We start from the raw sequence: 72,089 nt of genomic DNA on the forward strand, positions 1-72,089 counted from the left end.
CTGAAAATACCGCCGAGTGGATTTGACTCAGTCTACGTGAGAACGTCGTTTACTCAAAAGTGAGTCTTATGTTGACTACTAAATTTTGAGTAGCCCTACTTGCCGCTGAGATGAGTACATTCGACTCAATTTTGAGTTGACCAGAATAATCGTGTAGCACAAGGTAGGAGTACACGGTTAGAAAAAAAGTACTCAGAATTAAGTTCTTTTCACTCATCTCGGCACTATAGTGCAGGAACTCAACAGTAGGTAAAGCGGGTCAAAGTAATTTTGATTTACTTGTGTGCAGTTCGTATGGAATTTTCCACTAGCTTTTTAACCAAAAGTAAGTTAGTTGTACCCAACAGTAGGTAAATATGATTATACCCAACGTTGGGTTCCCACACTTTACTACCCCTGTTGGGTGGTTTTGCTCCTTCTTTTTTGACAACATTAGAAGGAGAAAATGAGACAAACTAGTCAAAAGTAGGTAAAAGTGAACTGGCCGTTGGGTACTTTTTTCTTATCGTGTAGTCAATTAAGGAAGTGGGAGACGTCAGAATCTAGACCGTCCGTGAAATGAGAAGGAAGTGAGTGTTAACAAAAGCGAATGAAGTGGGAGTTTGTCTTGAGGGAACTTTAAGTGTTTTCTTGGTTCGCGGAATTGTTACGAGCGTGTGCCGACCCTGAGGCTTGGAAACGGGGGTGTCATCAGTGCTGGGAGTAGCACCATAAGAATACCGAAAAGCTGTCTACGTAGTTAATGAACAGCACCTAAAATAACACTGTTATCAAATAAAAAGCAGCTCACGCGACCACCAACGATCGACCAAAACAATCTGTGGGCAGTGTTGCGATATACCGTTAAAAAAAAGTTGATGCATTGTCCAATACTCATATTGTTCGTTTAATCGTATAACTTAAATTATGCACTCATAATGCTTAAAAACAAACAAATAATGTTGAAAACATAAATGACCTATGTAACTGTGATTATAACAAAACGTCCTATATAACATGTCCAATGTACACCTGACAAGTGCAAAATGTCCTATGTAACATTTTTGAGGTTTTCATAGAAAAAAAATGTATGAAACGGGTAGATTATAATTTCAATTTCAATTTTACTATCGCATTTTACTATTAAAGGTCTTAAAAATGTCAAAAGTTGATTTGGTTTAAAATAGTATCAAAAAAGATTTTGTCAATCTTCAACCTCGTTTTTCTCGAAAAGAGTGAAATGTTAGATAGGACCTTTTGAAAAGTTAGGCGAGAAATGGTAAGTTACAAATTCTCTGTTGTCGTTGTCGTAGGCGCCGTCGTAGTCGTAGGCAGTACCGTTGGTATATTTAAAATTAAACATCAACCGCTGAAAATATGAATTATCGCGTATTTCTGTTGTTCATTACATTCCAAGTGAAATTCGAGAACGTAATTTCATTTTAATAGCTTGTTAAGCAGATCTTAAACAATCGTCACGTCGGTCATAGCTTATTATGATTGTATGAACCATGCGTAAAGAGAAAATCGAAACATTGAACGTCGCGTGAAAGCGGATCTTAATGAAGGCCTAAGTACTCTTTCGTAGCTTTTAGTTTTAGGATTTCAAAGATCGTCGGTTGCAGTGGCTTGCTTACTGAGGAGAAAAACGCGGTCCCAGATCCTTTCATATTAAAAATGCATGGTAAGATCGCTTGTTTATCGTGTATTTTGTAAAACTTTTCGTTGTCGTCGGTGCCGGGTTTGAATAGTTATAAAAACTTGAGTAACGCTATAATGTGATATGAGAGGCTCGGTGGCCTTAGAGCAACCGTTTCTGCTTACTGAGCAGAACATCATGAGTCTAATCTCAAGCCCATTCACATTCAAGATTCGTCAATGATTAAAAAGGAGCTCGTCTGCCTAGTGGCAAACGTTTTTGCTTACTGAGCAGAAGATCGTGGGTTTAGTTCCAAGCTCCTTCGCGTTATATGATCGTTAGGACATCAATTCAGCTTATCGTTTACCAAGGCGAACCCTGCTGCAAACCCAACCCTCTTATCCAACATCCCAGTGATTCCTCGTGGAAGTGCAGAGGTGTTCTCGGCTTCCATCAAAGCGAGTGTCATGTCAACACATTCCTTCCCATTCCTTTCTTGACCTGCGTTCAGGCGCGGCTGGCGCTGGTATTGCCTAATTTGAGATCACCAGTTTTTACACATTGAGGATGATTGCTAGTCCCAAGCATCGTCTATTGGTTCTCTGTGTAATTACAGCTGGTCTGGCAATAACAGAGTAGCAACCGTGGGCGGTCAATCATGCTCATGCTCATGCTCAGTAGTTTTAAAAATGAAACCGAAACAGCAAAGCAACCGTGCAAAGGTTTTTTTAAGATTTAGTGCATATTACTGTTTCAAGAGTGCTAAAACGATTTGAAAATCGTTTGACCATCGAACACAAGTCCGGTGCTGGTCGAAAACCTGGTTCAGTGAGCAAAAACGTCCAATGGTGGTGCGTGCAAATTTTGAAGTTTGCCATCTTTTTTGATTTGGCAAGCAATCTGTAGCTGCAGTAATCGAAGTGAAATTTTCGTCACAACTGGAGCTGTGAATCAAATAAAATTATATCCGGAGTGATTTGAGATTTGGGCGTAATTGCTTTTGTAACCAAAGACGTCAATCTCATAAACCAACTATACCAAATGATAGAGGAATCATTCCTCTATCTCAAAGCGTTATCAGTTTTCGAGATTGAGCTTTTATTCACGAGAAATCGGTGATTGACGTGTTTGTTTACAAATGCAATTACGCCCAAATCTCAAATCACTCCGGATATAAATGAGTGCGTCCAAAAACGTCTACTTCCATTTTTGAAGCAAAATCGGTATTGGAATGCTATTAGCTGAACAATATCAATGTTGTGCCCAAAGACAACAATCCGTCAAATTGGCCAGAACTTCGATATAAAGAGCCTGAATTTATAAAGAGACGACGTGTCAAAATTGGAACAATCCATTGTCTGTCAAAGTCATAAGAAAAGTCATTCCAATCGAGCAGAAGATCTGTCAAATGGATAAAATGTCGCCTCTTTATAAATTCAGGCTCTTTACTCCGACCTATAGAAAAATACTGGGCGATTATGAAACAGCAGCTTGGTATTGCCAAAAATGAAGTGAAAATGAAAATAAAGTGGAAAACAGCTGAGAAAGAAGTTGCAGATACCACTATGCAAAACTTAATGGAAGGTATTAATAGAAAAGTTCATGTATTTGTTTATGGTAAATAAGTTAGACCCAACTGCACGTTAAAAAGAATCAAAGATCACACTCTGAAAATTTTTCTTGGTTCTGATAAATGGCTTTTGTTTGACGATATTTTTTGTGTGATGCAATAATTTCGTGAACAGCCTTTACATAAACATCAACAAAAAAAAATTCCAATCGAACCCGTTGTAATTTTTTTATAAGATTAAAAAAAATAGTTTTTATCTATGAGTCCAATCTTTAGATCCATAGGCGTCTTTATAATCCCATAAAGTTGCTTACGTAATCATTGCATGACCCCTAAGTGGATTTCAGTTTGGAGTTCTCCTAAAGTGCTCATTTTCTTCATGCAACACCGCGCTTGTCAGTTCAGTGCCTACTTCGATTCTCCGCTTGAATGTTCGCCTGGGCATGTGAGATGAAAGCCAAACTAAACGATTGGACGACAGAAGCCAATTTACGGTTATTAGCATCATAATTTTTGCTCCGTAATTTTCGCTGTACCATTGCACTTGTTTTTTTTTTGTTTGTTTCGTAAGTGTCTCCGTTATTTTTTATTTTTATTTTCGAAAAGCAAGAAAAACAACCAAATGGACACTGCAGAGCAATGGTGATAATCGACCGCGTCGTTCGTGTTTCATCACACTCGAAGAAGTTAAGCGCTAACGACGTTGATTTATGCAATAGAGGTGTGTAATTTTACCACGGGGGCAATGGGTGCGTTGCAAGCGATCATCTTACGACTGTACGACACGGGTCAATTCATTTCGAACTGCTATAATCATAAAATTGTTAGCAAAGCAATCAGTCGGGGGCGCAGCACCCTTTCATGTTCCGTTGCCACTGTAATATTTTTACAGAAATAATTTTCATGATTAGTACACAAATCGGTTGTCACTCTGGCTACTAAATTGATGCGAAGAAAACCTCCCACCTAGTAAATCACCGAACCGCTTTGTTCAACATCCCTAAATACACATCTGTCGACAGTCCGTCAGTCATTCATTCACAAACTGGGGCTACGCCACTGCCGTCAAACCGCACCGACCGGACGGCGGCGGGCGCAACTTTTAATTTACATTTTAGATTATGGTGGCATTTTCCTTATCTAAACTGCCACATCCAAACAGCTGACGATCGAGACGACGACGACGACGACGACGAGTGGCAAGTTTGAGGGCAATTTGCATTTCTAGTCTTACATCTTACTCTTTCCATTATCATTATGGGGCTGTTTTATGGTCGGTTTTATGGTGTGTCTTCGGGTTGTATACTTTTTTTTAAAGTCTCGGTTGTTCTTCCACATCAACTTTGTGTACTGGTGTTGAGCTGTGCTTCGATGAGGACAGTTGTAGGCGTTGGCACACGTTAGAATTTAGTGAATTTTCAGGGGCTGTAATATTATCTTCCGAATGAAGGCACCTTTTATTTTGATTAAAATTGTTGTATTTTATGAGAATTTTGATTTTTCTGTGAATGTGTCTTTCTATTTATCCACGATTTGCATTGATTATTCACTACAAGTAGGTATACGTCGTTTTCTCAATGGTTAGACATAAGTTATTAAATTTACGCGGTTGCTTGAAGTTTATTTTTAATAATTATCCATTACACAATAATATAAGTATACTGAGTAGTTTTTGTTCATAATTTAGAGGACTTTTTTTTCCATTAACTAGTACGAAACACTCGCTCTCTTGTTTACCTTGTTCATCATTCCCTAGCACTCTGATCATCATCTACAGTTCCTCGAGACATCGCGAGTTGGTGAGCATAATCCTAGTCAGTCGCCAGACCTGTTTGGAAGCGTTTTCCAGCGCCCCCGGGGATTTCCCTTTGAACAGATCCATATTCGGTAGGAAGTAGTGCGGACAGCGACGGCACTGAAGGCAGGAGATCAGCTGCAGGAAGATGCCATTGATGCGATCGCCCATGCAGTTCTCGTCCCATTCCATCTCGCGCGGGTGCTTCTCGCACTCGTACAGCAGCAGGGTTTTCATGATGTACGAGGTCACCGGATTGCCCGGTAGGTCCAGGTGCCGATCGCGAAGGGTTTTCAGGATGCTGAGACACCGCCGCCGGCAGCCGCCTGCAAGAAGAAAAAGAGAAGGAATGGTGGTGAAATTTGGTGTTTGCGACCATTTGACATTACTTTGTTCAATTGACTATGAATTTCTTATGGAAGCCTTAAAGGGGCCACCCACATTAGACCCGTTGACGTAAATTTGACAGTTAGACAATAGATTCAGCTGTCACTTTGCCGCAACGCATCAGATCCAGATCTAATGTGGGTGGCCCTTTATAGTTCGTCGGTGCTTATAGCCCGTATCACAGGAAGCAACAGATCACTCAAAGATAAAATTCAATTAGGAAAGCTATTGGCTTAATTTATGCAAAACTAAAACTGGTGTCTGTTAAACCTATGATTGAAGATGGTGTTAATTGTCTTTTATTTTCAGGATTTCAATTTTTCGAATAATAAAGTAGCATTTGATCAGAATAAGAAAAATCAGGAGGATTTTCAAACATTATATATCAAAAACATATTTCAACTGATTAATAGCTGAATAAACGTTTTTATAGTCGAATACGCTAATGTTTACTCTTCTTACAAAGAAGGGAATCCAGAGTGTTACTCTCGGCATAATTTCACCGGGAAGTGATTCATCTTTGACACTAGACGCTTACCATTTTCATGGCACAGTTATAGCAGGCTTATTAAATTGTTTTCAAAAGTGACAGGTTAAAAATTTACCATTCCTTAGCACATCGCTGCATGACGCCAAACAGACCAAGGTGGAAGTCCAGGATCAGGATCAAGCCAGAAAAATCAAAACTACCAGAAGAACCTCGAACCGCAAAAGGAAAATATGTACCGAGTTGCAGAAGGATGATTTCGAGAATTGGTTCAAAGATTACAACGCTCGGGAATTAAGACAGATTTGGGAAGCACGAATGGCAACTCACGATCCCCGCACGTTACACAACATCAACCGGGAGGTGCACGCCAGATCGTTTTCGGAATCACCTTTTAGCGTCGCGGAGTTGATGCGCTGTTGCGAAATCAGAACGTGTTGGTTCACACGGATAAACTGACGCGATTGGTCAAGGCGAAGATGGATCGAGTGATGTGCGTTTTTCGAGTACCGGGGACACTCTCAAGTCCCTTTGAATCTCGAAGGGGGTTACGGCAAGGTGATGGACTTTCGTGTCTGCTATCCAACATCGCGTTAGAAGGTGTGAGCAGAAGAGCTGGGATAGACACGAGTAGCACGATCTTCAGGAAGTCCATCCAGCTTCTTGGCTTCGCCGATGACATTGACATCATGGCACGGAACTTTGAGACGATGGCGGAAACGTACATCAGACTGAAGGCTGAAGCTAGGCGGATTGGACTTGCCATCAACGCATCAATGACAAAATACATGAAAGGAAGAGGTTCTAGGTAATACAATGTTAGCCTCCCACCCCGAGCTCAGATTGACGGTGACGAAATCGAGGTGGTCGATGAGTTCGTGTATTTGGACTCACTGGTGACCGCCGAAAATGATACCAGCAGAGAAATTCGAAGACGCATTATGACAGGGAATCGTGCCTACTTTGGACTCCGGAGGACGCTCCGGTCGTATAAAATTCGCCGCCGCACGAAGTTGACTGTCTACAAGACGCTGATTATACCGGTGGTCCTCTACGGCCACGAGACCTGGACAATGCTCGTGAAGGACCAACGCGCCCTTGGTGTTTTCGAACGGAAGGTGTTGCGTACCATCTACGGTGGAGTGCAGATGGATGACGGAATTTGGAGGAGGCGGATGAACCACGAATTGCACCAGCTGCTGGGAGAACCATCCATCGTCCACATTGCAATAATTGGGCGACTACGATGGGCTGGGCACGTCGTAAGAATGCCGCACGACGACCCAGTGAAAATGGTTCTAGAAAGCGATCCAACAGGAACAAGAAGAAGAGGCGCGCAGCGGGCAAGGTGGATCGACCAAGTAGAAGGCGACCTGCGGACCCTTCGACTACAAGGCTGGCAAAGTGTGGCCATGGATCAAGTAGAGTGGAGACGACTTCTTCGGACAGCAGAGGAAAACAAGGCCTTAGCCTGATTGGTAAGGTAAGTAAGTGGTTCACACGGTTACCGACATCCTTTCGATTATAGACGCTCGGAGTTTTCGTTCGAACCGTATTTTCCATACAAAAAAAAAACTTTTTTTGAATGGAAAATACGGTTCGAACGAAAATAAGAATATGGGTGCATATTACACTATTGGAAATGTCTCTTCCTTTCATGCCTACGGCTGTTGGGTGAATCCATAGATCTTTTCGAATATTATCACGAGCCGTTCGAGCTTTAGGAAAGTGATGGAAGCTCACTTTTTGTTGACCATATTTTGCGTGGCACCCATCGTGAGAAATTAGGATACTGCTGAATAATGATTTTATAATGAAATGATGCACGAAATCGACTCAAGCAAAATTAAAATCAGATTTGTTTTGCGCTGTCAAAGTGCAGAAAATTTTCTTCAATCATGGCCATCTTGGTCTTTGCCATAATGGTAATCGCAAGGGGTAGGTCACTCTGCACACCCATCTTGGGTCCTCACTTGGGTCATCTTTTTTGTCAGTGTGTACCAAGTGTGTCGCAGGTGTGCCAATTGTGCCAGTCATAGAGCAAGCTGCGATTGTTTGTAAATTACCCATCCCGGCAACCCGGTATTTCTGACACCTTGAATGTTTTGGTTTAAAATCGAATTGAGGCTGACGCGGAAAGTGATAATACAAGTCCTGTGTTTAGGGCTTTAAAATGCCCTCAAAAGCAGACCAGAAACCGTGATGTGATGTGAAAAGCAACGGTCTATCAGCGGCCGGAGAGAGTTGGAACCGGTGGGGAACATTGTTGGAGACCGACTATAGACGGATTTAAATCTATAAGTGAACTGTTGGTCTGAGTTTTTCTGGTATAGGAAGGTACAATTAGAGGATGTTCCTGAATATACAGTCAAACAGCACGTAATGTTGTGAACACCTTCAATGACAGTTGTCCAGCAGTGCTCCCATTTTATTTACAACAATCCAATACCTACGAGATTGTGCCGAAGGTGTGCCGAATTTAATTTCGGCACATGTTGTGATTCGCAATGATGGCGAATTTAATCTCGCTTCTGTCACCACAGAAAAAAAAACAGGCGAATCAAAAGGCCTTTTGCATCTAGGCGAAATCGTCCGCAGTGTAAATATATAATTGCTTCAAGTCTGTATGTGCTTGATTGTACATGGTTCCGTTAAAATATTTTGTATTCTGTTTACAATAGTGGTTTTATATGAAGAATGATTTATTGTAATCAATTTGTTATAAAAGGAAATCAGGAAACAAAGAACAATATCTTTCCATAGTCAACCCTCCAGGATGACATGTTGCCTCCTGGAGGACCTTAAAGTAACCAGTCGTTCATTATTTAGTCCGCTTGAATAAACTTTCTGATAAGACGTGTGTGAAGTACACAACGTAAGACCTAACTATTGGACGAATCAGTGCTGAGTGATTTACGACCCCCCCCCCCCCTTGGGTAATCGTTATATATTAGAAAGGGGTGGTTCAAATTGTATGCGCTCGAGCGTAAAAACTGGATATTTATACTGATTGGACAACCGGTTCTCGATCCAAAGCGTGAGGGCCAAGTGTAAAACACCATTCAACTCAGCTCGTCAAGATCGGAACATTTATGTGTGTGTGTGTGCGTTTGGCTTGACCAAAGTCCTTGATGCGATATCTTGAATCACATGAGAATTCAAAAACAAATAGCCACACCCGGACGTGTTCCCAGAGTGGCCAGTTTCTGACTTTCCAAAACTCCCTAATGCGACACCTTAAATCACATTAGAATTCTATAACAAGTGCGGTAGGTATATCAAGTGCCCAGGACCAAATAGGTCGTACCCAACCTCCTGCAGTGCAATCCAGTTCTTGAAACTGCCGAAAACATCAGCAGCGCTGGTGATCCATACCATATTTGAGCTCCAACCATGGAACGTTGAATGCGGCAAGGTGGCAACAAATGTAATGCCTTCAAAACCATTCTTACTTTCCCGCAATGGTCAATTGAAAATTATTTAGTTGTTTTCGAATTGACGAGCACAATTTGCGTGAATCTTTATCTAGAAAATTATATCTTTTTCCGCAACGCGGCGCGACATGTAACAAGCCTAATCATAGAGGAAAAGGAGGAGCTGTCAAATTAGCACCAGAGCACCAGAGAAATTTGGCTTCACTCGAGTGGTTCGCAGATGACAGGCGTTGTAGTCCTGTGGTCGTACCCGGATATGTTACAGGTGCCCCAAAGAAGTGGCAGTTTCCGACTTGACCAAAAGGCACCTTAAATCACATAATAATTCAAAAATAAGTTTGGTCATATTGAGTGTCCATGACTATATTGGTCACACCAGACATGTTCGATTTAGCCATCAGCCATCAGATATAATAGTAGTGACTAAAATTATGAAAATAGTGAACAAATAGTGATTTTTAACATTCCAAACACGATGCCTCCGGTAAAATGTGTAACGGAAAATTGGCAATGTTTGAAGATACCGAAATCTTTAAAGTCTTTAGTTTAAAATGGTGCCAATAGATTTGAAATTCGTAAATAAATGGCTGTGCTATGATTTTTTAAACATTGCAATTTTGCCGTTACATGTTTTTGCAAAGTTGGTTTATTCAACCTCCTCTCCTAGGCTAAATTCCTGCACCTTGGACTTAACCTTACTCAAATCCTGTGCAACACTTGCGCCATATTTCTTACACACTTTCATCTACTCTTTCTTCAAATCCTTGTCGTTTTTGAAGACTTTTCCTGTTTTCCCTGACCTTGCCCTACAGAATCGCCCAGAATTTTTCTATTGGTCGAAGTTCTGGCGAGTTTGGCGGATTTGCTTCCTTCGGCACAAAAACAACATCGTTGGCTTCGTACCACTCCATCGCCGGTTTCGCGTAATGGCACGATGCCAGATCCAGCCAAAACAAAGTGTCACCTTCGTGGGACCGGAGGAAGGACAGCAGGCGCTTATGGAGGCATTCTTCTTTATATATTTGGCCGTTGATGGTGCCGGTCGTTATGTACGGCTTGCTGAATTTGCCGCACCCACAGATTGGTAAATTTGTCGACCTTCTTCTTCCGGAACTTCTTCGGAACATCCAGGCGGGACTTGCCGATGAAAAACTCTAGACTGGGGATGTACGTCTCGTGGCCCATTACGATACATTTCGGCTGCACCAACCACTCGCGGTACAGCTTCCTGGCGCGGGAATTGGTCACCGTATTGTTTATTGGTTCGGTTAGGCGCCTTCTTTACCTTGAAGACATGAAGTCCGGCCCGCTTTGTTGTCTGCTGGACGAACCAGACGGAAGAATTGACCTTCTTGGCTACGTCTCGAATCGAAAGGTTCGGATTGCAGTTGAAGTAGTCCCTCACCTTCCGTGCGTTCACGGGGTCGGTCGTCTTCGCTTTTCTTCCGCTGCCAGCTCGCCGCTGGATCGTTTGGGTCTCTTTGAACGATTTTACCACACGGGACACGGTCGAATTGTCGATTCCAATCTGTGTCGTGATCCACCTGTGGGACTGGCCTGGATTTTCCATAACCGCTCCTATAATTTTCTTCTTGATTGGAAGCCATCGTCCCGCATGCCTATGCCACAGAAAAACTGAAACACATGGGATTTCCGGATTGGATTGCGGACTGGATAAGGTCATATCTAACGGGTCGAAAGGCATTTGTGCAAGTGAACTCGTCTCGTTCCAATACGTTCGACATACCACAGGGTAGCGTGTTAGGACCTTTGCTCTTTGTCCTCTTTATTAACGACCTGTGTCTTCGAATATCCTCTGGAAAGCTCCTTTATGCTGATGACCTCAAAATCTTCAGAATTATCGCGTCTGTACTCGATTTTATTGTACTGCAGGCTGACATCGACGTAGTGTCAATCTGGTGCAAAGAGAATTGTATGAGCGTGAACATCAATAAATGCAAAACGATCACATTTAGTCGCTGTTTGTCAACGCTCACTCACCAATATCGAATTGACACTACTCCGCTAGAACGTGTGCAATTTATTCGCGACTTGGGAGTTATAATTGACTCTAAACTTAGATTCAGCGAACATGTCTCCACCATGACAGCAAAAGCTTTCTCCGTACTCTGGTTTATTCGTAGTAATGCTTCTCAACTAACCGATGTGTACGCATTAAAATCACTCTTTTGTGCTTTAGTGCGCAGCATTCTGGAATACGCTGCCCCGGTTTGGACACGCGTCCCAGGTAATCCGCATTGAACGTATACAAAAAATGTTCATACGATTTGCACTCCGGAACCTACCGTGGAATGATCCCGTGAATCTTCCTGATTACCAACAAAGGTGCCGTTAATCAACTTAGAGTTGCTATCAGTGAGACGGCTGAGATTGCAACAATTGGTTGTATTCGACATCCTGATGAACAACACCGACTATCCAGATCTTCTACAGGAAGTTATGCTTAACGCACCTCAGCGCCAATTACGAAACTCTGCCCTTATTGTCATTCCCAGTCACAGGACTAGTTATGGGTTTAATAGTCCGCTAAGTTCCTGTCTTAGAGCTTTTAATGCTGTTTGTGATGACTTCGATTTTAATTTAACTAGGCTCTGTTTTAAAAATAGATTAAGGGGGTATTCCCAATCTTTTGCCTTTTTTCGGCCTGTTTTTCAATTAATTTTTTTTCAAGGAAAATGAATAGTAATGCGCCTAACTCTTTGGGATTCTTGTTTATTGAACATTAAAGTTTACAAATAATTTTTTTTCGACATAAAAAAAGACATTATTGACGTCACAAAATGGCGACAAACAGACCCCTGTTCGCCGCAAACGCCTGGACGGGCGAAGACTTTTCTCTGGAACGGCTTCATCTGAAACAGATTTCGTGATGAAATAATAATCTGCATAAGATTCTCTGGAGCTTCTCCCGTTGGCAGCAAAAAATCTTGCAAATTAACAAAATGGCGGCCATATGAAAAAACAGGCGATTTTTAGCCCGCTTTTTTGCAACTTTAAGGTGCTTCAAACAATGTTAAATGTTAATATTTTTGGCTGAAAGTGGGAGAAGCTCCAAAGAATTTAATAAGGAACAAAATGCGCAAAGATTCAAGTCAATATCTCTTATAGTTTGTGAGAAAAATCTTCGCCCGATAAAAAAATGTGGTTTCGAGAAAAACGCGTTTAAAGTTTTGACTTTAGTTAAAACCATTTGGGGGTTCTTACCATTAGTCAGCTATGCCTGGACACCGAATTCGCTGATCGGAAAACGGCTTGGGGGGATGAAAGTATATAGTCTAAAGTACAAAAAAACGTGAAAAAAAAAATTTGATTTTTTGAAAAAAAAGATCGGGAATACCCCCTTAAGAGTAAATGTGATAGGTTAAGATTAGTCTGTGCGAAACCGTCGAAGACTGAATAAATAAATAAATAAATAACCACTTGACAGATTGTGACGAGATTTTGCACATGTGTGTTACACTATAAACTAGTTTTACTCAGAATTTTATCAACTTTTACTCATGCAGTAAGAAGTTATACACAAAAGAAAGTGTTGCTTTTTTTTCGAGTACAATCTTTAGCGAATCTCTCAACGGAATCCCCGATGGGATTTTGGAGAGATGTCATTAATTTACTTTTGATTACGTTCAAAATAATGATCAGCAAAGGGCAATTTGCAATTTCCTAAATTTAAATTAATTTACAATCCAAAGTAGCCACTGGGTTGATTACTACGACAGCAGTATTTTCCATAAACCTTGAATTAATTGCTGCGTTCAAAATCTTCAAAACTTTCAAAGTGTTTTTATGTTACTTCATACGTGAAGTTAGCGATTTTCAGAGTTGGTTGGAAATGCTAACATGAAGCTTTAGTGTGATAATTTATTAGCTAGAGAATGATCTTTTTAGAAGAGAGTAGATGGATAGTTCCGTTAGAGTACGGCAGTATGAAAATTGAATAGAAGTTGAAAATGAGCGAAGGGCCATTAATGCGACAGTTTTTTGAAGATAGACGCACATCTTTTGCCTAACCCGTACGATGTACGCGGAGACTTGAAATATGTCTCCAAGTCTACAGGCAAACATGGGCGTCCCTCTTTTTGCTCATAAACTGACTGTGGCTGTGGAATAGTTCTAGCGGCGTTTTCATCATTACCTAAAGCCCCACGTTGCGAGAGCATTTCCAGTCGATGGTGTGTTGTAATGCAATTCTTCTTTACCCAACTATTGTGTTGCTCGTATGAAGTAACATAAAAACACTTTGAATGTAACAACTCAAGGCGGGAGTAGCCGTCAACAATGCTGATGATGGTACAGCACGCAACAACCACCCTACTGCTTTCTCTCTGAGATGATCACGTTGGTCATGACGAGAGGAGCAACACAATAGTTGGGTAAAGAAGAACTGCATTATAACACACCATCGACTGGAAATGCTCTCACAACGTGGGGCTTTAGGTAATGATGAAAACGTCGCTAGAACTATTCCACAGCCAAAGATGTGCAAAAGATGTGCGTCTATCTTCAAAAAACTGTCGCATTAATGTCCCTTCGCTCATTTTCAACTTCTATTCAATTTTCATACTGCCGTACTCTAACGGAACTATCCATCTACTCTCTTCTAAAAAGATCATTCTCTAGCTAATAAATTATCACACTAAAGCTTCATGTTAGCATTTCCAACCAACTCTTCAAAACTTGTTAACCTTGTAAATTCACTACGCACTTTTTATGGAATTTCTCCGGAATGTTCTCAAGAAGATTCATATGATCATTTCCTTTCTCATTAACTCTGAAATAAACTTGCAGCATTAAATATTACATTTTTTAAATTCTCGGTAGAACATTTCACTAAATTCATTAAAAAAATTATCACCGAATTTAAAACTATTCTTCTAAGAATTCACAGATGGGTCCTCCATTTTAAATTTACATTGGTTCTCTTTAGAATGCCCATGCAATTTACCTCAGATATTTCTTAAAATTCAGCTCATAATAATCTTGGACTTCTCCCTGAAGTATATTGAAAATCCAATTGATATTCTCCTCAGAACTCCCATAGTATTTCCCCGGAATAATAAAAAACAATACTTCTAAGAATGCGATTGAAACTCTTCTAAGAAATCCTTTGAAATTTTACCCCCCAATTTCGATTTCATTGAAATTCAAGCTGAACATTGCATTAGGTCCTAAGTAACATTGACAGATTCTTTTCGTCGACTTTCTCTTTGCATCCCCACGGCCATGTGAAGACATTCCCAGGTATTTTTAGCACACAGATCGATAAAAGAAGCTTTTATCTAGCATCTAATACGACAAACACATCAAGAAACGGTTCTGTGCCCAAGTTATTAACGAAAGATAAAGTCGACGAAGAGAATCGATCAATGTTACTTAGGACCTAATGCAATGTTCAGCTTAAATTCTTCTCGGAATTTCCTCCGAACTATTTAGAATATTTTTAGAACTATCCTCAGAAATTGCACAGAATTGATTTCGAATTATCCACAGAGTTGTTCATTACCTTTGAAATTCATGGGATTTTCTTGAAATTCTCATCGGAGCTCTCAGATTTTTCTTTTCAGAACCTATTTTGATTTTACTATTGGAAACTCGGAACATGGAACTGCAAATCGCTCGGCTTCCCGGGCTGCGATAAATTAATTCTATGACGAACTTCAGCCACGCAACTTCGAAGTCGTAGCACTGCAGGAACTTTGCTGGACGGGACAAAAGGTATGGAAAAGCGGGCATCGAGCGGCTACTTTCTACCAGAGCTGGGAACTGGCTTTGTAGTGCTGGGTAAGATGCGCCAACGCGTGATTGGTTGGCAGCCGACCAACGTGAGGATGTGCAAGTTGAGGATTAAGGGTCGTTTCTTCAACTACAGCATCATCAACGTGCACTATCCACACGAAGGGAGACCCGACGACGAGAAAGAAGCGTTCTATGCATAGCTGGAGCAGGTATACGACGGCTGTTCGCAACGGGTCGTCAAAATTGTCATCGGAAACATGAACGCTCAGGTAGGGGGTAGGGTCAAACAGCCTGCATGTCGTATCGAATGACAACTTTGCAGTCTCTGGGGGTATGGTTGTCCGAAGCACCTTTTTCCCCCACAAGGATGTCCACAAAGCCACCTGGATATCACCTGACCAACACATAGAAAACTGAATCGACGGGAAATTCTTCTCCGACATTACCAACGTCCGCACGTACCGCAGTGCGAACATAGATTCGGACCACTACCTAGTTGCATGCATAACACCCGTCGAAGTCGAACGTCGTGACCCAACATTGAGCAATTACGGGACGCCAGAGTTGCCCAGAACTACGCGCAGCAGCTGGAAGTTGCACTACCCACGGAAGAGCAGCTTGGCGCAGCTACTCTTGAAGATGGCTGGAGGGACATCCGTTCCGCCATATGAAGTACTGCTTCAGTGGCACTAGGTACTGCGATCCCGGACCGAAGAAATTATTGGTTTGACGGCGAATGCAAACTGTTAGTAGAGGAGAACAATACAGCACAGGCAAGAATGCTGCAACACCGTACGAGATTGAATGTGGAGCGATCCAGACAAGCACGGAACAGACAAACCTCGGTTTTCCGAAGGAAGAAGCGTCAGCAGGAAGGCCTCCAACAGACCTTGGAGTACGCGCAGAAGACGACAGGCTATACCGGCCCCTGAACTTCAAGAAGTTGAGGAGGAGATCGGATGGCTGAAGAACAACAAAGTAACTGGTGTAGATCAACTACCAAGTGAGCTATTCAAATACGGTGGCGAAGCACTGGATAGAACACTGCACTGGGTAATTGCCAAGATTTGGGAGAGATATTACCGGAGGAGTGGATGGAAGGTGTCGTATGCCCAATCTACAAAAAGGGCGACAAGTTGGATTGCTGCAACTACCGCGCGATTACATTGCTGAGCGCCGCCTACAAGGTACTCTCCCAAATTCTATGCCACCGCCTGTCACCATTTGCAAGAGAGTTCGAGGAGCAATACCAGGCGGGATTCATGGGTGCCCGCACTACCACGAACCAAATCAGCATACGACACAAAAGATCGAGATCAGCTATGGCAGATTATGCAGAGTTCGGATTTCTGGATAAACTGATGCAATTGATCAAGGTAACGATGGATCGAGTGATGTGCGTTGTTCAAGAATCGGGAACACTCTCGAGTTCCTTTGAATCTCGAAAGGGGTTACGGCAAGGTGATGGACTTTCGTGTCTGCTATTCAACATCGCGTTAGAAGGTGTGATCAGAAGAGCTGGGATAGACACAAGTGGCACGATCTTCAGGAAGTACATGAATCTTCTTGGCTTCGCCCATGACATCGACATCATGGCACGGAACTTTGAGACGATGGCGGAAACATACATCAGACTGAAGGCTGAAGCTAGGCGGATCGGAGTTGCCATCAACGCATCGAAGACAAAATTCATGATTGGCGATTGACGTGGCTGTTTCCAAAAGCAATTACGCCCAACATAACGAGATGAACTAGCCAAAGGGCTAAAAATCTCGATAATAACGAATCACTCCGGAATTACAGATTGAGTTCTAAGAATTTCCTAGATGGGATTCCAAAAGTAGTAAACAGCTCCCGCCCATGGTTATAATGGAGTACCATGCTTTTTTGACATTGTGACATAGGTTTCTAAAAATAACAACACATTTTTGTAAAACTATTGCAGCATAGTCTGTACTTCTTCTATTATCGGAAAGAAAATCTAGGCCAATATCTCAAGACTCTTTGCGGGAAAGGGTTGAGATTTCATGCTTACAAAACTTCCCCGCAAATCGGGAACACTGCTACTTTTCCGGCTAACTCGTTGCACACCATCTTAGTGAAGGTCCTAATAAGCGGGATCTGGAGGTGTGTGACAATTGGTGACGCATCATGTAACTACGTATTGTTCTCAATTTTCTGTGCAAATTTATCGTGAATTGAATACAGGAAAAGATCGACGCAACTCAGGACGCATTACGGGAAGATCTTGGGCGTACCCTATTGTTCCGCTTCGTATCATCCTATGGTATTCAGTGACTACGATGATGCTTTCAACCGACTCAATCACGGATGAAATCATCAACCTCACCGAAGTGCGGTACGAGGCTTTCAAGTGCAAATTTTTGCGTAATGGAGCCTTGTCTGACCCTATCTAGGTCGCCAGCAACGGCAACAAGACCAAATCGTGCAACCCTTTCAGCTTTACGGTAGCTAGGTAAGCAGTCGATAAAGGCGGAAGTTTCCAATGCAGATAGATAGCATGAGGCCAACAGCGACATAGATGCAGAATCAGCACGAGTTAAATACAGCGGAATTTCAAATGCTGAGTTGTATCATTGATGCCATCAGAAGCCAACATCAACAGAAATTGGCAAATGTAAGTGGAATTGAGTCGACCACATAATACGAAAGGGTGGACGCAAATTCTGCAAGCAAGTTCTGGATTGGAATCCGGCAGACCATCGCAACAGAGGCAGGCCATTAGTCATGTAACTGAGCCTCACAAAAAAAAGAAAGAAATGTGACTATGATCCTGGTCAAAGTGAAAGCAACCTTCCACGAAGGTGAAAATCTTTCACGTTGTCTCTATGCATCACTATGGGATGGAGCTATAGGACAATTAAAATTTCGCACAAAACCCGTAATATTTTCAAAGTATCGTGGCATTCACTTACATAGGTTAAGCTACGAGAACTTCTCACGGCCTATACTCCTAATTTCTGTTTCTGGAAGTTCAAAAGAACGTTCCTCAAAGCTTGAGTGGAAAACGATAAGCCTAAATATGCAGGATCTGTTTGCAGGTCGATTTTGGGCAAATTTTCCAGTCAGTTACTAATACTACATCATTCAAGTTTTCAAATTCATTTTGAAATCTGTGCTCATTCATGGATGCCATCGAAACGTGGTGTGTATCAGTGGTCCAACCTCGGATAGTTTCATCAACTAAACTAAAATGGATTCTCATCCCAATCAACCAAAGATTAAAATGTTCATAATATCTATATGAATTCCGTATCCAAAATGGAAAACAGATTCACTTGTGTTACAAAAACATTTGATTATTTATTACTATTAGATGACTTGAATTCAAAATCAGTTGATCGAAAACACAAAAAAAAAATCCAACCTCTTATTCACAGTATCGAACTAGTGACTTTTGTATTGTTAGACCATTGTCCATCCATCTGAGCCATCAGGAATGTGTACTGACAGTGTGCTCCAATGCATTTAAAATTTATTCATTGAAGTTTTTTGAAAGCCTACTATACTGCCTATAATCGCATATCAGTCCCATATTGATTTTCGTCAATTTCACGATAACAACGTTTTCCACCATCGATTGGCATCTACTTTCATATTACGTGATCAAATTTCGTACTTTGATAGTGAAAAATGTGAAAACATCATCAAGTCAGTTTGTCTCATCAAGCAAAGTAATCGCATATCAGTTCCATCATTAGATTCAATCGTCCAGAGGTAAAGTTACAGTTCTGATTTTTGAGTTGCCATATTTTTCGATGATATGATGATATATAACAAAACATGCAAGCTTCAATGCAACTGATTTTAACTTGAAAAAATATTAATATATTTACTATGATTTTTCAAATATTTACATGGGAATCGCACTTCGTAACTTCGACTGCCATTTTCTCAATGCCTACTTTTCCCATATGGGACTGATATGGGATTATGGGCAGTATAGAAATAGATGGAATTGGGGCGTAACAGCGTTCTTAAACAATGACTTCTCTCAATTATTTCTAGGAATTCAAGGCACACCCACACAAACCAACATAATTATCGTGTAGGGGAAGTCTTCCCCTTCCCGTTGGTGATGTTGATATGCGTGGGCGAGCCTTAACTCTCTAGAAATCATCGAGAGAAGTAATTGTTTACAAAAGCTGTTACGCCCTAATTCCATCTCAATCTAGATTTCTCATACCAGTGTTTTTTGACGTCGAACTACGTCTTTGTCGACTATACTGGGGTGAAAATAAAAAAAAAAATATATGTGGTGAAATAGCGTTAGGTTTTGAACGCTTGTAACTTTGCCATTTATAAATGAAAATAAAATCCAAATACACCAAACGATAGGATTTTAGGACATTATAAATCTGCTGAAATAATTTTTTTTTTAATTTTCCATAAGAAAACATTTGAAAAATGTACAAATGAAAATTTTATCTCTGTTTTCATGAAATAAACGTTTTTCCCAAACCCAGCCGTCATAATCGAGCAAGCCAACCAGTATGCAGTACTCCCGGAAGAAAATGGCGATGGTGACGCCGTTCCCATTGCTAGAAGAGAACGGCTTCCCCCGCTTTTTACACCGGTAAAGGATGTGGCCAAGCTGGGTGCCGAACACAAGCTGCTGCCTCGCTTCAAGCTTTGCAGCATTGGTACCAAAATCATGTGCTCCAGCCTGGAGAAGAACAATCAAATAGGATGTTTCCTAAAGGACAACAACGTGGACTTCTTCACGCATGATCTGCCATCGAGCAAGTCATTGAAGGTGGTTTTGGGTGGATTACCGTCGTTCGAGGCGACTGCGGTGAACTCCGAGCTAGAGTGGCTTGGGCTCAAGCCTGAGGCGGTGTACCCGATGAACCGGCGTTCCAACCACAACACCAGCTTCCGTGACCAGTTGTTCGTGGTGCACTTCACGAAGGGATCCACCAGTCTTGTGGCTCTGAGATCCAAAATCCGTGACCTGTTTCAGGTCATCATCAATTGGGAGCATTACAAACCCCAAAATCGTGATGTTACGCAGTGTATGAACTGCCTCTCTTAGGGCCATGGCACCAAAAACTGCCGAATGAAGACAAACTGCGGAAAGTGTGCTGGAACTCACTCAACTGCGTCCTATGAGCAAGATGATGACACCGAACCAACGTGTGTCAACTGCGGTGGAAACCACCAAGCCTCCAATCGCGGATGTCCCAAGCGAGTGGAGTTCATGAATATCCGTCGGAAGGCTACAATCAACAATCAGCCCGGGCGCTTCCGTAATCATCTTTTGCCTCCTGCACTCACGGAAGTCCAGTACCCACCTCTCCAGCCCCGTCGACATGTTCCGAACCTAGCTCCACTTCCGCTCAACAATCAACAAGCCAATCCTCCAATTCCAGGTTCCTCCACCGCCTCTGGTTTATCTAACGCTGGTGCTGTCTCAGATGAGGGCTACAAAATGGTGAGTTGACAACCTGGAAGGAGCGGAATACCTAGCCCTGGTCCTCACAAGTTCCTACTTCACGCCTCCTCGAGTCATATGATAACAAAAGACTACCAGCTGAAACATGGACACAGCTGGTTGGCGTAGCCTGGGCAATGTTGCCAGTCCGGCAATAGCAAAGTGAAGAGGTGCGACGCGAACACTGGCGCGGTAACCATAGTACGGTGATAGAGGAAATGCTTCACCAAACCTGAGCGTCTGCTCACCATGGAGGTGCGGCTCAAAACGGCGTCTGTTCTCCATGTTAGGAGCGGCTGATCACCGTCCTAGTGCCAGCGTGGGACTCTAAACAGAGCTGTGCACGATGGTCCCCCGGCGAGACAGGGGGTTGGGGCAGGCCCAACAAGCCGCCCTGGAAAAAAACAAAGTTGCAAATACCGAAGAAAGAAATACGGATCGGAACAATCGGCACAGACCTACGCGACGAAATAAGGACTACGATTGGAAACTCGGAACATGGAACTGCAAATCGCTCGGCTTCCCGGGTTGCGATAGGTTAATCTATGACGAACTTCAACCACGCAACTTCGAAGTCGTAGCACTGCAGGAACTTTGCTGGACAGGACAAAAGGTATGGAAAAGCGGGCATCGAGCGGCTACTTTCTACCAGAGCTGTGGCACCACCAACGAGCTGGGAACCGGCTTTGTAGTGCTGGGTAAGATGCGCCAACGCGTGATTGGTTGGCAGCCGATCAACGCGAGGATGTGCAAGTTGAGGATTAAGGGCCGTTTCTTCAACTACAGCATCATCAACGTGCACTGCCCACACGAAGGGAGACCCGACGACGAGAAAGAAGCGTTCTATGCGCAGCTGGAGCAGGTGTACGACGGCTGTTCGCAACGGGACGTCAAAATCGTCATCGGCGACATGAACGCTCAGGTAGGACGGGAGGCAATGTATAGACCGGCAATCGGGCCAAACAGCCTGCATGCCGTATCGAACGACAACGGCCAACGATGCGTGAACTTTGCAGCCTCCCGGGGTATGGTAGTTCGAAGTACCTTTTTCCCCCGCAAGGATATCCACAAAGCCACCTGGAGATCACCTGACCAACACACAGAAAACCAAATCGATCACGTTCTAATCGACGGGAAATTCTTCTCCGACATTATCAACGTCCGCACGTACCGCAGTGCGAACATAGATTCGGACCACTACCTAGTTGCAGTATGCATGCGCTCAAAACTCTCGACGGTGCATAACACACGTCGAAGTCGAACGCCACGACCCAACATTGAGCAACTACGGGACACCGGAGTTGCCCAGGACTACGCGCAGCAGCTGGAAGTTGCACTACCCACGGAAGAGCAGCTTGGCGCAGCTTCTCTTGAAGATGGCTGGAGGGACATCCGTTCAGCCATAGGTAGTACTGCTGTAGCGGCACTAGGTACTGCAATCCCGGACCGAAGAAATGACTGGTTTGACGGCGAATGCAAACTGTTAGGAGAAGAATGCAGCACGGGCGAGAATGCTGCAACACCGCACGAGATTGAATGTGGAGCGATACAGACAAGCGCGGAACAGACAAAACTCGGTTTTCCGAAGGAAGAAGCGTCAGCAGGAAGATCGAGATCGCGAGGCGATGGAAAATCTGTACCGCGTAAACGACACACGGAAGTTCTACGAGAAGCTAAATAGTTCGCGCAAAGGCTACGTGCCGCAAGCCGATATGTGCAAGGACTTGGACGGTAACCTTCTCACGAACGAGTGTGAGGTGATTGAGAGGTGGAAGCAGTACTATGACGAGCACCTCAACGGTGAAGCAGCAGAAAACGAAGGTGGCACGGCAACAGACCTTGGAGCACGCGCAGAAGACGACAGGCTACCGGCCCCTGATCTTCAAGAAGTTGAGGAGGAGATCGGTCGGCTGAAGAACAACAAAGCAACTGGTGTAGATCAACTACCAAGTGAGCTATTGAAATACGGTGGTGAAGCACTGGCTAGAGCGCTGCACTGGGTAATTGCCAAGATTTGGGAGGAGGAGATATTACCGGAGGAGTGGATGGAAGGTGTCGTATGCCCAATCTACAAAAAGGGCGACAAGTTGGATTGCTGCAACTACCGCGCGATCACACTGCTGAGCGCCGCCTACAAGGTACTCTCCCAAATTCTATGCCGCCGTCTGTCACCATATGCAAGAGAGTTCGTGGGGCAATACCAGGCGGGATTCATGGGTGCCCGCGCTACCACGGACCAAATTTTCGCGATTCGGCAGGTTCTGCAGAAATGCCGCGAATACAACGTGCCCACACATCATTTGTTCATCGATTTCAAATCCGCATACGACACAATCGATCGAGATCAGCTATGGCAGATTATGCACGAGTACGGATTTCCGGATAAACTGACGCGATTGGTCAAGGCGACGATGGATCGAGTGACGTGCGTTGTTCGAGTATCGGGGACACTCTCGAGTCCCTTTGAATCTCGAAGGGGGTTACGGCAGGGTGATGGACTTTCGTGTCTGCTGTTCAACATCGCGTTAGAAGGTGTGATCAGAAGAGCTGGGATAGACACGAGTGGCACGATATTCAGGAAGTCCATCCAGCTCCTTGGTTTCGCCGATGACATTGACATTATGGCACGGAACTTTGAGATGATGGCGGAAACGTACATCAGACTGAAGGCTGAAGCTAGACGGATTGGACTTGCCATCAACGCATCAAAGACAAAATATATGAAAGCAAGAGGTTCTAGGGAAGACAATGTTAGCCTCCCACCCCGAGTTCAGATTGAAGGTGACGAGATCGAGATGGTCGATGAGTTCGTGTATTTGGGCTCACTGGTGACCGCCGAAAATGATACCAGCAGAGAAATTCAAAGACGCATTATGGCAGGGAATCGTGCCTACTTTGGACTCCGGAGGACGCTCCGGTCGAATAAAATTCGCCGCCGCACGAAGTTGACTGTCTACAAGACGCTGATTAGACCGGTGGTCCTTTACGGCCACGAGACCTGGACTATGCTCGTGGAGGACCAACGCGCCCTTGGTGTTTTCGAACGGAAGGTGTTGCGTACCATCTACGGTGGAGTGCAGATGGATGACGGAACGTGGAGGAGGCGAATGAACCACGAATTGCACCAGCTGCTGGGAGAACCATCCATCGCCCACATTGCAAAAATTGGGCGAATACGGTGGACTGGGCACGTCGTAAGAATGCCGCACGACGACCCAGTGAAAATGGTTCTAGAAAGCGACCCAACAGGAACAAGAAGAAGAGGCGCGCAGCGGGCAAGGTGGATCGACCAAGTAGAAGGTGACCTGCGGACCCTTCGCAGACTACGAGGCTGGCGAACTGTGGCCATGGATCGAGTAGAGTGGAGACGACTTCTTCGGACAGCAGAGGACAACAAGGCCTTAGCCTGATTGGTAAGGTAAGTAAGCTGTCTCAGATGAGCCTGTCAACGATTCTCCGTTCACCTCGGAGGAACTTGTGACGCTGTCACCATCATTATGCGCACCTGCAAGACTCGATCTGAACAGCTACATGCTGCCCTGTCCCTTGTCGCTAAGTATGAACCGTGAAGCCATCAAGATCGTAAATTGGAATGCTTGCTCCTTGAAGAGCAAAAACATGGAGTTTGTTGACTTTCTCCTAGAACGGCACATCGACATAGTCATCATCACCGAGACTCACTTGAAACCCGAGCTGAACGTCTTCCTTCCCGACTTTCGGCTGGACCGCACCAGCTCCGGAGGAGGGGAGTGGCCATCGCGGCGAGACGGAACATAAGCTGCCGGCTACTACCAAGCTTCTGGTAGCTGAAAACTATCGAAGCCATCGGAGTTGAGGTGAGCCCCAAGCAAACCAACATTAGGGACGGCTCGGTCGCAGACCTACGAAGAGACATCATCAAGCTGAGACGATGGCGTCAAAATTTCATCATCGCTGGCGACCTGAACGCCAAGCATCAAGCCGGCGAAACCAGAAGACACAATCTTGTACAACGATCTGCAGGAAGCCCACTACAACATTCTGTGTCCAGACACTCCCACCCGGTTGAGTCGATCCGGAGCTCTTGCCACCATCGACATCTTCATCAACAACATTGGTGATAACATCTCTCAACCTGTCGCCTATCAGGAACTGAGCTCAGACCACTATCGGGTGATGGCCGAAGTAGGTTCCTCGGCCAATAGGTTTCAAGTTTTCCGGTGAAATTACCATCGTGTCAAGTGGCAGCAGTACCAGCGCTGTGTGGACACAGCAATCGACTACGCCGTCCTACCGGAGTCGTTCGAAGAAGTCGATTGGTGTCTGCAAACCATCGAAGAGGCGATATCCCGTGCCAGGGAGTAACACGTACCAGCAGGTTATCTTCCATTTAATTCCACTTAATTAATTTTGGTATCCATGACAGATACGTATTTCGACTACAATGTGCAGTCTTCATTTTTATACCTGTGATCTTGACTTTTATACCTAGGGGATGAGTACTTAAGGGGGTTAGATTTTGATAAGTTCTTTAGTGGGAATGACACTGATGAAGACTGCACATTGTAGTCGAAATACGTATCTGTCATGGCTACCAAAATTAATTAAGTGGAATTAAATGGAAGATAACCCTTTTTTGCTGTTTTATTTAAGCATTCCGCTAACAACCCAATTTCATTACTTCATAAATTTTACCATAAATCTACGCAAATAGAACATTGAAAAGTTATTTTAAATTTGATTTAGGCTCTGGGACCGACATCGCTCTGATGAGACAACGAAACCCTACCCCCAAGCTCCTCCCCTTTTCCTATCCTTCGACAATTTACCCCTCTAACCTCGGGTAAGCCACGAGTATTCGACCCAACTCCTACTAGACATAGAATTAAGTGAATTTTGTTACAAAAAAAGAACAATGAATTATCGGCTCCGTAAAGCTAACGCGATTGAACCTTACAAATAAACGAACTAGTTTAAAAAAGATAGGCTCTGGGACCAAACACTGTTGTACTATTGCAAAAACTGGTACACTTCCTCTATCATATTTTGAAAAAGATTTAAAAAAAAATGAAAATTTCTACTACATAGGGGAATTTACGTATTCTCGGCAACCTAAGCAGCGACCTTCTTTCAGCGGCCTTTTTCTCTGAGGAACGCACACATATGCAGTATTGGTTTGTTTACAATCTTTTGCTGCCAGCTGCTCTAACAATTTCAGTCGAAAGAATTGTCAAAAACTGTTTTGAAACGCTTTTACAAAGCTCCAAACTTCTCTAGTGAGAGCGAGTATTGTCGGCAACCAGTTTTTCTTCGGCAACCGTTCCATTTGAACTGCATGTAAATCTGCTGTTCTATTATCGGCAACTCGTAATCAGCTACAATTTGTAGTGCGTGTGTTGCATTTCAAGAAAACCTTGCTAGATTGCTTTTTCTCAGTGGTAAAAATATAGTCAAATTGAAGCTGAAAGCATAAAGAATCGTTTGCATGCATACAGCGAAGTGTTTTCGTAAGAAAATCCAGTGAAAATAGTGTTTCAATTTGGGTTGCCGAAAATTGTCTGGCATGCCGAAGCCGTCATTTCCCCTAGTTGAACAAAAGTTTGTTTCTTTGAAAAACTGGTTCAATTTGGATCTTTTGCGTCTTAAACAGAAAAGGGACAAATGGTACAAAAAGTTTTGTAGATCAAATAATGAATAGGTGCACAATCGCGCGTAATAAGTATTCACAATCGATAAAGAAAACTCGTTGTGAATATGTACAAAGGAAGATTGATCAGCATCAAAACAACAGAAAAGAGTTATGGAAAATTTTGAAATCTTTATTAAAACCTAGTAATTGCAAACCGTGGTCCATAGCTTTTAGTGGCACATTAGAACAGTCAGAACAAGTAATTGCAGCTAAGTTTAATGATTATTTTGTAGACAGTGTTTCATTGATTAATCAATCCATTGAATTGGTCGATGAACCTGACGAAATAAAACAGCCAGTAGTTGTAGATTTAAAATTTTTCACCCAATTACATTAGATGAACTTAGAGTTATTTGTTTTTCATAAGGAAAATCGGCTGGAGTTGACAATGGTAATGCTAGAGTTATTCAAGATTGCTTTCATGTCATTGGCCACATCTTTTTGGACCTTATTAATAAATCATTGCAGAATGGACATGTGTCCCAAATTTGGAAGGAATCCTTAGTGGTTCCTATTAAAAAAGTTGCTGGAATGATTTAAGCCGAAGAGTTTCGTCCCATCAACATGTTGCACACATTTGAGAACATTTTAGAACTTGTTGTAAAAGGCCAACTGTTGGAGTATTTAAATAGTAATAGTTTCATTCAAAGTGTTTTATGTTACTTCATACGCGAAGTTAGCGATTTTCAGAGTTGGTTGGAAATGCTAACATGAAGCTTTAGTGTGATAATTTATTAGCTAGAGAATGATATTTAGAAGAGGGTAGGTGGATAGTTCCGTTAGAGTACGGCAGTATGAAAATTGAATAGAAGTTGAAAATGAGCGAAGGGCCATTAATGCGACAGTTTTTAAAGATAGACGCACATCTTTTGCCTAACCCGTACGATGTACGCGGAGACTTGAAGTATGTCTCCAAGTCTACAGGCAAAAAATGTGCGTTTCTCTTTTGCTCAGCACATTTTTTGCCTGTAGACTTTTTGCCTTGGGAATTCAGCTACAACTTTGCAGAACATCATTTTTCAGTCAAACGTCAAATTAAATAGTTATTAATTGTTTAAGAGATTGATAATCTAATGGCAAAATTAAGCAACTGTATTGTGGGCAACACTGTATTCTGCAGTGTGACATAGTAGCCATGATTTTTGTTCTATATTCTACGCGCCATAAACACCAATGTTGCCGGCTGAGCAGTTCATTGAGCATAATCATAAGACATCAGTGACTTGAATCATTAATAATTTTTGTTCCTTACATTTGATCGAAAAGTGGCCTTCAACAAAGTTGTAGCTGAGAAAATTTTCAACGAGCTCAGCTACAATTTTCTAAAGTAGAGTGAACTGGTGAATTTTGAGATAGATATGGACCGAAACTAGAGTTTTTCCATATCAATTCCCATATAAACTTCAAATGGTTTGTGCCAAGTCAGTTTCTCACTAAATGAGTTCAAATTTTGGGAGGCTAATCAGAGTCCTATTTGGAACCGTTTGAGTACTGTGGAGCGAAAATTTCAAATTTTGCATCAGTCTAGTGCCCAACAGTGCTCCTTCTATTTGCGTGACAAGCTTTCATTGTTGTTTTTATTGAGGTATTACTCAGGGAACAATGTTAAACACCATTTTTGTACATGGTATTGTAACTAAGCTTATATGTGCTTCATTTTGATTTGGGATAAGTGTTTGAACTATGGCTTAGGATTTCCACTGTGGCGTGCTTCTATTGTGACATACCCATACGTATTTTTGTGGTGCAACATAGTGAAAGCGTGTGAGCATAGTTGGAGCATTAGCATTTAAAAATCAGCTAGGAAACTAACTTCAAAATGAAGCATTTTAGTCATATGAAGGTGTGACCTGGGTCGAACTAAGATATAATAAATAGGTATAGGCCAAAATCAAAAGTACGTGAAACACGTTTAATTTTAGATTACAAGCACAAGTGGAGGTACTTAATAAAGCATGGGTTATGATTGATTAGGTGAATTAGAGCTTTCAATAATTTATTTAATTAGACTAATAAGATATCATAATCATCAAATGAAATTAAATAAGAAACTTCAGAAAGTCTAATGACATTAAGTAGATTAACAAAATAAATAAGGGGGGGGGGTCCGCTTAGGGAGGCAGCTAACCTTTAAAGTTGTAGAATAAATCTTCTTATTTATTCTTTAATTTTAATAAGAAAACGCAAGCAGACCAATAGCATTAGCAGATTAACAAGGAGAGGGATAGTTTAGACAATAAGTAAAAGTAGAGATATGTCACAATTAATAACTTTTAAACTTTTGGAGGTATTGTATTCCCCTGAGTTTGTTTTACTCGATTACTATATTATTCTTTCAATACGCGAAATCTCTTATATATGCGGTTAAAGCATTTGAGTTAACTTATTTCTTAGTGTTCAAGTACTTACATTTGTAAACAGCAGTCAATGTTAATGTATGAACTAAACCCTACGTAAAATCGATCTTTCCTTATGTGGTATTGATGCATGTTTAACTTTTCGCGGCTGTCGGATTCAATGCGTCTACGGAGCTTACGCAGAAGTGATACGCAATTCGGTAGAGCTTGTCAAACGCTTTTGAGCTTATGTAGAATAGAATTTGTTCGGTGCGGTCGCGAAATCTTGAAATGATTGATACGTTCCTTAAATTAACTAATTTGATACAAAGCTCAGTAGTAAATAAGTAGAATATATAGGGAGGAAGCCAAAATTAATCAACTTGTCAACATAGGCTATCACATTTATTTTGGTGGCACTTTTCAAATGATAATAAGCCTTTTTTCTCGCTTCGGTTGTCTCGCACGGCTTTTGGAATTCGCACGGTTTTCGTAACTTATATAATTTAGATATTTCGTTCAAAACGGATTTACTTATTCAGTCGGTTTACTACACGGATGTATCTACGCGCACACGTAACAGCATTTTTTCTATAACTATCTTGAAATAATACACACGGAATCCACTGTTCGAGCGGCCAACATAGGCTAGTCCTTCTGCTGTATTGTCAAAGATAGAAGCAAAATTTATTCAAATGGGTCAAGTCTTGAAAACTAAGCTGTCACGCAGCTCCAGCTTGATACCCAATAAAAAAAATAGTTTGTTGATACCAGAACAATCGGGATATCGGGAAGGTCATTCTTGTGAAACCACGTTGAATTTGGTATTAGCGAAGTGGAAAGATAAATTGGAGCGTGAAGATGCGATTGTTGCTGTTTTTTTTGGATCTAAAACGCGCTTTTGAAACTATGTCTAGGCCCTTATTGTTACGATCAATCAAGCGCTTTGGAGTCACAAGTACTGCATATAAATGGTTTGAAAGCTATTTGTGTGACAGAACTCAAACGACTGTTTTTAATGATTCTATTTCCAATCCCGTGGGGACTAACTTCTGAGTGCCCCAGGGAAGTGTATTAGGGCCCCTTTTATTTATTATATACACTACCGATCATAAGTTTAAGGACACCCCCAAAAAACCATGCAAATATGTTTTGTTCAATGATCTCTCATTTTACGTTCAATTTTCGATCTCCATAGGTTATTTGAATGGTATGAATGGTATAGCATAAGTGTTCTACTACTACTTTTATTTCAAAATTTGGCCAACCCAATTCTGAGAAAATCAGTCACTATTCTTCAGAGTAAATTTTGAAAAATATTGTAACTTTTGATGAACTTTTAGCACACAAAATTTGAAAATTATATTGAACAATTCTCCTACGAGGAAAGTTCCATTCAATACCTTTCAAATGATCTAAAGAGAACGAAAATTGGACGTAACATGACAGATATATGAACATAACAAATTTGTCATGATCGGGAGTGTACATTAATGATTTGCGACGTGTTCTACAATATTGCGACATTAATCTTTTTGCAGATGGTACTGTGTTATTATTGCAGCTAAGGATTTAGATGATGCCGTTTTACACTTGAATGAAGATTTGCGTTCTCTAAGTAGATGGTTGAAGTATAAGCCATTGAGATTTAATATGAGTAAAACTAAATTCATTGTAGTTTCGCGGAATCGAGTAAATGAGAACGTCTCTGTTGTAATTGATGATCAGACTATTGATCGCGCTCGGGAGATTAAATATCTTGGCGTGATTATTGATGACACACTTAAGTTCAACTTTCACATTGACAATGTCATCAAGAAAATTGGCAAGAAGTATGGAATTCTACGGCGATTGAAAAACGATTTAACTATTACCAGTAAAATACAGCTATACAAATCAATCATCTCTCGTCAACTAGGCTTGAATTTTGAACAAAATGAACAAATTAATATCATATTTTGCTATTATATATCATCAAGCTTTTGTTATGTTGTTTAAATTACTGCATTTAGTAAGATATTATCCTATCAGATCAAAATTAGCTCTTGAATTCATGATACCAACATATCATAACAATAGCAAATTATGTTTTGATAGCAGAACAAGCTATTAACTTGTTATAGCGCACAACTTAGCAGAATAATATCAAATTTTACTTTCATAAGATATTGAAAGTAAAATTTGATATTATTTTGTTCTGATTTTGCTATTTCCTTCTACCCGGGATATCACGTTACAACACCCTACCTTGTACAAGGCACAGTAACCGAACATAAATCTTAATATCGATCAAATCATTTTCAATTTTTGATCAGGAATTAAGCCAATTGAAAAATATCACATTAGTTGATAAAATTGAAATTTACATAACTCAGAAATCATGACGAATTCTGAAGCTTAGTTTTCGTAAATCTTATAATAATATTGTGTAGAAAAAAACAACATTATCCATAAATTGTACATTCTAAAAAGAAAACAAAAATACTAATTAGGTGATCGTAAGGTTAATTGATTTTTCCTGGTTTTTTTTTTCATAAAATTCCGGGGGTTTATTCGGTTCGCTGACCATCCTAATCTGAAGTGCTCTTTTCTGTTATTGCAACAATGACGAAAGAATTGATTTCAAATTTGGGACTGTACAAAATTGGTTATACAGCATGTTGTTACAGCAGCTTATGTGTGTGCCATTTTTATCCAATACACCCTTTAATCGAGAAGTAATCGGACATCCCAACAATAATATATAAAACTAGTTGTCAAATGCATTTTAAGTGCATGCCCAATTTTGACAGATAAGCAGCTGAAATGACCCTGTTTGATAAATTCCCAAACCCCTCCTGCGTAGCACAAAGTACCGTCGGTAGCGGCGTATTTACTTAATTATCATCCATTAAAGCTTAGTTTCACCGCCATTGTACATTAATTAGTGACAGCTTCGAAGTCCCCATCCCAAATATTCACCTTGTAGCAGTTTGTTCTCGGCCTCGGTAAAACTGAGCACCCACGCGTCGCCTTCCATCGCCGAGTTCTTGCCCTGCAGCGCTACGCACTCCTTCGACAGCATATCGAATCCTTCGGTTTTCACCTCGGAAACAATGTTCGGATGGGGCCACGGTATCTGCGGCAGTGGCCAATGTGACGCTGACCGTGGCCACAGTCCGGCGCATTTGAATGCCGGCGTGATTTGTACTATAATCCGTTCCCGTATCCGCAGTTTGACTTCGGTGGTGTCGGCAATCATCTTGACGGAGTCCCGGTACGCACACTTATCACAGGCCTGTGCCACCAGAGTCTGGAAGCGGGATCGTATCTTGCGGGCCGATAGATAACCGGAAGCGGTGATGAATTCGACCCAGAGGGACATGGAACGTTTTCGACCGTCGCTGAGCTTGAGGACGGCACATCCCGGCAGGGTACCATCGTCTACAAAGTTCAGCACACCCATCTGGTTGAGGTAGATTATGATTTCGAATTCCGTCGGCGAAACGACTTCCAGCCCATCGAATCGGCCGTTGTAGTCGTTCAGCGACGAGATGAAGCGAGGTTCCTGGACTTCCACCTCCTTGAGGACGTCCTGCACGACTCGGCACACTTCCTGAATTGTTTTGTGGATTTGCGCCTTCCGGGCTTGTACCCGATCGGCGCAGTACTTATTCATCTGATAGATGAGCTTCGATTGCACGGCAATCATCTCCGGGGGCACTAGCATTTTAACACTATTTTTTTTATCGAGCTGCTCTGAGATTTGTTAAGGATTCTTCACACTGCCTTTTTCGGGCTCACTTGATCTCACTAGTAACTAATTGCTTCTCCACTAAGGGCTCGATTGTTTACACTAATTAGATTTCCATAGCTTCTTCTTGATCGGTCGCCGCGAGGAACATCAACGACGGTGGCGAATACAGAGTGAAGGCAACACCGGACACGTGCTCCGTCTTCTTGATTTCACTTATTCACACACCGACGATTGCACTCACAGCTTCTCACACACGCCTCTCGCTATCACAGATATTCGAACGCCACCACGAAGGAACTACATGTAGGTACCCGGCTAGCCCGGACAAGATTAATAAGGGTGCCGCGCGCGGACGCTCCTTCCTTCGCTTGACTGTGCTATCCCGGAACCACACGGTGAGACACCGAACCCGACCGAACCCAACTGATCGATGCAACGCCTCGTACGCCACTGAACGACGGGTGAAAAATGTTTCTACATACAGTGCCGCCCCATCCCATATGCCTCCTCCTGCCTGGCACACCGTGTTGATCGATCGCACCTTCTGACTCTTTCACCGTTCTCTTCGCTCAGCCACGTGCAGTTGTATAGGTGAGCCTCCGTTCGTACAAGCGGTTGCCGTTGGTAACCACATGGTCTGAATACGCGCAGCTTGCATACCAACACGGAAAGCACCATGTTTTCCTTTGCTCGACTGTGTGCGTTCCGTCCGAACACGACATAGGAAAACGGTAGCTTGCCTCCGGCGATCGCCCTCTTCTTCCGATTTCAATTGACTTTGTTTGTTTGTTTGTTTGTGACATAGGTACAGCACACAGCCGCCGAAGCCACGCCTCCCTCCGGCTGAAAAGTGATTATTGCTCGCGTGTTGAATGAAAACGGTTTGCCGGTGTTGGTGGAACTGGGTCGTCGTGTAAAATCGAGGCATGTGCCGTTTATTATGTTTGGGTTTCGCCCCTCTCACACCCTCTAAATGCTCTGTGTTCGGGTTTGTTTTATTTTTATGTTTTGTTCCGAGCAGCCTTTTGCGGTTTGGAAGTGGGTGGTTGGTTGGGGTTATGTTTTTTTTTTCGGAATGGTTGGATTACGGCTTTTTTTCCCGGTTGATTTGTAGACGTTGAATTTTTGGCATTTGTTAAAGATTTAAAGCTTTGGGAAAATCGACCTCCGTTAACGAGCAGGTTTATTGATTTGAAGAAGTTGTAATGAATTCATCTGTTTAACTTTAGTCCACAAGATTGTTCCGCTCGAAAGGCTCGTTAATCCGAGCACGAGCAGGCTGTCATTTGCAAACTAGTCTCAGTCTCAGACCCAAACAGGACTGGTAAATGCAATTTTCAATGACAGATTTCACGTGATATTTACAGTGATACGATGATACACATTTTCTTCAAAATCTCATCGATTTCTTTGTCATGACAGAACGCGGCAGTGTTGTGAACATTGAAATTACTAGCTCATATGTTAATATTATTGGTACATGTGGCGCGGAAATCTAAAAAATGTATTCACTCTATCGATTACATTCTGTTGTTTGCCCTTATTCATCTAAATCAGTTAGAAATGTTGATGTTACAACTGAATGAGAATTATTTTCATGAGAATGAAACATGATTTAAATAAAAAAAATTGCATTTCCACAAAATCACCACAACACAGTGTCAGCTATGGAAACGATGAAATGCTTCTTAAACATTGGAAAAAGAGTGTTTTACTGTGTAGCTATTTAGATATACTGTGTAGTCCATGTTTTTTTAGTCAGAGGTGCGGAGCGACAGGCAAGCATCTAGAATTAGCTTACAAAAGAAGTTTTTTTAGAATCTTCATAAGAAGCTTCTTCCGGAAGTTCCTATTAGAAGCTTCCTCTATAGAATCTTCTTTTAGAAGTCTATTATAGGCGCTTACCCGTCTAAAAAACCACGGCCAGGACCGTAAATCTGAGCAGCTACGCACTAAAAAAGCATTTTCCAAGTTTTATGGAGCATTTAATCGATTTAATATATCGCATAAAACATTTTCTCACAACACAGCCATCGCTCAAGCAGCCGATCCGTTGTATGTGGTAGCATTGATTCGAAGTTGTTGAACTTGAAACATAACATTAAACACTTATAAATAAACTGACAAACGTAACTAAATAAAACAGTTCAAATGCTCAACTATTGTAAAAAAATCAATAACGAAATGTTGTATCACTTGCATAGTCAACTACTTTATGGAATCCAATTATGTGATCCAATTAATTTCAATTCAAAGATTAACGTTTGCATGTTTCTGGAAATATATATTTAATTTCAAATAAAAATGACACACTTTTTATCAAAATTCCAACAACATTTCAGTAACATTAGTTGATTTCAACAGCTTTTACATATTTGAAACAATTGGGTTCTTCAATTTTGAAAAAAATATATCGATTATCATATATCAAGCTTCGTTTTCTTAGCACAATCACAATGATTTTTTTTAACGTAGGACTACTTCTGTGATTTCTATATGGGAGTACACTTTGTGAAATACGAAAATGGAACATGTAACAAGATTATGAAAGATTTTGAACGTTAATAACTCAGCTGCCCCTGGACCAATTTCAATAATGTTATCACCAATCGATCAGATATATTTCTACGTATCTGAGACTTTATCATTTTTTAAAATTGTTACTATTGAAAATTGTATGAATGTGCTATGATAATTAAATTATCACCACTTGCCTGTGAAAAGCGTCCATCTGGTCTCACAATCACCGCGTGGTGAGTGGTGGTGTTCTCCAGTACGTAACGAAAGGCTGTCTGCAAGCACCGAGCTGCAGCCCACATGTGCATCCATAGAAGGAGGAAGAAGCCGCACCGCTATTGATCGGAATCAGTAGCTCTTCGTGAGTTGCTGTGGGCCATCTATGTCAAGCGCGTCATACTAAAGAGTATAAACAGAGAGAACCCCAAGATTTGGCTGTAGAGAGTAGAGAGCTTAATTATAGCTCCCCTGGACTTGTTACCGCTAGTTCTACTGGTTATTCGTAATTATGTTCATTTTCATTTGTCATTTAATTGTATCATTGTCTATTCTGCCTTTTGCCTTTTGTCGTATGTAGTTGGTTGTTATCTTCGTTGGCGGTCGTTGAATTGGTTGAATCTGTGGTTATGATGTGGTGAGTATATCCGTTGAGGTGTCACGTCATTTTCTGGTATTAACTTTCTTGTGTTTTGTCAAGTGGATTTACTAGTGGTTATTTTGTTTTCTTCTGTTGGAATTTCAGATGAGGTGGAGGAGATCTGCATCTTTAAGGAAACAGATCCATGCTACTGATGAAGTTTGGTAGTTTTGAAGGACGTTGCAGATGCTGTTTGGAATTTGATGTTTTTCCCGAAGATCGGCATATTTTGGGCAGGCCCAGAGAAAGTGCTCAACGGACAAAGAGACCCGGCATAGATCGCACTCTACATGAAAAGTTCTGCCACTCATATCGTGTGAGCTTCTTGTGTGGCCGGTGCGAAGTCGGGATATTACCTTTTTAGCTAATGGGATCAGGAAGGTCCTCCCATCTGTGGATGCATCCTTTGACCTTGCGTAAGAACAGTGTCGTGCGATTATTCCAGATAGTTGACCATGAGTAGTGAAAAACAGAATTGAGCCACAATTTGGTATCGTGGCTGGGGACTTCATTTGTGAAATAGTTCACTGTTAACCCAGAGGCTGTTAGATGGTCCGCTTCGTCATTCTTTTTTATTCCACAGTGGCCAGGTATCCATGCGAAGACGATGTTAGGCAAGTCATAGTCCTGTATGGCCTGAATCCATGGGTGACCAGAGCGTACAGAAGAGAGAGCAGAAATAACACTGACTGAGTCCGATAAAATCAGGAGCGGTTTTGCTGACGGTGTAGTGGCTGCAATTAATACTGCCGTGGCTTCAGCAGTAAAAACCGAACAAAGATCAGGTAAACGATGGGAAGCGCAGAGATTTAGACCCGTTATTCCGATGCCAGTGTCCGCTATAATTCTTGTTCAGCCATTCAGTGACTGATTTTTTTTTAGAACGAGTGAATTGTCTCCAGCTCTGAACTTGCTCCTAATATGATTGTGGATCTCATGCAGGCTTCAACTTCTTGAACCGCAGCGATGAAGTTTGGATATAGGTGGGAGGTTACACTTACAGAATCGATTCAATAGTCTGTTGACCTCTGTCATGAGGGTTGTCTCGTCATTCCCGGATGTCATCTCCATGTAACTCACTGCTCATTTGCACACCGTACTGGCAACTACGTGGGCGAAAAGAAGCCCCCCAGCTCCACGCAGGCGGTATCTGCATGTGTCGTAGGCAACAAACTGGATACGGTTCGAATCGCATTGTTGCATATAGATTTCAGCTTATCTATCACAGTGTCAGCTGCTGAACATAGAATTTCAATACCGTAGAGGAGCTTTGTGTTACAGAATATGTTTCCATTATCATACCTTCTGTATGCACCACACCTAACAAGCATTCACATTGATTAGTTTACCTTGTTCTGTATACCTTGAAACCTGAATAAAGTCATTATTATACTGCAAATAAAATTCACGTAATATTCACCTGAAAAGGTACGTGGATATTTTCCATCGTACCTTTCAGGTGAATATTACGTGTTTTGGGAATGAAATCCCGTTTAAGTTGCATATAAAAATCAAGTGATTTTCACGTAAATGTTACCGGACCTGCAGATGATATTCAAATTGGCAACACTTAAAAGCTACGTGAATTTTCTAGTAAGGTTCACAGGATTTTATAGTTATATTTAAGTGAGTTTGTGGTAAATTTCGATTTATTTTTTCATGAAGTATATGAAGCCAGTTATTTTGGTGACACATTTATTTTCCAAATGTATAAAACATAAATAATACAAATACAACAAAATTTTGTATTTAATTGGTGCGCCACCTATTTCATAATTTCACTTGATCTGTTGCCTGTTTTTTCCTCATCCTGGGGTGGAACAGCATCTATAAGGACTCACGTTTTTTACTTCAGGAAAGGGCTTCAGTTTCTGGGAGCTCGGTATTTTCATTAAGATCGCTGATTTCTGTATAAAATAATGAAAGCGAAAATTGATCATCGTTCTATTTTTTTGTTCAACGTAAATAGTTGATTTCTTACCATTTATTTAGCCAGAAACTGATGATCTGGAATCTTTCAAAAAATCCCCCATTTGCTGGAATAATCATATAGTTCGCCAATTGAAATTATAAGTAGCTCAAATAATCTGCGTTCGCTATTTCATTTCTCGATTAATAAAAATGAAGATTTTTTTTTCTGAATTCCAATCAAAGTTAAAAACCAAATCTTCCAACAATCTTCTGTCATCAACTTGAACTTCAAGGTTACGCACAGAACATTTTCTCACCATGAGATCACGTAAAATGTATGTGAATTTCACATAACCTTCACCAGCATGACACATGGACTGGACCAGTAATCCAGTAAATTTCATCACCATGTCGTTGAACTTTACGTGTAGCAGGTAAATCTTATTATATTCTTGGTTTAAAGAAGTCACCTACATTTTCAGGTAAAATTTACGTTTGTCATAGGTTCAGTGTAGTTCAACCGTACACAAGTAAGCATGTGCTTCTTTGACATGGTGTCAGAGTTAAAAATAACAAAAGAAGCATTGAATATTACGATATTACTGCGTAGTTTCGTAAGCCGAATTCAATTTCTGCGTGACGTTCCGGATTTGTCGCGGAGTATCCTTTTAAGTGTCCGGGAGTCGAGCGTTCGTCGTAAATACGCGAAAAAACGTTGGGGAAATAATCGTTTCCGAAACCAACAATGGCACAACCGCAGGAGCAGCCGCCAGTGGCACCAGTTATAAACAGCAGCATTCCCTTCCCGGAGCCACTAAAACTAGACGGCAACCTCCGGGAGAACGTGGAACTATGGAAGGATGCTTTCGATACGTACATCATTGCATCAGGAGTGGAACAGCTGGATGAAAGAGTGAAAGTGGCAACTTTCAAATCTGTGCTGGGCACAGAGGCAACGTACATGATTCCGCAGAAAAATATAAAACTAGCTCGCTACGAGTTTTACCAATGCCGGCAAGAGCCCGGAGACGACAGCAACGAAGCCGACAGTCTGATGAAATTCATCATCCGGGCGCGTACGTTGGTGAAAGAGTGTAACTTTGGTGCTTTGGAAGATGAGATGCTCCGGGATAAAATTATTACCGGCATTCAAAATGTGCACCTGAAGAAAAAAATCATCGAAACGGAAGACTTAACTTCAGCGAAAGTTATCGAGCTATGTCGAACGGAGGAAGCCACTCGAGCCAAAATGGAGCGCAACCGGTGGCTTGAAACTCAGCAACATAACGTCAACAAAATTGTTGGAGGAAATCGAAGCAACAAGCAGTGCGGCTTTTGCGGTCGAGCGTACCACATGAATTTGTTGGAATGTCCAGCCAGGGGAGCAACATGCCATTTTTGTGGTCTGAAAAACCACTTCGAGGTGGCGTGCAAAAAGAAGAAGCAGCAAAATAGGCCATTGGGTTTGCCCAGTTCTTCGAGGAAGCCAACTAACAAAGTCAACACCGTTAAGCCGGATGAAGAAAATGCAACTGGTGAGCAGCGGGATGATGACCAGGAATCTATTAACATGTGTCAATACCTGTACAGTCTACGTAAGGAGAACGACGGTTTGCTGAAGGCGACGATAACGTTTTTGGATGTAAAAAAGCACCAATGTAGGGTATCGTGCATCCTAGATTCCGGAGCTTCCTGCAACGTAATCGGAAGAACCAATGCGAAAGCAATTCTCGGAACTAGTCAGCTGTCACTGGACAGCCACAGCGCAGTCTTGAAGGTGTTTGGAGGAGGCCAGTTCCGATCTTTGGGCCGCACTGAGCCTACATGATCGAAAGGCTTGCTCGCTTCCCGAGTTGGAGATCGGACAACCTGTGTTTGTCAAAATGAAGCCTACCGATACGGAATGGAAAAACGGAACCGTAATCAACTCAGTTACGGATAGGACAACAGTCGTAGCTATCGGTGATCGTGAGTATCGTAGGGACAATACGATGATCAAGACAAGGTTTGCGCAAAGACAGGATTCGCTGGATGCAGTACCAGTTAAAGTGGAACCGAATGTAGATCTACAGGAAGTTTCATCGTCTGTCGGTCGCAATCCTGCTGCAGTGACTGCTTCACCAACCATTCCCGAATCCACTCGCCCCGACGGTTCGTCCAAATGCCTAAAAAGTTCCAGGATTATAATATGTTTTGATTCATTGTTTAAATGTAAAGAAAAGGGGATGTCACAGAATATGTTTCCATTATCATACCTTCTGTATGCACCACACCTAACAAGCATTCACATTGATTAGTTTACCTTGTTCTGTATACCTTGAAACCTGAATAAAGTCATTATTAGTTCAACCGTACACAAGTAACTATGTGCTTCTTTGACACTTTGATTCCACGATGGCCCCGTTATTGCTGCGATGAGGTTTGGCAAGAGTGCGCAGGAGGTTAAGACGAGCTTTACAATTTTCTTTGAAATCTTTCAGGTGCTCCGAGTCTTTTGTCAAGTCGTACTCCGAGGATTCGGATCGTCTTCTTGAAAGGAATCGGTTGGTTGTTGATTGTGATCGGTTGAAATGGCGGCCGGTGCCTTGATTTGCACATGTGAGTGCGTACGCTTTTAACTGCAGAAAGGTTGAATCCGACTGAATCGGTCCAACGGGCTACGGCATTTACTGCTGCCTGCAATTTCCTTCTTAGAAGAAGGGGACTTTTATCTGGAAATACTATATTGTCGGAGTGCTGATAAATCCTCGAAGTATTCCGCGAGGTTGTCCGCGACTTTTGAATAGCGATGCACACGGATCTCCTCTTGCCATTCAGTGCGTTCACTCTCGTCCAGATTTCAGCAGGGCTCTGATTCGAATTGATGCCGTCGAGGAAGGATTTCCACGATTCTTGCTTTGCCCGTCGAATTGTCTGTCTACATTCATTTCTTTTCATACAATAATGTTTGATTGTTGCTTCCTTATCCGGATGTCCTGATGGTAGACGTTTGACCGCACGAAGGGCCTTTCGACTTGCTTTCACCGCGCTTTTGGTGTCGGGTGACCACCAGTGTAACGCTTTACGGCCGGGTTTCGAGTTTGTTTTGGGTGGCTGCTTCGTGTATAATACTCAGGAGCTCCGTGACATCACTGGGTTCTTCTTCATTCAATCTACCATCTATTATGCTTTGGAAAAGGTTCCAGTTGGCCTCAGCATACTTCCAACGTGGTTGCTATTTAATAAACTATTCTCGTTACTTGAATTACTGGTTTCACTGCGCAGTTGAAGAAATCTCAACAGGTTATGGGCGACTCACGAAAGCAAATTTCAAGCCACGGAATCCCACAATTCGCTGGTCAAAACTATGACATCTAGCAGTGCCGCGTGAAGACCTACTTGGAAGCCTCCAACATCTGGGATGCGGTCATCAAGGAAGCGCCTGCAGAAGCGGCTCAAGCGGTAAAAAAAATTGACCGTAGAACGAAGGCAATGCTGGTCTTCGGGATAAAACTACCGTGAAGGCTATGGGGAACTGCCTCGAGGATATGCTTGTAAAAAAAAATCAGAAAACATCAGACTCTTATCAGGAAGCAGATTGCTAGGCTACACCTGAAGGAAGGAGCGTCGATGCACGCTTATCTCCTGGAGTTCGAAGACTTGATTCGTTAACTTCGAATGGCTGGATCGACTGTTGAGGAGAGTGACATTTTTTCGGTCCTATCGTTGACGTTACCGGAATCCTACGACCCACTTGTGACGGCGCTAGAGAATCTTCCGGAGCAGGAAATGACATAGGAGCTGATGCAGTCACAATTGATCAACGAAAAGTCGAAGCGGACTGATCGGATGCAGAATTCAGAGGAGACAAACTGAAGAAGTTCGGCAAGTTTAACGGAAAGTGGCATCAATGTGGAAAAAGAGAGCACATGAAGAAGGACTACAAGAAGACTAAAGGCAACGCAAACATGGCAGTTGGTTCAAAGTCCGTTGTATTCATGGCTGACAGTACTGTTATCAAGCGGGAGAACAACAGGAAGATAACGTTCAAGCTTGACTCTGGACCGAATGACCACCTGGTGACCACCCGAAGAACTTCTTCAAGTTTTTGAGCTTATTGGACCAACCAGTTATCAATGTTGCTAAAGATGGACAGTCCCTAGTAGCTAAGCAAGCTGGAATGATTTCTGGAACCAGTAATCGTGGTGTCATGATGTGTACTGAGGAGGTACTGTTTGTCCCGGATGTTTGATGTCTGTTAAGAAGTTAACGAAGGCTGGAGTTGAAGTAAGTTTCAACAAGCAAGTGGCAACGCTACGGAATGGCGGCGAAACAATCCGAGGAAACCTATCAAGCTGGAATTCAATGTTAGACCACAGAGAACAGACATCCAAGCTTAAACAAATTTTTCCAAAAATTATGTGTAAGAATTCAAACTAAAATACGTTAGAAACACTAACGCCGCCATACGGAATGTTGCGACTCGAGTTATCACTTTTTGCGATTAATGAGTTAACTGAACTAAAATTTGGGTTGATCTCATTGACCGTGTATCCAAATGAACTGTCAAATCAGTTCAAAACAAACAAGACAAAACAACGGAAATCAATCGAGTTTCTGCGGAACCATTATTTTCGAATAAAAAACTAAGCTTTTTTACATTTGTCTGTAGATCTACAACCGTTTTTCGTTCCAATTTTAACTGTGCATAGTAGTTAGGAGCAAAACTGACTTTTTTTAGTTCACTGGCGGCGTATCTTCAAATGATTCAGTGAGCCGAAAAGCCTCCGGGGGAAGTGAACCGGAACATAAATTTTTCGTTGCAAGCGCTTGGACTCCACGTGAGAAGAAAATCTCCTGTAGTTCGGGAAATTTAGCATCCTTAAGAAAACTGTGAAAAGATGTTTCACACCTTGTTTATTTGCGTGAACTTGTGACCCATGTTTTGATCGGTTTTAAACAAACAATGTTTTGCTCACAACAATTTTGACATTTATGTTAAGATGACGTCTGCTGGTCATCGACGTCGATGGGCAGCAACACTAGCGCCACCACGATATTACTAGTTTCAAATTTCTATTCAAAATAGCAGTTAAATTTCTTACACACTTTAGGAATTTGACTTGGATGTCTGTTCTCTGTGGTTGCACCTGTGAGGTCAACATGTGCAACACCAAAGAGATTAACCTATGGCATCGACGGCTAGGCCACCTCAGTGAAAGTGGCATGTTAGTGATGATACGAGAGGATCTCGCGCTTGGTGGGAATTTCAAGCCAGAAATATTGGACTTCTGTAATGCCTGTGTTCAAGCAAAACAGTGCCGGGAACCGTTCAGTGGCACACGAAACAGAGCGGTACGCCCTCTTGAACTTGTACATTCTGACGTGTGTGGTCCTATTGATCCAGCGGCCTTGGACTCTTGAAGAAGAAAAAGTCAGAGGTGTTCGGAACATTTAAGGAATACGAAGCTTTAACAGCAGCGATGTTCGGGTGGACCATTTCCAAGCTGATGGTCGACCAAGGCCGCGAATACTGCTCGGGCGGGCAGAAGAAATTTCACAAGAGCATGGGAATTCTGCCTTACCCAGAAGTTCAACACCTGTGGAATACTGGATGAAGAAAAAGCCTAATCCGAAGAAGCTGAGAGTATTTGGTTGCAAAGCATTTGCGTGGATTCCCGCTCAGCAACGCAACAAGTTGAACGCTAACGGATACTGGCTGTGGAACAAGGACCTACCTAAAATTGTGATTGATCGTGACGTTAAGTTCAATGAACCCAGCTTCCGATATGCAGATAATCTCATGACTCAAAAGAAGGAGGAACTGATAGTTCCGGTAACGTTCGAGCAAGATGGAGATAACAGCAAGTGCGGTGGAAGCAGTAATGAAAGTGATGTTTCGGAAATTTCAAATTCCGAATTCCAGATCACTGATGACGAATCGGAAGAAGAAGAATCTCCGAAGCTACCCATTGCGCTCCCTCCGCAACAAGAACGGGATGTGAACTTCGGTGAGACGTCCACTAGGCACAGTGAACGGGATCGCCGATTCCCGGGTAAGTTTTTTGACTATTTTACCGGTTACGGAGCGAATGCTGTTGGTTCTTCCTCCCTCTCAGATGTCCCTGAAAACTATTGTCAAATCGAAGTTCTTGATGATCGGGAGCTTTTGTATAAGGTGGTACAAGACGAGCTGGAGTCTATGGCCAGAAATGAAGTGTGGAGGCTGACGACCTGTCCCAACGATGCTAGGCCACTGTAAATGAAGTGGGTATTCTGTTTGAAGGAGGATGAAAATGGACGACCCGTTCGACACAAAGCCCGGCCGGGGGTGAAAGGCTTCCTGCAGCGCCCCGGAATGCTCCTGTGACGAGGCTGCCTACGGTACGGGCGGTTCTAGCCGTAGCTGTGCATCAAGGATTCCATGTACATCAGATAGATGTGAAGACCGCCTTTCTTCACAGCGATCTGAAAGAAGGGCTGTACATTCACACTCAAAAATTACTATTTATACACGTGACGTAATTCATATTTGACGTAAATCATGGAACTTGAACTAACTAAGATGTCATGTAACCGAACATACGCAATTCGACGAAAATTGCGTTTGATTGAATTGATTTTATCGTCTCTTTCAACTTTTTCTTATGTCGTAAGGGCCACTTTACAAGTGTGTCGGTCTCAGGGTACTGAAATTTACATGACTTTTTCGTAGTACCCGATTGAATGAAAAAGTAGGTGAATACTGGCCCTTACGGTGAAGTGATTGTCGTATAAATCAAATGGCAATCACTTCACCGTGAGTGGTAAGTTGTCACTTCACCGTTAAGCGACATCGGTAATAAGGGCCACTGTCGCAAGTTACGAAAATCGATATATGGACTCAAGCAATCCCCACGTTGTTGGAACGAGCGCCTAAACGGTGTATTGTTGAAGTTGGTCCTGACCAGGGGCGGGATGTGCTGTAAAATCTGCCTGCTGATCATCCATCCACGATATGTAAATAGGTAACGTGCAGTGAATTTGCCATCTCTTTTATTCTCTCTTTTGATAAAAGGTTATATGAGTGTGACGTCCAACTCCGTCATTCATTGTAACAGCCGAAGAACGAAAGAGACGACAAATTCACTGGGCCTCACCTGTGTACGCTTATTGATTTTCCATATGTGAAATTGGTTCCAAACATCAACAAACCGTCGTTGCTTATGGCAGTTAAAGTATGGAAGACTGTCACCACAAAATTGAAAAAAGCTGTTCCAATCGAGCAAAGCGGTGCATTTTGACAGTTAGATTTGAACAACATTTGACAGACGTCCATACTTTTACTGTAGGGCTTTAGTTATGCGAAGTAGGCGACCACAAATAGCCTTTTATCAGAACTTTTGGTTACTTGGGTGTTATTAATGAACAAAACCTCGCACCGTTCTTGATAGCAGGTATATTTTATGCTTCAAGCTGGAAAACAAATTAATAAACACCGTGTACTATTTCATTATAAAGTCTTACTCACATTAAACAGTGCACTATTACACTGATAGTGACTCCTCTTAATTCCTCGTCCGTCTTGGTCTAATTATCTGCTACGATAGTTATGGGAACATAATTAATCTCTAGCATTAAACAATTAAGTGTTTCTAACCTACCAAAAGTAATTCACAATCATTGAGTCACTATTTCCAAAGAACTTTGCTATATCTAGCAATATTTTTAGCTGTAGTTTTAGAGTAGGGTAATTAGCATTAATTAAGTTAATTATATAAGCACAACTTACTCTCACCTATTAATTTCAAGTTAATTTATAAGGTACCACATAAATAGATAAAATACCACATTATCGCAATAGGTAAACATTCCAAATTCGATTATTCTATTGTATTCTATTCTATTGATTTCAACCTGTATAGAGATCTGTATTGCACTCATCCGTCCACTCAATGCGCGCCTAGTGTTGTTTGAGAGAACCTTCGTTTCGAAAGCGCCGCGGGCCGGGTTGCCGGTGCTGTGGTGACTAAAGACTTATCAAAATCCCTAAGGGGTGAATACTTAAGGGGGTTAGATTTTGATAAGTCTTTAGTGGGATCGATACTGATGAAGACTGCATATTGTAGTCGAAGTACGTCACTAGAGTTGTTGATATTTCCTAAATTATATAAATGGGTAGCCCTGAAAGTCATAGAAATCTCCAAACTTGTATCCGGGCTTATAAATAACTCTAGAAACCATCAGAATTCTCTTAACATTATGAAGTCCTCGGAAGTTCTCCAAAAGAACGACAAAAAGTCGATTGGACAAAATTGACACATTCTAAGAGGATGGCAACTTTGATCAATTTATGTTAAATTACAATGTCACGACAACTCCACCGGCTACTTACATTAATCTGCAGGCCGGCGAATGATTATCTCCGGATAGAATCTACCTACCAAACAATTCAACCTGGAGAATGTGTTTATTTACGAGCGTCAATTATCGGCTCAACAACACTCGCACCGAGCTGGCCGAGCTCGAAACCCAGCTGACCGCAGCAAATTAATTTAAAAGGTCTATTTCCGACTGTCTCATCGACCCCGGTGACAATATTCCTAGCTAAAGGTAAACAGAGAACGAGAAATGTCCACGGGAAATATATGGCAAAATTATGGAGATGAGTTCCAACGAAGTCAAACTGAATAGACCCCAATAAAAACGCTGATGGGACTTGGAGGCTCTATCAGTGGAACAGATTTTTCTGAACAATAACCAACCTATCATCACTACCGGGAGGCTGCTGCTTGGCAAGAGATGAAATGTTTGTCCAGAATTAATTTACCTCGTTATTATCTTTATATAGGAGCCTTCTACTCCGGTGAAAAAACATGCTCCAAGCTAGTTAAACCTCTCACCTAAACCTAACCTAGAAAACGAAAAAAAGGAAGAAGAGTAAAACAACAACAAATGAAGATTGCTTTGACAGAAAGACCAGATAAAACGAAAGGGAGGAAAATTAGACTGATTGGACCAAAACAAAGATGCAGACGATGAAAAAAACGACATCTAGTTTTTATCTCTATCTCATAACCTCAAAATTGTCCGGAGACAACCATTTATAAGCGATATCGCAGCGCAGAGGAGAACATACATAACCTCCAACATGAGGAAAGAAGTTAATAACTTACCCGCTCGCAGTCTGACACTCGTGTTGTGTCGTCTCATTTTAAGAATTTTATTTATAATTTGATTTTTATCGCAATCCGTAAAGCATCCTCTGACTCGGGCAGACAAGCGGGGGTTGACAAACCTGAAAAAAAAATGGTAGCACCATTAATTCCGAAAGCTGGTGCGATGTAACTTTGGGATACGGTCGAAGATAGATGATTACAACAACTGGCAACCGAAACAACACACCTTTTAAATTACAACGCACACACACACAGGCGACACCACGCGGGGATCCTGTCATCAATCTGGCGCGTTGAACTTCGGATATGCCGTAAATGTGGTAAACAAATAGCTGTCAGTTGCTGGGCGCATGGATGCAAAAAAAAAAGAATACTCACCGCCTACTTTGGATTTTACGGTCGTGGGAGCTGAGCCACAGCCACAGGCTTAAAGATGGTTCACGGTTTAGAAATGAACCGTGTGCTCGGCGTTAATTATGCGCAATTAAACGCCGAAAACATTAACACATGGTTTATGGTTTCAATTAAAAAGTGCTGCTGCTGCTCCCTCTATACGGTAGATGACGATACTGTCAACTACTGTGAAAGTGGAGGTGAGAAATCTAAATTTTTACGATCGTATTAAAACGGTGAAAACATTAGCCGATCTTCACTCTACTTATGGGAATCTTTCACAGTAAAAACGCAGCGTAGTACAACTAAATTGTCTGCGAAATATACAATTAGAACTGCTTTGCTTTTATAGCGAATCATTAAAATCGCTATAAAAAAACGCTCATGATGCTTTCGAAACGACCGTGAATCAGCGAGCGTCACCAGGGAGCCATAAAATATTATGCCTTTTTCCACAGAGTGAATCGATGCTTAAGGTGAAACCAATGCACAGGCCGTATCTAAAATATATTAAGGCTCAATTCGGATTCTTCTTGTTTTTAAATATTCTCCAATAAGTGTTGGTGATTTACGCAGAAAATAAACGATGTAAAATCATGAAATACTTGCTTTAAATTTTCGGATGGCTTGTGTGTCAATGTATGTGTATACTAGAAATACTCAGAGGGAGAGATGGGCGGAGAGAATGTTTTGAGCCAAATAAACTGTCAAAATCTGAGCCAATCGAACATTTCAATTAGATTTTTTCCGAGTATTTCTTATTCTTCTAGAATAAATTTGAGAGTATAGCAATTGAACAGAAATTCAATCACCTTTATGTTTTGTGTGCTTCTCAAATTCAACTAGTTTTTGGAACCAAAAACAATATTCTAACTCTATTGATTAATTGATCTTTGTTGGTTAATAAATGGCACCAAGAATTGTGCAAAATATTGCAATGCAATCAATTATTATTTCGCACGTAAATCGAATCAAAAATAAAAGTCATTTGAAATGCTAGCTTCTAGCAAGGGATGCAAGATTATTTAGGAACAAATCCCTGCTGCCGAATTGTATTTTGTTTTCTCCGCCTATCTCTCCCTCTGAGTATTTCTAGTGTACACACTTAATTTTTTTCGCCGAGATTCCAACAGCTGAGTAATTCTGCAATTTATTTTAGATTTAGTCAAACAATTGCCACAGTGGTTGAAATCGTCATTTTCGTGCGCTTAATTAATAGCTCCTTTATCATGAAATTAAGAGGTATGGTGTCTTCAGAAAAGTGTTTCAATATGTTACTGCGCTTCTTTTGATGTTTTTAGTTAAAAGATTAATCCCCCTAAAAGTGAGATCGAAAATTTATTTTTTCAACTATTCAAGATACAGTGTTGGAGTCTTCGACAAAGTTGTAGAAAATTTCTTTTTAAAGAACTATGCTGAAGACGCTTAATTAATATCTTTTTTACTTTTCAAGATATGTGAAGTTTATTGACGACGGTCCCTCAAAAATGGTTTTCTCATCATAACTTTTTGATCTACATTTTTACGGCTTTGTCATGTTCTAGTAAGTTGTAGATAATAATAAAATACACAATATTGTAGAACACCGCATTGCAGTATCTTCTGTAGAAAAAAGTAATTGAAATTTTTGTAGATTTTTAGACCATAATTTATGAACTTGTAACTTAGCAGGGGGCAAAATGGGGCAATATACCCATGGTGCATCTGAAACTTTAATAAATTCACTTCAAAATGATAGCAAACATCTGTGAATGTAAGCTTTTGGAAGGTATGTTTCGTGTTAAAACTTTTTCTTCGTTATAGTAAAAAATACGGCACGCTAATTGGGTTCAATTAAATTAAATTAAAGTAAACTGATAATAAAAGTTTTTCAACATGTCTATTTCATGAATCGCTGTCGTCCTCGCTTTTGATTTCGTTGTTGTTCTCGTTGTCATTCTCACTATCGTAAGAAAAACTTTTCAAAAGGCTTTTCGCGTCATCCGATAGTGATTTTTCGATTTTCTTCGGCCATCCTCGAATACTTGTGATCAATGGATCTGAAGACACTAGTAGCATGTTCAGAAGGTCACGATTCGTAGCTTGTCTTGAATGCTTTCGGGTGTTGAATTCTCGGTATCTGTTGGATGGGTTAAAATATGTCAATAAAATAATTACATTATGAAGCTTATATTTACCTACCTTTTCCAATATTTTTTTTTATCTAGTTCGTTTATTTGGAAGGCTCAATCGCGTTAGCTTTACGGAGCCGATAATTCATTGTTCACTGTGTGTAACAAGATTCACTTAATTCTATGTCTAGTAGGAGTTGGGCCGATTACTCGCGGCTTACTCGAGGTTAGAAGGGTACATTTTCGAAGGATAGGATCAGGGGAGGAGCTTGGGGTAGGGTTTCGTTGTCTCATCAGAGCAACTTTTCCAATCTTTATTTCTTGCCTCTTGCGCTTCTTCTGAGAGTTGTCCGATTGGTACCATAAAATGGTCAATTATGGAAGACCCATGTATAAGAACCTTATGGACACTTGCTGGTAGATAGTACCAGGGATATAATTTCAAGCGTGCTGTCTCAACACAATAGTTGTCAAATGATATTGAATCGATTTCGCAACCTGATCCTATAGATTGGAGAATTGAACCACATCGCTGGATTGCTGTGAGATTTAGTTTAGTGATGTCTGCTACTTGTACAGCGTTCGCAAAAAATTTTCGAGCTAAATTTCCATTATTCGATGTTCCAGATCCACCAGATCGTGGTTGATCCACATTCATACCCAATTCTACCTTCAAACGCTGTTGGATTTTCTTTTTCTGTTCAAGCATTTTCTGTTTATCTTCTCCGCGGGACTGCCATTTCTTCGTTTCAAGTCGATATGCAACATGCATAAAATACTCGAAAAATCTAATCCATGCGTGCAGAGGACATAGTCCATACTGAAATGCAGTCTCATTCACTTTACGCTGTCGAACTTTGTCTATATCATTCATTTCTGTAGGCTTTGCTAGGCAGACAAAACATCTTTGGGACGATTTTGTCCCTGTGAGTGCAGAACAAATCTTCCCGTCCACCATAGTTAACAACATACTGTACCGAACCCGTATGTCTCGTCCATATTTCGTAAACTCCGTTGGCAACAGTTTCTCAATTTGTTCTTCAATATATTCTTTCTCCCGAATGGCAAGCTCAGCAGTTTCGGCCATTATCTGTAGCCTTATTGGCCGGCACAGCCGAGTTAATGATGCCCGAGGATTACGAAAGTATGTCTTCCCATTCGTTTCGGCAACTATGGGAACTAGTGATGTAATGAACATGCTTGCATCGCTTTTTGAACCGTCATCATCCTCGAATTTTTGATTATACTCAGCATTTCCGGTACTTCCGTCCATTCCCCACTTGATCGTCAAATTGATGTTTAGAAGCTCCTCATCTGTGAAGTTATCCAACTTTTCTTCGTTTGCATCGACGATTCGCTCCGACGTGTGGTCAAGAAGCTGTTGTAGTTTTACTTCCACACATGTGTCGCTGACTATAACACAGAAAAAAAACTTAATTTTAAACTATATTTAGTATAAATATAAGTATAACTAACTTTTATACATTTATATATATTAAATATATTAAATAACTAACTTTTAAACATTTAAATATATCTAACTTTTAAACATTAAAATATGCTTGCAAGTTACAGAAATATTTACAAGATTTTTTCATACCGTGTATATAGTTTTCGTCTGGATAACAGCTTTTTTTCGCTTCTAGAATGTGGTGGTACGGCGGATATATATTCGCATTTCGTTGTTTGGCCTCGGTCTGAATTCTAACGTACTGCGATTTGGACAACTTTGCATCAACAAATAATGCCAAAGCTTCAGCATCGTTATACTCGAACAATGGATTGTTCGATGATCTTTTCCACGATTTAGCAATTTTGCTCGCCCGCGACGGGGTAGTCTGCGCAGCCTCTTTAAGAATATCAGCAGCATGTTTCTGACCTGACTCGCGTAGCTTCAGCCCAGCCGGGACGCTCGATGATGACGAAGGAAGCATATTGAGGATGTTTGCTGGAAGTTTGAAAGGTATTTTGAAATTCTCAAAATGGTGGAGCAGCCTAGGGAGCAGCACCCTGTCAGCTGTGCGATTATGTTTTATCCAAAGCCTTTGAAAAATATCACAAATAGTTTTGGTATACTTTTCAACCTCCACAGCAACTTCCGGCATAATGTCTGAATCAATCGAATAGGCTTTCAGGACCTCTTTGAATACGCTGTGATTTTTTATCGCCGAACTCCTTCCTGCTGCTCTCCATGTTGAAAATAGATGATGTTTATCGATTTCAACTGGTATATAAGAATGATTTAAAAAATAGTTCTTGGCATAAATTCCAAAACATAGACAGTCAAATTTCAAATTGAGATATTTTACATACCGATGGAGGCCATTTATGCAGTTTAAAACTGGGCACTGCTACCGTGATTCGTGTACACAATAGAGCTTTCAAACCACTCAATGTCCAACAAATAATTAAGATTTAACAATGTTATTTTACTTCACTTGTCGATGGTTGCTAAGGGACTCAGAAAAATGATTGAAGTCTTGGGTCATGGCTTACTTGATTTCAACAGTAGCATTATAATGTATACAAGATATCTCTAACACTAGGTGCGGCAATTCTGATGCAATAGCATGCACATTTAGGCACGACTATCACTATTTTGTTTAAATCATAGTTTTCCAACAATCGCTTACATTCACAGATGTTTGCTATCATTTTGAAGTGAATTTATTAAAGTTTCAGTTGCACCATGGGTATATTGCCCCATTTTGAACCCTGCTAAGTTACAAGTTCATAAATTATGGTCTAAAAATCTACAAAAACTTCAATAACTTTTTAGATACTGCAATGCGGTGTTCTACAATATTGTGTATTTTATTATTATCTACAACTTACTAGAACATGACAAAGCCGTAAAAATGTAGATCAAAAAGTTATGATGAGAAAACCATTTTTTGATTGACCGTCGTCAATAAACTTCACATATCAGTGCTAACATTTGAAAACGGCGCAAAAGCCATTTGTAAACAAATGGTTTGTGGGCCCTTTACTCGCTACCCGAAGAACGCCCACGAAAACCAACAGCATCGTCAGGAAGGGGAAAATTTCCCCTACCCGATGTTGCTGTTGTGTCGCGTGGGTGTACTTCAAGTAGTGAGTAAAGGGCCCACAAACCATTTGTTTACAAATGGCTTTTGTGCCGTTTTGAAATGTTAGCACTGATATCTTGAAAAGTAAAAAAGATATTAATTAAGCGTCTTCAGCATAGTTCTTTAAAAAGAAATTTTCTACAACTTTGTGGAAGACTCTGTGTGGCATATATTAGCGCTAGTGTAAGCAGGTCTTAACTTGACGCTTAACGAGTCAGCAAGTCATGTGTGCAGCCCTCCGTTGTAAGCGCAGCAGTTCAATGCTGGTAAACAGAGGTATCTATGGCAACGCTTCATAAACACACACGGGCAACTCTCCACTCACTTTCGGACCAGCTCTTCACAAGGTAAGTTGCACATTGGCGATCCTGCCAGATTTAACTAATCCATATGGAATCTTCCATAAGCTCATTTGGTTTTCTATCATAAAGAGGCCACGCTAATATCAATCGGTTTAGAATAACCGTAGCCTTCACGCACCGCAAAAAAAAAAAATAATGGAAACTGCTAGATCCGGTTGATTCGTTTATAAACGACGATGCCTTATTCGTCTCAAGACGACGCCATTGCGAAAAAAAACTACCAAGCCTGCCTTAATCGTTTCAAAACGACGCCATTACAGAAAACGCAAAATCAGCCTAAATCGTTTCAAAACGATGCCAATGCCTAAAAAAAAATGCTAAATATGCCTCAATCGTTTCAAAACGACGCCATTACAGAAAACACAAAATCTGCTCAAATCGTTTCAAAACGATGCCACCGCGAAAAAAACTAAAATAAATAAACTGCTAAATCTGCCTCAATCGTTTCAAAACGATGTCATAAAATAAAAAAAAGCCTTAATCGTTTCAAAGCGACGCTTTTGCAAAAAAAAAATCAATTGGCCTCAATTGCTTGAAAATGACGCCACGAACCCTAATAGGGTTAAACAAAAAAATAACGCATACTTTACATTTTACCAGCATTATCTAATGCATATCAGTACGGATGGACCAACAGGACCGTTTGACACAGGAAATCGACGTCATGGACAGTAGCACTTAATAAAAAATAAAATAAAACGGAAGGCAACCTCCCCCATCTAGGGTGCCTTGAAGGTCCGTTCGCTATCCAACGACAAAATGCTGGTGAACGACCATCTGGCCAACTCAATGTTCTCCACACCGGTGTCCTCGCAGAAGATCCGCCGTGAAGCTGGTCAGCTGACGAAGTTAAAAAGCAGCCGCTTTGCACTGCCTTCGTCCATCTAGCAGCTGAAGAATACCGAAGCTTCTAATTGTATTCAACCTGCCATTGTATGAAGGGCCAAAAACGGTTTGGATGAATCCGTGCGCAATATCGCCCACTTGCATCCATGGAATAAATGAGAATCTCCTTCCAACAACAGGATCATACAACCGGTCAAAACACAGGCCATCCAACAGGAGGATGTCCCAATGAGTGGGGGAGAAGAGCCCACCTTCTTTTCACGAAATGTAAACGACAGGGAGTTGGCATTTCGACTCTCCCCATCCATTTCGCGTCAATCGGGTGCCCTGCTGGTCCGTCCTGTCCACAACATTTAATGTTTAATATAATAATGGAATGAAAGTTAAGAAAAAATAAAGGAATTATATCATCCGGTATGTTACCAAGAAATCCATGATATCACGTTAATCACGAAGATTTCTAAGAGCTCCATAGAAATGCTGCCACTATATCTTCAACAGGTGTTAAAAACAGCACTCTCGCCTTTCGTTCCTCACAGCAGCGTAAACCCCCATCAACCACGAAACACACTCTAGCTGCTCCAACTAGAGGGATCTCAGCAGAGAAAACAAGGCCTGCGTCCACTTTTCATTTTCGTGACACAACGGCTTCAGTTCACTAGTACACAGTCTACCAACATTTTGCTATACGGCAAACATCCCACATTGCGCCCCAGAAGTCCCAGAATCCAATCGGGTCAGTTTTTCTCCGAGCAACTATGAGATTAATTGAAAAATCATCCATTTCGATTTTTGAACGAGATTCCTAAGCTCCCTAACAGTGCTCCCATTGATCTTCATGATGATGATAATGATGTCAGAGCAATGGTGCATTCACGGCTGAAAAGGAAAACCGGGTAAAATTCTTTATTTTTTATGAGGAGAGAGGGACATGTGTGGCATATATTAGCGCTAGTGTAAGCAGGTCTTAACTTGACGCTTAACGAGTCAGCAAGTCATGTGTGCAGCCCTCCGTTGTAAGCGCAGCAGTTCAATGCTGGTAAACAGAGGTATCTATGGCAACGCTTCATAAACACACACGGGCAACTCTCCACTCACTTTCGGACCAGCTCTTCACAAGGTAAGTTGCACAGACTCCAACACTGTATCTTGAATAGTTGAAAAAATAAATTTTCGATCTCACTTTTAGGGGGATTATCTTTTAACTAAAAACATCAAAAGAAGCGCAGTAACATATTGAAACACTTTTCTGAAGGCACCATACCTCTTAATATCATGATAAAGGAGCTATTAATTAAGCGCACGAAAATGCCGATTTCAACCACTGTGAATTGCCGAGACTCAGCTAAAGGGTGTCCACGATGAAATTGCCACACACAAAATTGATTCGCAAAATTCGAGTTTTCATCCGATTGCCATCAAATTTTCAGGGATTGAGAAATAACTATTAAACTTCATTTTACCATTTTACTCGTATTTTATTTACAGTCCATACGCAAATGCCCGCACCTTGGCCTTAACCCCGGCCATAAGATTCTGCACAACCTGTGAATCAACCGTTTTTTGCATGTAAACCCATACTTTCTTCAGTTCCTCGACTGTCTTCACTACCTTAGGTCGTTTAAGAAGGTGCTGCTTCATAATCGCCCAGTACTTCTCGATGGGGCGGAGCTCCGGAGTGTTGGGAGGGTTGAACATTTTCGGCACGAAATTGACCTTATTGTCCGCATACCACTTCAGCACGTCCTTGGAGTAGTGGCATGAGGCCAAATCCGGCCAGAAGATTGTTGGGACGTTGTGGGCCTTCAGGAGAGGAAGCAACCGCTTCTGGAGGCACTCTTTTATGTACACCTGTCCGTTCATCGTGTCCTGGGTCACGAAAGGTGCACTCCGCTTCCCGCACGTGCAGATGGCTTGCCAAACCAGGAATTTCTTCGCAAATTTGGACATCTTCTGAGTGCGGACATGCTCCGGAACGCTGAACTTATCCTTGGCCGTGAAAAACAGGTTGCCGGGGATCTGTTTGAAGTCGGCCTTCACATATGTTTCGTCGTCCATGATGCAGCATTCAACTTTCGTCAGCATGTTGAGGTACAACTTCCTGGCACGGGTTTTTGCGGACTTGTTCTGCTTCTCGTCGCGATTAGGGGCCTTTTGTACCTTGAACATTCGAAGCCCAGCCTTAGTTTTGGCCTTCTGGACAAAACTTCGGCTTAGGTGCAGCTTCTTAGCCACATCCCTAACGGAGGCGTTCGGATTTCGGTTGAAGGCCCCAACTACGCGGTTGTGATTTTTGGTGTTGTACGGAATACTTTTTCCTTCACTTCTGGGCTTCCGATCGGTGGTCAACCGTTCCTCGAACCGCTTAATCACTCGCGACACCGTGGAATTCGCGATTCCCAACGTTTTAGCGATGGAACGATGCGAGAGATCCTTGTTCTCGTGATGAATGCGCAAGATTTTATCACGCACGAGCTGTTCTTTCGACTCCATTTCTACGAGTTTTGATCACAGGACTTTAAAACTTGCAGGATGTAAATAATGCACTATGAACTAAATCCACCCAAATTTTCATTAAATTCTACCCAACGGTTAAAAAGTTAGAGCAATTTCATAGTGTGGCAATTTCATCGTGGACACCCTTTAACAAATAACATTTAGCTGAGATACCAGCAAACAAACAGATATTTTGCAGAGATATCAGCAAAAGTAAATGCCGAGGTAATCGGCTGTTGGAGATTTTACCGAGCTAGATTAAGTGTGTATACTAATGATGATGATTGAAGAATATTTCAAAAACAAGAAGAATCCCTATTGATTGAATGTGTCTTGAGTCACGATAAGAGAGATAAGACCTCATTAGACCATCGTACAATGCATCATAATTTATGCATTGCGCAAAAATGACAGCTGAATCAATCCAGCTTCCACGCTCGGTAATTGACTTCTCGACGAAAAATCTCACTAATACAACATAGCTAGTGTAGCCGTGTAAAATTGATTTGATTATTATTTTCAACCATGAAATCAGCTTTCCAAGTGTAAGACTTGACAGCGGTCTGTTTTATTTTTATTTTCAACCAGTAAAACGCATGTATTAGTGAAACTGATCACTAATACTAACGGTGGTAGAGAAGTCTATTGAGTTCTCCAAGTTGGATCTCACGAACACTACACAAAAATGGGGAAACTATGTTGAGAGTGACAAGTTGACAAATGGACATCGCCATCCGGCCTTCACCATCCAGCCATCGCCATCTGGTCATCGCAATCCGACCATCGCCATCCGGCCATCGCCAGTTCGGCCATCGCCAGTTCGGCCATCGCCAGTTCGGCCATCACCAGTTCGGCCATCGCCAGTTCGGCCATCGCCAGTTCGGCCATCGCCAGTTCGGCCATCGCCAGTTCGGCCATCGCCAGTTCGGCCATCGCCAGTTCGGCCATCGCCAGTTCGGCCATCGCCAGTTCGGCCATCGCCAGTTCGGCCATCGCCAGTTCCTCCCAGGTGTCGTCGCTCATTGACGAGAATCGTCAGAGCCCAGGCAAGACCGGAGTGACCCTTCTTCTTCTTCTTCTTATTCGCATTTCAAGCTTATTGCTTAGCGCATATTTGTTTATTGCGTGCTCTCAACTTAGTGTTCTAAATACACTTCCACAGTTATTAATTGAGAGCTTTCGATGCCAATACCAATGCATGTATTTGTATATTGTGTGGCAAGCACAATGATACTCTATGCCCAGGGAAGTCGAGAAAGTTTCCAACCCGAAAGATTCCCTCGACCGGACCGGGAATCGAACCCGCCGCCTCCGGCTTGGACTGGAGTGACCCTTGCAAGAGGGGAAAACCCAAGGGGTAAGTCGCTCAGCACATTGTGCCGAAATCATTTTCGGCACATCCATTGGTACACCTTTGGCATACAATCTCTTAGGCATTGGATTGTTGTAAATAAAATGGGAGCACTGTTGGACAACTGTCATTGAAGTTGTTCACAACATTACGTGCTGTTTGACTGTATATTCAGGAATATCCTCTAATTGTACCTTCCTATACCAGAGGAACTCATACCAGCAGTTCACTTAAGGCCCACGCACATTAGATCCGGATCGAACGCGTTGCGGTAAAATGACAGCTAAATCTTTAGTCTAACTCCCAAATTAACGTCAACGCAACCCAAACTGATCTAATGTGGGTGGCCCTTTATAGATCTAAATACTAAATGTAGGTTCTAGAGTGGACTCAAGAGAAATAGGCAGTTAATCGGACCACATTAGTACCCATAATTCAAATAATGCTGCAACTCACACAAAACAAACTACAGAAGTCTATTCACCATCCTCTATAGTCGGTCTCCTACAATGTTTCCCACTGGCTTTTCACATCACGAAAGGCTAGGTTTCTAATCTGCCTTTGATGGCCTTATAAAACTCTAAAACACAGGACTTTTATTATCCTATGAACACAAAATACCAAAATTTCGCGCACCCGCCACTTCTCGCGTCATCCTCAATCCGATTTATGCTTGCGATTTCAAACCAAAACATTCAAGGTGTCAGAAATCCCGGGTTGCCGGGATAGGTATCTCGCAGCTAGCCCTATGACCGGCACAATCGGCACACTTGCGGACCCCTTGGGAAAACCTGTGTTTTTTTTTTCTTGATTTGTTTTAAATCGATTTTGTTTTCCGTACCGAGTACCAACGCTTCCAACGCCAGGGAGGCAGCTCCCACACCTGGATCCTACCCATTGACCCATCAACTCATGGACCAGGGAACAAAGGCCCTTCCGAAGAAAGGCATGATCAGAGATTGTATACCTCAAAAAATCCTAATGGTACCGACTGGAATTGAACCCAGGCCTTTTGGAGTGAGAGGCAGCGTGTTTGATTTCGCAAGATTGTAAAAAAGAATAAATATGTTTATTTTAATCATGCTTTTCATTTTGGTTAACAACATCGTTAAGTTTATTCTAAACGTACTATGTTTTGATAACATTTGATTTACAAAATGTTACAATTTCTCAAAAGAATTTTGTAGAAAATCCATAGTTTTACCTATTGGAATTAATACTTAGAGAAAATTCCAATCAATTGATGTAAACATATTGAAAATGTATCATGGAATAGCCGAGCTATAATCGTTCAAAACCTGACCACTTTTCGTTACATGTTCATTTTTCGTACTCGCAAAGTGTATTCCCATATATAAAACAAAGACGTAGTCCAACGTCAAAACTGGCAGCATACAAAAGTAAACTACATTTGATTTCGGTTATTTGTTCTTTATTTCCTATATCTTGATAAATCTATGATTCGATAGTCCCTTCCGAGTTTCCTGGAACCAATTCTGTTTCACTTCACTTCCTTTCATGCCGGTGTCGTTTTGGAAAACATCTTTCCCCTCAACTCAAATATTCATATTTCTTTATTGCCTGCTGCCTTTTCCAGTACCAGTACCCTTATTCTTCCACCTCTAGGCTTTTTACGCTTCTGTAGCGAGCGTTTTCCCGGCGCTCATCTTAGTGTTCTAGACGCACTTCCACAGTTACTAATTGAGAGTTTTCTATGCCAAAAAATGCATGAATTTGTATATATTGTGTGACAAGAAGAATGATGCGCTATGTCCAGGGAAGTTCCAACCCGAAAGATTTCCACGACTGGATCGGGAATCGAACCTGCTGCCTCCGGCTTGGTAATACCGTACCTTTACAGACTAGACTATCAGAGGCCTCACCTACCAGCACCCACATTTTCCTTAAAGGCTTCCTTCCTCTTGGCACCCTCCGATCACTCTGTTGTAATCCTTCGCACACGCATCAAGTGACTATAAATCATAGCCAAATTACTCGGCACCACGCAAAGCTCCGACCTTTTCCGGAGCAATTCTTCCCCCTGACCTGGTTCGGTTCGCTCCGTTGTTATTATTACTCAGCACTTACCACCGGAACAGCAGAACCGGGGATCGAAAGATGAACCGTTTTCTCATTTTCTAATGCACTCTCATTTTCACTCGACTGGTAGGTTTCCCGAACCGAATCGCCGGAACGTAATCGAATTTAGATCAACCGGGCGCCGTGCGGATGGGGTTGTGCGAGGGGTGATTCCTGTGCAACTGCGAGCGAAGGATGAAACAAGCCGACTCGGATTTCACGCATTTGTTTACACCCGACGACGTACTTTGCAAGTGTCAATCAAAGCATGCAACAAACAATAACGATCAGGGAGGGTTTGAACATCAACAACAAATCGGAATGTTGCATCGCTGGTATTACTGTCAAAAGTTTTCAAAATTTTTGACAACCGTCGAAAGGTTCGTCATAGCAGGCTTTGTTCTAGGTTTGTTTGTTAGTTGTTATTGTTCCAAGCAGGGGAAAGTCACCATGTTTTGGGGTTTAATTAAACTTCACATCGCATTACACCGGATGGATGGGTATAAAACAATCGAATTAGGTTTTCCTCGTGGAAGTACAACAATGCACAGGAATGGGAAAGCAGCGAACGACAAACAATCGGACAGAAAATGAAAATAAGGGTAAAAGCGAAACGACGTCATATTTTATCCATAATTGACATAAATTGAAACAAACGATTGTGTGACGGCTGTCGAGCAGTGGCGGCGTGGCCCAGGGAATGAGCGCTTTGCTGAAAGTGCACGGCGATTGTTTGCATCGTTTATGTTTGTTTTATTTGCAAATTCTGGGAATAAATTGAATGAATTTATGCTGACCTTTTGGTGGAAGCCAGTTTTTCAAATGAGCGCGTAGATTCAAAACCCAGCATATTTCATTCTATCAACGCTGCAAGATTCCATGCCCGAATGTCAATTAATTATCCGGCCGAGCTCTCGGCCTTTCAAGGAATTACGCATAACTTCCATTTAATCCATCCCATGATGAATCTTCGAACGAGTCTCGGTGGACGAATGACAGCTCGGCGGCAAACAGCAGGCCACATGATTCATTGCCCATTTCGGTTCGGAGCTGATGGAATTTATCAAATGGTCCTCTGTCGCCGATCAACGGTGCAGCAGCCGCCGCCGCCGTCAGCTGTGTCAATCCGAATACGTCCCCCATCGATCCGGTTGGGTCGGTCATCCATCTTGAAACCAACCGGTCCGTCGACGACTTACCGAATTGATTTATGTCCACATTTGATCCATCACAAGGGTTTTGTTTTAGGAAAATCGAGACCAGTATCTCTCATCCGTTCATGCGCAGAGGCAGAGACAGTGCTTACTAATATGATCCAATCGTGGCGGTGGGTTCAAGACTGGAGAGTGACTTTGTTTTTGCCAGTTAGAGCTGCTCCACCATATGTAGAACGAACGAATGCCAAAGCAAAACGCAAACAAAGTGCGTGTCATGAATATTCACTCGGTTCTTTAAATACCTGTGCTGCTGCTGCGGCTCCCACCACTCCCACCACCAGTGAGTGAGTTCACACAAAAGCCAGAACCAGAAAATTGAAAAGCAAACAAAAGCATCCCACTGAGATCGAGATCGTTTTAATATGATTAATTCCGGAGTGTCTCATTCATTTATATTTAATAAATTATTCGTATTTGTGGAACTGAGAGGAGTCTCCCCGTCCATCGTCACCCTTCCTCTGTGTCTATTTCTGTGTCAGTTTGAAGCTTTGTTTTAAACTTCTAACAAACTTTCACTGGCAACACTGTCGACAATTGGCAAGGCTTTTACGATCAAGTATAGGCGCTAGACTACAAAATAAATCGAAATCTTCCCAAAGGTAAATATTTGTAACTTCTTGAAGGCACGTTCCCGTGTTCCTCTCCAAAGTGCCCAGTTTGAAAATTTACAAATAAATAATACCCACTAGACGGAGAAGAATCCCCCCAGCGGGATGCAGGCGCCTCGTTCAACCAAGGAAATCTCCCGCGAGCGCAGTGCACATTGCCTTGGTAATGGGAACCTGACGGTTGACAGAAGGTGAGCCAGCAGAAGTGGGGAAAGGGTCGGTTCTTTGGGTTTAGTTTTTATCATTGCTTCGGCAAAAGAGAGAGAGAGAGAGAGCTGGAGTGGCCTGTGGCGTACGATTTCAATTAATTGGGATGAAATTTGATAGTTTACTCTCGATTTCGGGCACTTGTCAAAATTTTGGATACGGGTGGAATTCCCTTCTGGGCCGCGCTCTGGCGCAGCAGGCCGTGCAGGTATCGTGTTTGTTTAGAGAGAGTGAGTGGTTTTGTGGGAGCAATGACCTCTATATGGTTAAATAGTGAGAATGAGAACACGTCCTTAAAACCCATTGCTTTTAAAATTTCTTAAGGTAATATATACTTTCCATATTAAATACGCTTTCATCTCGTGATTCTGAACAATATATAAAAAATCGTAAGGTTCTAGGACAATTTTTATAATGTAGCCACTTTATCGGTCGACCCGGATCCCCGTTTGGGCCCGTATAGGTTTCGTGAGGGTGTATATGGTGTCGTTACACCTTATATAGTGGCATTTCATACTATTCCGAGAATTCGGATTGTGCCTTTATCTCGGCTAGCAAAAGTTTCCGGCCAATGAGACCACCACCATTCGATTCCGCAGAGGTTTTCCTTTAAGAATACTTATGTATTACATGTTGACTGAAACCGTTTGTCAGCAGAGATATTCAATTTAGTCACGGTTTGAACTGTTTGACACAACTATTTTCTACATTGATTAATGTTCTGATCCCCGAAGTATACATACCTAGTTAACCAACAACCAGCCTTTTATTGGAGTCTGTAACATCTGGCGACGAGGGTGGTATCGAATCACTTCAAGTCTACCCAGATCAAGTCATTTGAAGATGTCCAACCAGGATTTGAAGGACGCAATTCTTCCTCTCACCGAGCTGGTAGCCAGTCAACAAGAACAGATCGTTGGCCACGGGAATTGAAGACTTCTACTACAATCCTGACGGTGGATTATTCTTTGACGCTTGGTACGCTCGCTACGAAGATGTTTTCAAGATCGACGGCAAGAATCTGGACGACCCCGCGAAGATCAGGCTACTCTTGAGGAACATTGGCACCCAGTTCCATGAACGGTAAGTCAATAGTATCCTGCCAACTCATCGACGTGATTTTGCCCTGAACGAAATGTTGAAGAAACTCAAGAAGCTTTACGGTCACAAGACCTCCCTTTTCAACGATCGGTTCCTTTGCCTTCAATGCATGAAGAACGATGCTGGCGATTTTTCAGACGACCAGTTCACGACAATACGTTTTGTTTGTGGTCTACAATCTCCGCGAGATGCAGATATCCGCACCTGATTAATCGGTAAGTTGGAAGCTGAAGAGAATGCTCCGCCGCCGGAAGGTTCGCAGCTCACCTTGGAATGTCTCGTCGAAGAGTACCAGCGGTTTAACAACTTCAAGCAGAACACCAAAATGATAGAGAATCCCGTTCCGGAGAAATCTATCGTTTACGCCGTTTAAATGAAGCCTGTCAAGAAAAAGAAGTCGAAGTTAACATGCTGGTTCTGCGGTGATCTGCATTTTGTGAAGGAATGTCCTTATCAAAACCACAACTGCAACAAGTGCAAACGCAAGGGGCATGGTCCGCCCATCGTGCTCTCTGCGCTCCACTCTTTCTTGTGCCAACCGGTGGCCGGTTGCCGTTGCAACCGGATCAGTAGCGAACACCAAATTTGCAGGGTTGTTGTCCGGCATTCTTGCAACATGCCCTGCCCATCGCATCCTTCCGGCCTTGGTCACCATCTGGATGCTGGGTTTGCCGTAGAGTGCAGCGAGCTCGTGGTTCATTCTTCGCCGCCACTCACCGTTCTTTTGCACACCGCCGAGGATCGTCCTTAGCACACGTCGCTCGAAAACTCCGAGTGCTTGCAGGTCCTCCTCGGGCATAGTCCATGTCTCGTGTCCATAGAGGACCACCGGTCTTATTAGCGTTCTGTACATGGTACATTTGGTGCGAGGTGAATCTTTTTTGACCGTAGTTTCTTCTGGAGCCCGTAGTAGGCACGACTTCCACTGATGATGATGCGCTCGTCGCATTACACCTGCTAGAGCGATGTTGAAGAGTAGGCATGAGAGTCCGTCACCTTGTCGCAGTCCCCGACTAGATTCGAATGAACTGAATAGTTCACCCGAAACCCTTACGCAGTTTAGCACACCGTCATCGTTGCTTTGATCAGTCTGATCAGCTTCCCATGAAAGCCGCTCTCGTCCATCATTTTCCATAGCTCTGTGCGGTCGATACTGTCGTATGCCGCCTTAAAGTCGATGAACAAATGATGCGTTGTGACCTGGTATTCACGGCATTGCTGGAGCATTTGCCGTACAGTGAAGATCTGGTCCGTTGTCGATCGGCCGTCAATGAAGCCGGCTTGATAACTTCCCACGAACTCGGTCATTTTAGGTCATAGACGACGGAAGATGATCTGAGATAGCACTTTGTAGGCGGCATTCAAAATGGTGATCGCTCTGAAGTTCTCACATTCCAAATGGTCGCCTTTCTTGTGAATGGGGCAGATTACCCCCTCCTTCCACTCCTCCGGTAGCTGTTCTGTTTCCCAGATCCTGACTATCATCCGGTGCAGGCAGGTGGCCAACTTTTCTGGGCCCATCTTGATGAGTTCGGCTGCGATACCATCCTTACCAGCTGCTTTGTTGTTTTTGAGCTGCTGAATGGCATCCTTAACTTCCCTCAGCGTGGGAGTTGGGTCAGTTCCGTCCTCTGCTGCACTTATGTAGTTGTTTCCTGCATTGTGCTGGTCTCCCGTGCCTACGTTCTCCTGCAGCAGTACCGCCCGCGCTGCGTTCTTCTCCTCCAAAATCGCTCTGCACTCCTCGTCGAACCATTCATTCCGTCGACTTCTTTCCATGTACCCGATGGTGCTCTCGGCTGCGTCGGTGATGGCTGCTTTTACTGTACTCCAGCAGTCCTCTAGAGGGGGCACATCGAGCTCGCCCTCCTCTGGCAACGCTGCCTCGATATTCTGCGCGTATGCTAACGCGATATCCGGTTGCTTCAGTCGCTCTGGGTTGTACCGTACATTGTTGATGACGGAAGCGCCACGAAGGGTCCTGACGTCGATAATGTCGGAGAAGTGCCGTCCATCAATCAGAACGTGGTCGATTTGCGATTCAGTCTGCTGTGCTGATCTCCAGGTGTAACGATAAGGGAGGCTGTGTTGGAAAAAGGTGCTACGTATGGCCACGTTCTCGGAGGCGGCGAAATCGATGAGTCGTAGGCTGTTCCCGTTCGTCAGCTGGTGGGCGCTGAACTTTCCAATCGTTGGTCTGAATTCCTCATCCTGGCCTACCTGAGCGTTTAGGTCTCCTATGATGATCTTAACGTCGTGGCTTGGGCAGCGATCGTACTCACGGTCGAGCTGCGCGTAAAATGCGTCCTTGTCATCATCGTGCTTCCGGAGTGAGGGCCGTGCACGTTGATTATGCTAAAGTTGAAGAATCGGCCCTTGATCCTCAACCTGCACATTCTTTCGTCGATCGGCCACCAACCGATCACGCGCTTCTGCATTTCGCCCATCACGATGAAAGCTGTGCCCAGCTCGCGTGTGTTGCCGCAACTCTGGTAGATGGTATGATTACCTCTAAACGTCTGCACCATGGATCCTGTCCAACACACCTCCTGCAGCGCTACGATGCCGAATCCGCGGTCCTTCAGTAGATTAGCGAGTATTCGGGTGCTCCCGATGAAATTGAGAGATCGACAGTTCCACGGGCCGAGTTTCCAATCGCAAGTCCTATTTCGTCGCTGGGGTCGTTGCCGTTGGTCTCGGTTCGTATTCCTCTGTTGCTGATTTTCCGTTGCAATGCTTTTTTTACGGCTGGCTCGCAGGGCCTGGCAACGATGCCTCTTCAGCTGGATTAGCGTTTTCAACCCGGAGTACATTCGAATTCACACTCCGATACTCCGATACGCCAACTATCTGTGGTTTGAAAAATCTGTTAGTCAAATAGAGTTTGTAGAAGGTTGTATCTGGGAGAAAATCGACCATTCTGAATGGGCTACACCTGTCGTTCCAGTTAGGAAGGCTGGTGGCAAGCTCAGTTTATGTGATCACTCGCTTCCAACAAGTATATGAGTTGTTCGCAACTGTTGCCGGGGGAGAGCGATTATCAAAATTAGATTTATCACAGGCTTATTTGCAGCTAGAATTTGGGCTGAGGATAGAGGTCTTTTAACTCTCAGTACTCACAAAGGGCTATATCGTCCAACGAGGTTAAGGTATGGAGTGGCCTCCACTCCGGCCGTGTTCCAACATATTGGGGGTGTAAATTAAAACAAAAAACCACGACCGCGACCACTTAAAACTCTGTCAATATGGATGGATGGATTTTAATTCTAAACAAGCCAATCGATTGGATTTTTTTTCTACGAATCGCCTTAATTGAAAACTTTATCAATTTTCAATAGGTCACTATTGAAAATTACACAAATGTCCAACTGTTGCAATGGTGATAACAATTATCACCGATTGCATGCGAACAGCGCTTTCCTTAACACAGATTTCAAAATCGAATTCCGTCCGGTCTCGCACTTCCTCCGGAAACGCAAAGCTACTTTCCCGCATATTTTTTTTCACCATTGGGTGTTAATTAACTGTTTTTGGAAACCAAAGACAAACAGACATATTGTATGAATGTTTTTCATCGAACTTAGTTGGTAGTGTCGCCGCCTGGGGTCAATTCCCTTGAGTTTGACTTTTACACACCACCGCCATCTGATGACGTACTACCCATAACTGTGTGTTTGTCTGCGATGGAACCGTGCCAAAATCTATCGGCTACTCTCCCCGATCAGCTGGCGTAAGTGGGAAATATTTGCTTCAAAACATTGAAATTCAGTTTATTTCTTTATGATATCCATGTCCAGTGTGAAGATCGAAGTAGGTCGCGCTGGAAAGTTGATACGTTTTTAATTTTGCTGCTGATTTTCAGTTGGTGATCATTTCAATTGTTCAAAATCTCATGGACGGGATCGAAATAGATCAGACCTTGGCGGATGATAAGTGAAAAAGGAAGATCCAGGAGCGGTGTTTGTTGGGAGCTGTCTTAGATGATGGGCAACGAAGATCCCAAGATGATCACGATGGTGTGAATCCAGCAGGCTTATAGTGATACCGAGAGATGCTGGACTGTTGCATTTGATGCATCTCTTTCCGAGGGCTGGCAACGAGTAGCGGTTTTCCAAAATCAAGATCCAAGAAACATTTCTGAACTTTATTCGGGAGCTTCAAGGATTATTCGGGTGAGATCCTTCCTTTTTATTTATTTAGTTCGTAACATTATATTCCATATAAATTTCACTAATACTGTACTAAGAAAACAAATTGAGGAACTCGGCTAGCTTAGCGGCTGCTGGGTTTGCTTACTGTGGGTTTATTATCAAATTCCTAAAAAAAAACAATCATATGCTCTTGGTTGTATCGCCTGGTTGAGGCGTATCCTGACCTAATACCGTATCCCAACTCCGAACTACTAATGAGGGTGTCACTAATTCGATGGCCTCTCGTTGAGTAAGTACTACATCAACATTTCCTTTCCTATCCTTAGCTACGGTAAATATTGGCACACAAAAGGAAAACTTCGCGAGTCATTGTGAGTTTTAGCGAACTTTTCCTGTAGATTGATTAGAGACCCGTTTTTAAGTTTATACACATCTTCTTTTCAGAAAGCGAGTAATGGTGCTATAACCATACGCCATATAGGGCTAAGACAAGAGCTAGTGCTCATGTCCCAACGACTCGAGAAAAATGGTGCATCATTTAACTTTTTTAGATTATATGCTCCCAACGACCAATCATTTATAACAACGGAACGTACGGTACGAGATGTCCACGTTTCATCCATTAATTGGATTCTGAAGCATCATGTTTAAATCTTTGATTTAAACAGGCCCGATCTTTTTGAATCATCTTGCCCCTTAAATGCTGCACAGTAGGCCTGGCCGTTTTGATATATGTTGCGCATCTCTGATGTATAAAATATACCAAATAGACAAGAAAAACGATGGAGGTATATCCATAGAGGTAATTCTAAGACCACTGAGTCCCGAAGAAAATCATTATTATTTTTGGCTCACTCAGTACCAGAACAACGGTCCCAAGCAGTCCCAAGCTATTTCACTCACCCCTGCATGTTCTGCATGAATCCACACACCCCTGATGTTATCTGTCAAACTTTCATAGCGAATCAAAACAAACATAGTGTAGTAATAGAATTTCAACTAGAATAGGGTACGTTAATCGTTTGCTTGGGACCAATAGGCTACTAAAGTGGTGAGCCAATTTAAAATTGTTAGTTTCGTATTGATTGTTGGTATATCTATCATTTTCCAGGATGCTTTCATGAACTGGCTGTGTTGATGTTAGATTAGATTAGATTAGATGATATCCATGTCCAGTGTTGGGAATATCAAAAAATCGAATCTCACCAATGCCTAAGATCACACTTGATTTTCGTAGACAAAAATCAACAATCAAACAACTGTGGTTGATTTTGCAAGCTTTGATATCACAACTCGGAATATCAAGCTAACAAAACTCAGCTGCAAAACTCAACAAACTGAGGTGAGATTTAGTTTCATAATTTTTACTTTACGCCCGAACGCAACCGAAACTTTCATAATGTGTGGCAGCAGTCACTTCGTGTCTGCCGAAGAGTAAAAAGAGATAGCAAACTATACTTTCTCTATTAAAGAAAAATTTTGGGGTTGTGTACAAGACACGACGCATGGTTGACGTAGAATACGTTGAGGTGTTTAGTGAACTTCTCGTGCATTTTTCTTGATATTGATTTAAAATATAGTAGAAGTAACTTATTTCCTCAATTTACTCCATTTCCTCTCCTTGACAGGTCAATTTCCTCACCCTTCTTAGTTATTTTTCTGACTGTTTCTGAACTTTCCGTTAGGGATATTGCCGCATATGAAACACTTGTCCTTAATCCTCCGTTATACAATATATTCGCCGTGCACACTTCAATGCCCATTCCATCACCGTTGAACATTAGTTATGGAAACCACGTTTAACTTAATCGCAGTGGGATACCTCCGGTGTGAAATCGTTCACAAGCATGTATTGCACATCCCAGCCTAAGTAACATTGTAAGTTTTATTGAAGTTTTAAAGCACTCTACAAGTCTAAATGATGGTCTACAGTAACCTCATAAAACCCAAATTGTTACTTGAGAGGTAGCCAACAGGCCCGCTAATTTGGATTGAATTTATTATATTGAGCTAACATACGACTAACACAGGGCTTTGGCGCATTATTAGCAGGATTATTACTAAGCAGGGTTGTTGGTTACTTGGGATTGCCCCCTCACTTACTTTCCATCAGCATAATCGAAATTTCGATGTTCAGAGTTGTGCTTTCACAAAATTAGAATGTTTGGTCCATGTTTAATATTTAATCATAATTTGCTACTTCAAGCAATAGGAAATTCGTCCATCCAAGCAGGATCATAATTCTAAATGTTCATTCTTAAGCACGTAATGAGGAACTAGAACTACAAGTGTTCAGAAATATATCTCTTAACTTCATGCCATTCTTGCATTTACACAAAGACGCTCCAACCCATTTTCAGAGGTTTAATTTTTGTTGGACCGAACTAAACACATTACCACCTAGGAACTCGTTAATCCACTTAATGCATTAATTTTGTAACAAACAACAATGTAAAACTATGCTTAAAGATGTAAATGAATCCCAAAATCATCAAAATTCAGTTAGCCAATCTCACGAATACTAGCGTGTAAATTCATAGGATTTTGACAGTTCTTATAGTAATGCATCTGTAATTTGTACACAACACCCGAGGTCCCTCCTTTTTTACATATTCTGCAGAAAAAATACATCCGAAGTCTCTCCGTTTTTACATATTCTGCAGAAAAACTACTTTCTAAGCCCCGCCCCTGACAGGATTTTCCGCCGTTTTTTATGAATGGAGCGTGACAGAAACTATCTTTTGTGCAGAATATGTAAAAAAGGATGTACTTCAGATGTCAATCTAATTGCGTATAAAGAGAAACCAGACATGTTTTACATTATTATGTAGCTGTGAGAGGTACAGCATACATGCCATGCAAATTTTTTCTCAACTTGAATTTTTGGCTCGTTTGGCGGGTGGAAAAATTAACCTCAATTCATTTTAGGTTGTCGTTATAGGAGGATGGGGGGGGGGGGGGGGTTTGGTATATAAAAATAACATTTGTCGCGTTTCATATTATTTGAACGGGACCGAAAACAGTCTCAATAATTCTTTCTGTAAAATGTGTGTGGTCCTGAAAAGGATCAATTGTTCGATCTCCACAAATTCCACATCCTCTCCACCCCATCGTTGGTTGTCATCAAGGTGATCACGCTGACTGCTGCTATTTTACCACATCGTCCGTCCGATGCAAAAATGAGCAGATTCACAACAGCAGCGCTCTAGCCTGACTGCGGTAATGTTCAGTAGAGGCAGAGGGAAAATTTCACCTTTTGATGATTTGCTCCTGCTTCTGCTTGCCAAGCCGTCCGAAGCTTTAATGAGCGGAGGAATTCTTTATTTGATCTTTATTTTTTTTTTTTTTTAGTTTAACTTGGACGATTACCATATAAATTTTTTTTACTAAGTGATTTAATTGCTTTCTTCATCTTTAGGTATGGGCAAAATTCAAAATTTGTTTTACAGAATTAGTCCTAGACTTAGTACACGGTCGACCACCTTGGTGGGATTGGTTTGTTTTGTTTTTAGAATTTGAAGAGAAACTACTTAATACTACTATTTACAGCTTAAAACTAACCTACTCTACTATATACACTTAACCTACTATGTACAAATTGCTTATTAAAGCATGTTCAGAAAGATTGCATTTTTGAATAAATTTAGTTGTCATATCATCAATTTTGGAATCTACTTTGGGAATTTCTGCCTCTTGATGGAGGTCTGCTATTCTTGTGTCGAATGGACGATCTAGGATCATCCTCAACACTCTATTCTGTGCAACCTGGATTTTGTTCCTGTGGGTCTGAGCGCACGATTCCCACACCGGGGCGGCATAGAAGATCGCGGGGGCTATGATCTGTTTGTAAACAGCCAGTTTGTTTTGCCTTGAGAGGCGGGATCTGCGGCAAATGAGCGGATACAAACACCTAACCAAGGCGGAGCACTTAACTAGGGTTTTCTCTATGTGCGAGCGGAACAGGAGCTTCTCATCGAACAACATCCCGAGATAAGTAACATCAGTGGACCACTCGACCCTTGTACCATCCATTATTACGGTACAGGAGGGAGACGGTTTAAGTTTTAATGATTGTCTGTGAAGGAACATGATCGCTTGGGTTTTCGAGGCGTTGATTTTGATTTTCCACGTGGTGGCATAATCAGTAAAGGTGTCAAGGCATCGTTGGAGCTTGTTCGTAATTTCACGAGGCATCCTACCCTTGACAGCTATCGCGGTGTCATCTGCAAACAGAAAGAACACGCAACCGTCTCCTAGAGGAGGGATGTCCGACGTGTAGATGCTGTAAAGCAGTGGTCCCAGCAGACTCCCTTGCGGAACACCTGCTGGGATCGGAAATTGTCCCGAAAGGGAACTATTCAACGACACCCTGAACGACCTTTGCTGGAGATAGTTACGGGTGATTTTCACAAGGTATGGTGGAAAGTTGGAGTTACAAAGCTTGTGTATAAGTCCGTCGTGCCAGACATTGTCAAACGCCTTTTCGACGTCTAACAAGGCCATGGCTGTGGACTTGGATACAGCTTTGTTACTCCGGATGTTATTCATCACCCGCACTAGCTGATGATTGGTGGAATGCCCCTTACGGAACCCGAACTGTTCCGGAAGAAGAATGTCATGTTCCTCCACAAACTTGTTTAGTCGGCTGAGGATCAATTTTTCGAACAGCTTGCTCAGTGCTGAGAGCAGGCTAATCGGTCTGTAGCTTGACGGTAGTGAAGGGTCTTTCCCAGGTTTGCGGATCGGGATGATTTTTGCCACCTTCCAGATGCTTGGAAAGTAGTGCAGCTCCAAGCATCTGTTGAGGATGGCAGCCAGCAGCGAGTGCACCCTCGCGCTGAGATTTTTCAACTCTAGGTTGAATATTCCGTCAAACCCGGGAGCCTTCATGTTCGTACTGTGTTTCAGCGCTGAGCAAATTTGTTCCTCTGTAATCCGTTCTTCTGGAGGGACGGCACAAGGGGAGGCATCTAACGTCTGGACGCACTGCACAACCTGGTTCTCGAGTGGACTTGGGATTGTAGAGCCAAGCAAATGCGACTGGGCAATGTGCTCCCCAATTGCATTGGCCTTCTCTCTTCGTTGGTGATAAGCCGTTCGTCATTGACTCTAAGTGGTGGAATGGGCTTGGGGTGAGACTTCAGCACCTTGGCAACCTTCCAGAATGGTCTGGAACGGTCGTCCAGGTTCTGAACGAGCCGCCCGAAACTCTCGTTCCGGATTGAGACCATTCTGGAAGCGATCTGCCGATTCAGATCGACCATTTCGTATTTACGCTGCAGATCCCCAGTCCGCTGAAACTGGCGTCTACGAACATTTCTGAGCCGAATCAAGAGTTTGGTGTGGGAATCAATTGCTTGAAACTTACCCCTCACAGGAACTCGTCGAACGCACTCTTCGTCAGCCACGGATATGGCTTGATGGAGACCCTCCAGGGCCCGGTCGATGTCATCCACTGTGTCGAGCGGTGGGTTGTCGTCGATGTGGCGGTCGACCACGCGTCGAAACTGGACCCAGTTGACTCGATGGTAGTCCTTCCGCTGGCACGGTGCAGGGGCCACGTTGTAGCCCAGCTCGGTCAGCACCGGTTGGTGGTCCGAACTCAGGTCGTTGACGGCAACCGGCTTGGCTAA

The 72,089-nt window shown here is 42.3% G+C and overlaps 1 protein-coding gene across 1 annotated transcript; it reads right to left on the reverse strand.

Annotated features, from left to right (window-relative positions):
• Positions 1-4,673: 4,673 nt before the first annotated feature.
• LOC135701360 (protein mab-21) lies at positions 4,674-32,688 on the reverse strand. The gene is made up of 2 exons (XM_065222134.1): positions 31,469-32,688; positions 4,674-5,309 (listed from the first exon to the last, which is right to left on the reverse strand). The coding sequence occupies exons 1-2, from the start codon at positions 32,214-32,216 to the stop codon at positions 4,960-4,962; spliced, it is 1,098 nt and encodes a 365-aa protein (XP_065078206.1). The 5' UTR covers positions 32,217-32,688; the 3' UTR covers positions 4,674-4,959.
• Positions 32,689-72,089: the final 39,401 nt, after the last annotated feature.

The sequence above is a fragment of the Ochlerotatus camptorhynchus genome, unplaced genomic scaffold, assembly GCF_037179485.1.
Source record: "Ochlerotatus camptorhynchus isolate MF236.1 unplaced genomic scaffold, CSIRO-AGI_Acam_v1.1 ptg000158l, whole genome shotgun sequence".
Classification (NCBI taxonomy): Eukaryota; Metazoa; Arthropoda; class Insecta; order Diptera; family Culicidae; genus Ochlerotatus; species Ochlerotatus camptorhynchus.

Coding starts and splice junctions, on each gene's coding strand:
- LOC135701360 (XM_065222134.1), bottom strand. CDS start 32,216: ATGCTAGTGCCCCCGGAGATGATTGCCGTGCAATCGAAGCTCATCTAT. Junction 5,310..31,468: donor CGAGAACAAACTGCTACAAG/GTGAATATTTGG, acceptor TTCTTCTTGCAG/GCGGCTGCCGGCGGCGGTGT.